General features: G+C 39.3%; 1 protein-coding gene and 1 pseudogene across 2 annotated transcripts; both read left to right on the top strand.

The window, feature by feature from the left end:
• The first annotated feature begins 19,359 nt into the window (after nucleotides 1–19,359).
• LOC309648723 (olfactory receptor 11A1-like) lies at nucleotides 19,360–29,359 on the top strand (annotated as a pseudogene). Its single transcript has one exon. The product of its transcript is annotated as an olfactory receptor 11A1-like (transcript).
• A 5,575-nt stretch (nucleotides 29,360–34,934) lies between these two features.
• Nucleotides 34,935–68,488, top strand: CD53 (CD53 molecule). The gene is made up of 8 exons (XM_082437572.1): nucleotides 34,935–36,595; nucleotides 54,355–54,434; nucleotides 55,326–55,514; nucleotides 57,578–57,652; nucleotides 58,227–58,322; nucleotides 65,559–65,639; nucleotides 66,687–66,770; nucleotides 67,631–68,488. The coding sequence occupies exons 2-8, from the start codon at nucleotides 54,372–54,374 to the stop codon at nucleotides 67,700–67,702; spliced, it is 660 nt and encodes a 219-aa protein (XP_082293698.1). The 5' UTR covers nucleotides 34,935–36,595; nucleotides 54,355–54,371; the 3' UTR covers nucleotides 67,703–68,488.
• The last annotated feature ends 3,601 nt before the right edge of the window (nucleotides 68,489–72,089 follow it).

Raw genomic sequence — 72,089 nt, 5'->3', positions numbered from 1 at the left:
GCACTATGCAAAAATCCTGCTTTGGTTTCACCCAACCCAGACTGGCAAAGCTAAGACATACAAAGCTGGCAAGGAATAAGGAAGAAAAGCAGAGGCTCTTACTAGCAGACACACAGTGGGAGTGATTGCAGTTCAGAGAGACCTGCTCTGCAGACAAACTCGGAACATTTTGCCACTGACAAAGCAATGGCCAACACAGCCACCACAGATCCCCTGCAGATTTCACCAGCTTTTGCCCCACAGGTATTCACACTTGCTGATGACAGCTGCCTGAGTCCCTCCTCGCTTTCTCCCCTCCTTGCCTTTGCTGGACCTTAGGAACCACACCAGCAGCCATCCAAGGCCTCTGTGACTGCATGAATGTAAGACTCCAGCCAGGATTCCCCAAGCTGACCCTCACCTTTGTGCTCACGGTCACGCTCTTGGATAGCCCCTCCAGCTGTGCACCTGCACCCACTGGCCTGTCGCTAGCCTACACTGCAGCATGCATGCCCAGGGAGAGAGTGTGTATTCACAGGTTAACACACCAACAGCCAGGGTGCCCACAGCTGCTTGTGGTCCCAGATCAGTTCCTGTCTTCTGTCATTGGCTGGTACCATTGTGCCCACCTGTAGCAAGTCTCACCAGCTGTGCACCTCATGCCCCCATCCTGACCCTTATCACTAGTTTTCACTGTGTTGTATACACTCAGGGGGAGAGTGTGCAGCCACAGGAATAATATGCCTATAGCCAGGGCCTCTGCAGCTGCCACTGTTGGTCCTGGCCCTTACCATCTGCCCTGGCCCCCATTGTGTGTGTGTGTCAGCAATTGGCCTGTGCAACTACTAGGAATCTGCATCTGGCCCCCACAGCCAAGTATGTGCATACTGCTGGCCACCACTGCTACTTACCCAGGTCCCTAGATACTGCACCTGGAGGTGCTACTGAGGACCCCAACAGTCCTTGCAGCCACTATGGACCCTTTGCAGTGCTTACCAAGGACCACACAGTTGTTGATGCTGTGGACTCCAGTGACTTGAGCTAAAGAGATGTCATGCCCCCAGGACCAAGGGCCACCACAAAACCCCACATTTGGCACCCTGTACCACTAGACTCTTGACCCAGCATGCCCCCAACCACAGGTGAAAGGTTTCCTTTAAAGTCAGTCCATAAAGTCTGGGAGAAGTGACTGCTTTTTCAAATGCACAAACACCTACACAAAATTATAGGGATCATGAAGAATCATAGAAATATGACTCCACCAAAGGAATACAATAAACCTCCAATAATTGGTCCCAAAGAAATGGAGATCCAAGAATTTCTGTACAAAGAATTCAAAATAATTTCTCTAAAGATACAGAGAGCTACAAGAGAACATAGATAAACAATTTAATAATATCAGGAAAACAATACAAGAGCAAAATGAGAAGTTTAACAAAGAGATAGAAAACATTAAAAAGAAACAAACAGAGGTGATCATTTTATAATGTATAGAAATATCAAATCACTATGCTGTGCACCAGAAACTAACAGTGGCTTAGGTTAATTATACTTCAAAAACAAACAAACAAAGGAACTCATAGAAAAAAAGATCAGATTTGTGGTTACAAAAGTGGGGAGTGGGGGGAGGAGGAATTGGATGAAGATGATCAAAAGGAACAAACTTCCAGTTATAAGGTAAATAAGTACTAGGGAAGTAATGTACAACCTGATTAATATAATTAACACTGCTATATGTTATATATGAAAGTTGTTAAGTGAGTAAATACTAAGAGTTATAAGACAAGGAAAGATTTTTTCATTTTATTTTGTATCTATGTGTATCAGAAGCCTTAACAATATGTTTTCCCTTTCATCCAGAAATTTTAGTATTAGGAACATATCCAAACCAAATAATCAGGCAAAATGCACAATGACATATGAATAAAGACTAATAGTTTCTCATAGTGGTGGTTTAGGTTATTTGGATCAAACTCCCTCATGAAAATAACTAAAAATGCAGAATAATATTTTTTAATTTAAAAAAGCATTGAAAAGCCAAAAGTGAAGAGAAAAAGGGAACTCATAGAATTAAGCAGAACATTAAATCCTCTTTTACCCTGAAAGTACTTGCCAACCCTGGCAAATTTAAACTTTAACTTTAGGAGCCTTGTGAGGCAAGAGGACACAGAAATCCTTTTCCAGGGTTAGACCAATAAGAAGTCTTACAAATACCCTCTCTTCAATGAGTCAGGATTTCAAAAGGTACAATTCTCTGGGAAAGACCAAACCAGAAGAAAATTTGCCCTTACACAGTTTTTTTTTTTTTTTCAGCTGGCTTCACATCACTTCAGTTGGTCAGGAAAATATAAATATTTGAAATTGGTTCAAGGTAGTCCCCAGACTGGTAATACCCCCAGGCACTAGGCAGAAACAAAAACAAATTCTCTCTGGAGGAAGGCAACTTTATCCTATACATAAAATTATTTTTACAAATATTTATTCAATAACAATGACCAGCACACAGTAAAAGGTAACCAGGCATACAAGAAAACAAAACATAGGGGGGACCTTCAAGATGGCAGAGGAGTAAGACATGGAGATCACCTTCTTCCCCACAAATACATCAAAAATACATCTACATGTGGAACAACTTGTACAAAACACCTACTGAAAGCTGGCAGAAGACCTCAGACTTCGCAAAAGGCAAGAAAACCCCACATACCTGGGTAGGGCAAAAGAAAAAAGAAAAAGCAGAGACAAAAGAATAGGGATGGGACCTGCACCTCTGGGAGGGAGCTGTGAAGGAGGAAAAGTTTCCACACACTAGGAAGCCCCTTACTGGTGGAGATGGGGAGTGGCTGGGGAGGAAGCTTCAGAGCCATGGAGGAGAGCACAGCAACAGGGATGCAGAGGGCAAAGCGGAGAGATTCCTGCACAGAGGATCGGTGCTGACCAGCACTCACCACCCTGAGATGCTTGTCTGCTTACCTGCTGGGGAGAGTGGGGGCTGGGAGCTGAGGCTCGGGCTTTGGAGGTCAGACCCCAGGGAGAGGACTGGGGTTGGCTGCATAAAGACAGCCTGAGGGGGCTAGTGCACCACAGCTAACTGGGAGGGAGTCCGAGAAAAAGTCTGGACCTGCCAAAGATGCAAGAGACCATTGTTTCAGGGTGTGTGAGGAGAGGGGATTCCTTCCCCGTGTGCCCACAGAAGGCAGAGCACCGCCTAAGTGAGCTCTAGAGATGGGCGTGAGCTGCGGCTATCAGCTTGAATCCCAGAGATGGCATGAAACGCTATTGCTGCTTCTGCTGCCACGAAGAATCCTGTGTGCAAGCACAGGTTACTATCCACACCCCGCCCCACCCCAGAGCCTGTGCATCCCTCCAATGCCAGGGTCCCATGATCCAGGGAAAACTTCCTGGGGGCAACACATGGCATGCCTCAGGCTGTTGCAACGTCATATTGGCCTCGGCCACTGTAGGCTTGCCTTGCATTCCAATTATGATTACCATACTTCTCCCTCCCCGCAGCCTGAGTGAGCAAGAGCGTCCTAATCAGCTGCTGCTTTAAACCCCTCCTGTCTGGGTGGAGAACAGATGCCTGAGGGCAAACTACATGCAGAGGTGGGGCAAAAACCAAAGCTGAACCCCAGGAGCTGTGAGAACAAAGAAGAGAAAGGAAAATTTCTCCATGCAGCCACAGGAGCAGCAGATTAAATCCCCACATTCATCTTGATGTACCCTGCATCTGTGGAATACCTGAATAGACAATGAATCATCCCAAAATTGAGGCGGTGGACTTTGGGAGCAACTATAGACTCAGGGTTTGCTGTCTGTGACTGATTTGTTTCTGATTTTTATGTTTATCTTAGTTTAGTTTTTAGCACTTGTTATCATTGGTGGATTTCTTTATTGGTTGGTTGCTCCCTTCTTTTTTTCAATTATTTTAATAATTTTTAAAATTTTATTAAAAAATTTCTTTTCTACCTTTTTTCTCCCTTTTCTTCTGACCTGTGTGGCTGACAAGGTCTTGGTGCTCTGGCCTGGTGTCAGGCCTGAGCCTCCGAGATAGGAGAGCTGAGTTCTGGACATTGGACCACCAGAAACCTCTCAGCCCCATGTAATATCAATTGGCAAGAGCTCTCCCAGAGATCTCCATCTCAATGTTAAGGCCAGCTCCACTCAATGGCCAGCAAGCTCCAGTGCTGTATGCACCATGCCAAAGAACTAGCAAGACAGGAACACAAACCCACCCATTAGCCGAGAGGCTGCCTAAAATCATAATAAGTTGACAGACACCCCAAAATACACCACTGGACACAGCCCTGCCCACCAGAAAAACAAGATCCAGCCCCACCCACCAGAACACAGGCACCAGTCCCCTACACCAAGAAGCCTACACAAGTCACTGAACCAACCTCACCCACTGGGGGCACACACCAAACACAATGGGAACTATGAACCTGCAGCCTCTGAAAAGGAGACCCCAAACACAGTAAGTTAAACAAAATGAGAAGACAGAGAAATATGCAGCAGATGAAGAAGCAAGGTAAAAACCAACCAGACGAAACAAATGAAGAGGAAATATGCAGTGAACCTGAAAAAGAATTCAGAGTAATGATAGTAAAGATGATCCAAAATCTTGGAAACAGAACGGAGAAAATACAAGAAACGTTTAACAAGAACCTAGAAGAACTGAAGAGCAAACAATGATGAACAACAAAATACATGAAATAAAAATTTCTCTAGAAGGAATCAATAGCAGAATAACTGAGGCAGAAGAACAAATAAGTAACATGGAGGATAAAATAGTGGAAATAACTACGGCAGAGCAGAATAAAGAAAAAAGAATGAAAAGACTGAGGACAGTCTCAGAGACCTCTGGGACAACATTAAATGCACCAATATTACAATTATAGGGGTCCCAGAAGAAGAAGAGAAAAAGAAACGGTCTGAGAAAATATTTGAAGAGATTATAGTTAGAAACTTCCCTAACATGGGCAAGGAAATACTCAGTCAAGTCCAGGAAGGTCAGAGAGTCCCATACAGGATAAATCAAAGGAGAAACATGCCAAGACACATATTAATCAAACTATCAAAAATTAAATACAAAGAAAAAATATTAAAAGAATCAAGAGAAAAGCAACAAATAACATAAAAGGGAATCCCCTTAAGGTTAACAGCTGACCTTTCAGCAGAACCTCTGCAAGCCAGAGGGAGTGGCAGGACATATTTAAAGTGATGAAAGGGAAAAACCTACAACCAAGATTACTCTACTCAGCTAAGACCTCATTCAGATTCGATGGACAAATTAAAACCTTTACAGAGAGCAAAAGGTAACAGAATTCAGCACCACCAAACCAGCTTTACAACAAAGGAACTTCTAAGACAAAGGAACTTCTCTAGGCAGGAAACACAAAGAAGGAAAAGACCTATAAAAACAAACCCAAAACAATTAAGAAAATGGTAATAGGAACATACATATCAATAATTACCTTAAATGTAAATGGATTAAATGCTCCAACCAAAAGACATAGACTGGCTGAATGGATACAAAAACAAGACCTGTATATATGTTGTCTACAAGAGACCCACTTCAGACCTAGGGACACATACATACTGAAAGTGAGGGGATGGAAAAAGATATTCCATGCAAATGGAAATCAAAAGAAAGCTGGAGTAGCAATGCTCATATCAGACAAAATAGACTTTAAAAAAAAGACTATTACAAGAGGCAAAGAAGGACACTACATAATGATCAAGGGATCAATCCAAGAAGAAGATATAGCAATTGTAAGTGTTTATGCACCAAACATAGGAGCACCTCAATACATAAGGCAAATGCTAACGGCCATAAAAGGGAAAATCAACAGTAACACAATAATAGTAGAGGACTTTAACACCACACTTTCACCGATGGACAGATCATCCAAAATGAAAATAAATAAGGAAACACAAGCTTTAAATGACACATTAAACAGGATGGACTTAATTGATATTTATTGGACATTCCATCCAAAAATAACAGAATAGAATTTCTTCTCAAGTGCTCATGGAACATTCTCCAGGATAGATCATCTCTTGGGTCACAAATCAAGCCTTGGAAAATTTAAGATAATTGAAATCATATCAACTATCTTTTCCGACCACAACGCTATGAGACTAGATATCAATTACAAGAAAAAAAATGTAAAAACTACAAACACATGGGGCTAAACAATACACTATTAAATAACCAAAAGATCACTGAAGAAATTAAAGAGGAAATCAAAATATGCCTAGAAATAAATGACAATGAAAACATGATGATGCAAAACTTATGGGATGCAGCAGAAGCATTTCTAAGAGGGAAGTTTATAGCAATACAATACTACCTCAAGAAACAAGAAAAGTCTCAAATAAATAACCGAACCTTACACCTAAAGCAATCAGAGAAACAGGAACAAAAGAACCCCAAATTTAGCTGAAGGAAAGAAATCATAAAGATCAGAAATAAATGAAAAAGAAATGAAAGAAACAATAGCTTAGATCAATAAAACTAAAAGCTGGTTCTTTGAGAAGATAAACAAAATTAATAAACCATTAGCCAGACTCATTAAGAAAAAAAGGGAGAAGACTTAGAGCAACGGAATTAGAAATGAAAAAAGGAGAAGAAACAACGGACATTGCAGAAATACAAAGGATCATGAGAGATTACTATAAGCAACTATATGTCAATAAAATGGACAACCTGGAAGAAATGGACAAATACTTAGAAAAGCACAACCTTCCAAGACTGAACCAGGAAGAAATAGAAAATACAAACAGGCCAAACACAAGCACTGAAATTGAAACTGTGTTTAAAAATCTTCTAATAAAGAAAAGCTCAGGACCAGAGGTCTTCACAGGAGAATTCTATCAAACATTTGGAGAGGAGCTAACACCTATTCTTCTCAAACTCTTTCAAAGTATAACAGAGGGAGGAACACTCCCAAACTCAAACTATGAGGCCACCATCACCCTGATACCAAAACCAAAGATGTCACAAAAAAAGAAAACTGCAGGACAATATCACTGATGAACAGAGATGTAAAAGTTCTCAACAAAATACTAGCAAACAGAATCCAACAGCACATTAAAAGGATCATACACTATGATCAAGTGGGTTTTATCCCAGGAATGTAAGGATTCTTCAATACACATAAATCAAACAACGTATACACCATATTAACAAATTGAAGGATAAAAACCATATGATAATCTCAATAGATGCAGAAAAAGCTTTCAACAAAATTCAACACCCATTTACGATAAAAACTCTCCAGAAAGTGGGCAGAGAGGGAACTTACTTCAACATAATAAAGACCATATATGACAAACCCACAGCCAACATTGTTCTCAATGGTGAAAAACTGAAACCATTTCCACTAAGATCAGGAACAAGACAAGGTTGTCCACTCTCCCACTATTATTCAACATAGTTTTGGAAGTTTTAGCCACAGCAATCAGAGAAGTAAAAGAAAGAAAAGGAATCCAAATCAGAAAAGAAGTAAAACTGTCACTGTTTGTAGATGACATGATACTATACATAGAGAATCCTAAAGATGTTACCAGAAAACTGCTAGAGCTAATCAATGAATCTGGTAAAGTATCAGGATACAAAATTAATGCACAGATATCTCTTGCATTCCTATACATTAAAGATGAAAAATCTGAAAGAGATATTAAGGAAACACTCCCATTTACTATTGCAACAAAAAGAATAAAATACCTAGGAATAAGCACACCTAGGGAGACAAAAAACCTGTAGGCAGAAAACTATAAGACACTGATGAAAGAAATTAAAGATGATACAAACAGAGGGAGAGATATATCATGTCCTTGGACTGGAAGAATCAACATTGTGAAAATAACTATACTACCCAAAGCAATCTACAGGTTCAATGCAATCCCTATCAACTACCAATGGCATTTTTCACAGAAGTAGAACAAAAAATTTCACAATTTGTATGGAAACACAAAAGACCCCGAATAGCCAAAGAAATCTTGAGAAAGAAAAACAGAGTTGGAGGAATCAGGCTCCCTGACTTCAGACTATACTACAAAGCTACAGTAATCAAGACAGTATGGTACTGGCAGAAAAATAAAAATATAGATCAATGGAACAGAATAGAAAGGCCAGAGATAAACCCACACACATATGGTCCCCTTATATTTGATAAAGGAGGCAAGAATATACAATGGAGAAAAGAAAGCCTCTTCAATAAGTGGTCCTGGGAAAACTGGACAGCTACATGTAAAGGAATGAAATTAGGACAGTTCCTAACACCATACACAAAAATAAACTCAAAATGGATTAAAGACCTAAATGTAAGACCAGACACTATAAAACTCTTAGAGGAAAATATAGGCAGAACTCTCTATGACAGAAATCACAGTAAGATCCTTTTTGATCCACCTCCTAGAGAAAGGAAAATAAAAGCAAAAATAAACAAATGGGACCCAATGAAATGTAAAAGCTTTTGCACAGCAAAGGAAACCATAAACAAGATGAAAAGACAACCTTCAGAATGGGAGAAAATATTTGCAAACAAAGCAACTGACAAAGGGTTAATCTCCAAAATATACATACAGTACATGCAGCTCAATATCAAATAAACAAACAACCCAATCCAAAAATGGGCAGAAGATATAAACAGACATTTCTGCAAAGAGGATATACAGATTGCCAACAAACAAATGAAAGGATGCTCAACATCACTAATCATTAGAGAAATGCAAACTGAAACTACAACGAGGTATCACCTCACACCAGTCAGAATGACCATCATCAAAAAATCTACAAATAATAAATGTTGGAGAGGGTGTGGAGAAAAGGGGACCCTCTTGCACTGTTGGTGGGAATGTAAATTGATACAGCCTCTACAGAGAACAGTATGGAGGTTCCATAAAAAACTAAAAATAGAACTGCCATAGGATCCAGCAATCCCACTACTGGGTGTATACCCTGAGAAAGCCATAATTCAAAAAGAGTCATGTACCACAATGTACATTGCAGCAATATTTACAATAGCCAGGACATGGAAGCAACCTAAGTGTCTGTTGACGGATGAATGGATAAAGAAGATGTGGCACATATATACAATGGAATATTACTCAGCCATGAAAAAGAATTGAAATTGAGTTATTTGTAGTGAGGTGGATGGACCTAGAGTCTGCCATACAGAGTGAACTAAGTCAGAAAGAGAAAAGAAATACTGTATGCTAACACATATATATGGAATCTAAAAAAAAAATTGGTTCTGATGAACCTAGGGGCAGGACAGGAATAAAGATGCATACATAGAGCATGGACTTGAAGACATGGGGAGGGGAAGGGCAAGTTGGGACAAAGTGAGAAAGTGGCATGGCCCTATATACACTACCAAATGTAAAATAGTTAGCTAGTCGGAAGCACCCACATAGCACAGGGATATCAGCTTTGTGTTTTGTGACCACCTAGAGTGGTGGGATAGGGAGGATGGGAAGGAAACTCAAGAGGGAGGAGATATGGCGATATATGTATATGTATAGCTTATTTACTTTGTCATTAAGCAGAAACTAACGCACCATTGTAAAGCAATTATACTCCAATAAAGATGTTAAAAAAAGAAAAACAAGACATAATGAAAAAAATAGGAAAAAAACAGTAAACAAAGGGAAAAGACACACAAAGCCTTCAGATATTGCAATCATTCAACACAGAGTATAAAACAGCAGTGTTGGGGACTTCCCTGGTGGCACAGTGGTTAAGAGTCTGCCTGTCAATGCAGGGGACATGGGTTCAATCCCTAGTCCAGGAAGATCCCACATGCCACAGAGCAACTAAGCCCGTGTGCCACAACTACTGAGCCTGCACTCTAGAGCCTGTGAGCCACAGCTACTGAGCCCTTGTGCCACAACTACTGAAGCCTGTGCGCCTAGAGCCCATGCTCTGCTACAAGAGAAGCCACCATAATGAGAAGCCCGTGCACTGCAAAGAATTGTAGCCCCCACTAGCCACAACTAGAAAAAGCCTGTGCACATCAACGAATACCCAACACAGTTCCCCCCCTCCAAAAATAAATAAATAAATAAATTTAATAAAACTGTGTTTAATGAAATAAAAGTAGAGCTGAAAATATCATTAGGGAATAGAAAACTGTAAAAATTAATTCAACTGTTAAAAAAGAATTAGGTAAAACTTCTAGAAACAAATAATAACCAAATTTAAAATTCAGCTACTCAACAGCAGATTAGGATAGATCAAGAAACAATTGACAAATTGAAACAGAGTTGAAGTAAGTTATGCAAAAGGCAGCATATATAGACAAAAAGATGTAGAAGGTAGAAAAGAGAGATTAAGAATTATGATGATAGACGAAACCTATAGTTGATTAGAGTCCCAGGTGAAGAGGAGATAGAAAATAGGGACGCTGTAATATCTGAGGAGATAAAAGCTGAGAATTTTCCTCAAACTGAAAAATACATCAATCTACAGATCTTCAAGAAGTTCAACAAATTCCAGTCATTAGAAATGAAAAGAAATCCACACTAGATACATCACTATTTTTTTTTTGGCAGAAAATCTGAGACAAATATAAAATCCTGAAAGCTTTGAGAGAAAAATGCAGAGTACCAAAAGGAATAACAGTTAGACTGACTGCTGTTAGATCAACAAAAACAATGAACTCAAGAAGATAATGTTAATAACATCTTTAATGGGTTAAAAAAGGTCAACCTATAATTCTATACCCAGCAATAATATTCTTCAAGAATAAAGATGAAATAAACATTTTCCAACAATAAGAACTGGGATTATTATCACCAGAAGTATTTTACTAGAATAAATTCTATGTACTTCAGTTTAGGCAGTTTGGTGGTTTGAGATTCAAGAAGGAACAAAGAGCCAAAAATGTGTAAATATGTGTATGAGTAAAAATAAATATTGACTATATAAAACTTCTAATGGAGTTAAAATAATAGAACTTAGATAATCAAAATCAGTATTAGTTGAGATGAGAAAAAGTGCAGTTAAAATGTTCTAAGACTTCTGTATTACCTAGGTGAGGATAAGCTATTGAAAGTTTTTATATTTGAATAAATTAAATGTGTATGTTTTAATTTATATAGCAATCACTAAATGAGTAGAAATAGAAAGCATAACTTGTAATCTAAGAAGAGGGGGATGGAAATATGAAGTCAGAAAGTCCGAAAGAAGCCAAGAAAGGAGAGAAAAATAAACCTAGACCAAAAGGCAAATACAAAAACAAAACAAAATGGTAGATTTAAATCCAAAACAAATTAATTACAAATTTGGTAAAGCTAAAAACAGTTTGTTGTGGTAGACTGAAGAATTTTAATGGAATTCTATTTATGAGATACATTTGAAACAGAAAGTATAAAAATACAAGGATGGAAATAGATAACCCATAGAACTACTCACATTTAAAAAATGGAACATGTGGCAAGTGGGATCTTTGTTCCCCGACCAGGGCATCGCACTTGTGCCTCCTGCATTTGAAGCTTGGTGTCTTAACCATCAGACCACCAGGGAAGCTTGTGGCTATTCTATTTTAGTCCTTGAATCTGGGTCTGGCCATTTGATTTGCTTAGGTCATGAGTTGTTAGCAAATAGAGACTTATTTAAATAATGTCCTATTGTTATTATTTGTTTTTTACTTTACGAAGTGCTCCTGTTAATATCTGTATATACATATATATATATATATGTATATGTTTTAGTTTTCTTTAAAAAAACAAACAATGTGTAAACTCACATAACAGGAAGTACAGAGGTTGGACAAGCTTCAGGTTGGTTTGATTCAGTGGTACTGTGATTGCATCAAAGACTCAGAGTAATTTTGTCCATGGATCTGCTGTACACAATGTTGTTTCCATCTTGAGACTGAGTTTCTTCACAGGCTTAAGATAGCCATAATGTGCTTCTTTGTACGCATCCAGAGGAACAGAGGAAGAGTAACTTTACCTACACCATGGAACAAGAATTCTTCTCTCCAGTCTGGACCAACTTAAGTCCTATGCCTACCTCTGGACCAAAAACTGTTAGTAGAGAATGCTTTGGAATAAATGGTTTACATGACGATTCCTGGGCCACTACCTAGGGAAATAAACATGATTGACTTAATCAGGGCCCAGCCCAGAGTAGAACTAGTTTCTCTAACCATACTACAGTTACACAATGAGAAAGAAATGGAAATGAGGAGTGCACTACACTTAGTTCTGACCTTCTTATGGCTTAATGTTGTAAAATTGGGAAGTTCATATAAAACAAAGAGACCATGATATTGGCTGCTATTGGAGATTCTTATAAAATTATAAAAATTTTTTAAAATTTGGAGTGCATACTTTATGGGTGTGAGTATGCAAACTGAAACTGACAGACGTACAAAAGGATTTTATAAACCTCATTTTCCTTGGAGACTCCATCTATTTTTTTCTGGAAACCATTGGTTTCCTGTCAATTATTCTATTTATTTTTTGGTAATCTACCCTGAGACATATGTCTCATCTGTAGCTTTTTCCTAAGGAAAATATTTCTCTCCCAAGACCTTAGACTCATACTTTCAATCATCGTGAATTTCTCTAACCAAAATATGATTCTCTACTAATGCCATGCTTACTGTGGTTATCTTAGTCCATTTGGGCTGCTATAACATAAATATCACAGACTGAGTGGCTTATAAACAACAATTTTTGTTTCTCACAATTCTGGAGTCTAGGAAGTCCAAGATCAAGGCCCTAGCAGATTCAGTGTCTTGTGAGGACCCACTTCCTTGTTCATAAATGATCATCTTCTGGCTGTGTCCTCACATAGTAGAAGGGGAAAGTTTGTTCTCTGGGGTCTCTTTTATAAGGACATTAATCCCATTCATGAGGGCTCCTCTTTCATGACCTAATCACCTCCCAAAGACATACAATGAAATAAAATCAGACAATAAGAATATAGTTGAAATATGTTTATTAATATGTAAGATTATAAGTATTACATTAAATTATTATAAAAAAGAGTGAACAGTATTACCTGATTCCTGTAAGAATGTGTGGTGTGTATGTGAGTGTGTGTGAGCTAAGAGAGGGAGAATAGAGAGAAAGAGAAAAAAATATGAAAGGATATACATCAAAATATTAATAGCAGTTATTTTTAGGTGATGGGATGTAGTAATTTTATTTTCTTCTTAAAAATAAACTTTTTAAAAACAGTCTGTTTTCAGTCCATCTGTGACTTCACGATTTATTTTTTATTTTGCAAAATGATGGCGTGAAACTTTGTGTTACACAGGTCAGTCCAATGCTAAGTTCTGAATCCCCCTAGCTTCAGTTCTGACTTTGACTTTCTACTGTTACCGATTTCTGCATATCATCATCATCATTATCATCATAATTTGCATTGCTTTATAGTTTACAAAGCTCTTCTTCTGTATTGTTTCATTTTCCCATTAGGAAAACAAAGGAAAAAATCTAATGACTTGACCAAATTTACACTGTAAAAAACTTCCAACAATATTTAGAGCTTAACTCTTTACACAACATTGGTGTTCAGAGTTTTAGTTTTTATAGGCAGTTAAATATGTCTTAATGCCTTCCTTTAGTCAATAGTTTTCTATTGGGGACATAAAATTTTAATTTTTTATTTATAAATTTTTAAAATTTTCTTTTGAACCAGATACATAGTAAACACTCAATAATGCTTGGTTTTGGATGTTGTAGTTTGATGCTCTTGATTGCTGGTACTGATTTTGAATATAATGTTGTTGACTGCTGTTTGAGATGATGACAGCCTTGGTTTCAATTGTTATCTTGTTGCTCAATTTATTATACTTCACTTTAACATCTTATCCACAATGTCTTTTGTGTAGTTTTTTCACCTCTGTTCTTGAAAAATGTTCTTTCTCACCAGTCTTTTAATGATTAGCTTTTCAAGATTATCTCCCAATGTTAAAAAAATTCTATTGGAAAGGATGGAAACAAGAATAATTCACAATAAAAAAGATAAAATAGCAGTTGGATCTACTTTGTTGGATGCTCAGAATTAAAAGATGAAATTAAACAGCTCAAGTAGTAGTGTTGCTGTGTCAAATATAGGTCTCCTAGTAGCCATTCTCCCTTTTTTCCTAATAATTACAGAACTTTCTCTCCTGCCAAAAAAATTTCAGCAGGACAGATGACTATCAAGTAAGAGTTACATTTCCAACGATGTAAGTGCAGTAATGTGTTCAATTTCCTTGTCAAATTATTAAAAGGAAATTGTTTGCTTTCACTTTCTCCTTTTCCTGATATTACCTTCTCCTTCTCCCTCTTATTTCCTGTTTCTTTCTTTCAAGAATATGAATGTGAGGATTTGGGCTACATATCCACCTTGAAATAATGAGGGAAAAGTCAAGATCATCACGGAAACCTCAGTCCTAAGATTCTGGGCCATCGAACCTATGCCAGTATCTGCTTAACTAACACTTCTTGTGACATGAGAAAAGTACCATCCAAAATGTGTTTAACCATTATATAGATAACTTTTCTGTTACTCATAGCTAAACACTATTCCTAACTGATTCATGAAAGAGCAAAGAGAAGGTAACTCTCACTGAGGAAAAAGAGACAAGATAAACTTCCTTCAGCAGAAACAGATTTTGCTACCTATTATTTACCTATTGCTATTATAAACATGCTGTATAACAAATGACAATAAAGCCTCAGTGGCATTAAATACGAAACATTTATTGCTTATGAATCTGGAGCCTACTGGAGGTTGGCTAGGTGGCTCTGCTAATCTTGGTTGGGCTTGCTCACATATCCAAGGATGGGCTGTTTCTTGGCTGATGTAGGATGCCTCATATGGGTTGGCTTGGGTGAGTCTCTACCTGTTTATCATCCTCCAACACAATAGCCCTGGAATGTTCTCATGTTAGTTGCAGAGATACAAGAACAAGGGTAAACTCAAGTGCTCAACCACTTTTGAAGTCTCTATTTGCTAACAACTCATGAGCCTAAGCAAATCAAGTGACCAGACCCAGATTCAAGGACTAAAATAGAATAGCCACAGACTTCCCTGGTGGTCTGGTGGTTAAGGCTCCATGCTTCCACTGCAGGCAACGCAGGTTCAATCCCCTGGTCGGGAAACTAAGATCCCACATGCCATGTGGTGCAGCCAAAAAAAAAAAAAAAAAAGAATAGCCAGGACACAAATTATAGCACTATGTTAGGATAAAGCATTTGTTCACTTAGGAAAGAAGGTAGTAACTCAGGTTATCTCTACACTGGTTATTTTGGGGAAGTTAGGGATAGGTACCACTATCCCCCCCTGAAGTTACTAACTTTGCCAGAAATTTTAAAACAGCTGAGATAAAACATCTACAAAGATAGATATGATCACCTTAGGACATGGCGATTAAGTTAAGACACTTTTGATTGCAATTATCAGAAATTCCACTTCCAATATCTTAACTAATAACACATTAAAGAAGTGGAAATATGGTAGAGTAGATAAGTTGAAAGACCTTCTACCTAAAAACGTCTAGAAATGCCTAAATTCTAGATTAAAACAACAACAACATCTTTCAGATGTGTGACTGAGCTCAAAGATAGGAAGAGGAAAAAAGCAGAGAAGGCAAAAACTAGGGGAGTGAGTGAGTGCTGAAGTCACAGTCACCTTTGGGGCATTTACCAATCTCAGAAGGCAAGACACTTGTTTTTTAACGGCTACATGAGGCCAGGGAATAAAGCTTTGGGCTCAAATGAGGTATAGTTTGAACTTAGGCCTCAGTTTAAAGCTGAGACCCTACATGTCCTATGTGTTCAGTGAAAGAGTGGATTAGAAAATAGGCAATTCTGTCAAAAAGAGATAACAAAGACTATCTGGGTGGAAAGTAGAGTAATCTAAAATTCCTAACCACAGCCTTTCATCAATCATGTGGTAGGTAGAATAATGTCTCCCCCAAACCCCCAAGATAGCCATGTCTTAATCCCTGAAACCTGTGAATATGTTACCTTAAATGGCAAAAGGGACTCTGCAGATGTGGTTAAGTTAAGGATCTTGAGGTGGAAAAATCCTCAATTATCCTGGTGGATCCAATGTAATCACAACTTCCATATAAGGAGGAGACAGGAAGGAGCATCAGAGAGGTATTTGACATCTGGTTTGTTTCACTTAACATAATGCCCTCCAAGTCCATCCATGTTGCTGCAAATGGCAAAATTTCATTCTTTTTTATGGCTGAGTAATATTCCATTGTATGTGGAATCCACATCTTCTTCACCCATTCATCTGTTGATGGACACTTAGGTTGCTTCCATATCTTGGCAATTGTAAGTAATGCTGCTGTGAACATAGGGATGTATGTATCTTTTTGAATTAGTGTTTTTGGTTTCTTTTCTGATACATACCCAGCATTGGAATTGCTGGATCATATGGTAGTTCTACTTTTAGTTTTTTGAGAAACCTCCATACTGCTTTCCATAGTGACTCTACCAATTTATATTTCCCACCAATAGTGTGCAGTTTCCTTTTACTCCACATCCTCACCAATATTTGTTATTTGTGATCTTTTTGATGATAGCCATTCTGACAGATGTGAGGTAATATATTTTTGTGGTTTTAATTTGCATTTCTCTGATGATTAACGATGTTGAGCATCTTTTCATGTGCCTGTTGGCCATCTGTATGTCTTCTTTGGAAAAATGTCTATTCAGGTCTTCTGCCCATTTTTTAATCAGGATTTTTTTTTTTTTTCATTTGAGTTGTATGAGCTGCTTATATATTTTGGATAATAACCCCTTATCAGATATAATGTTTGCAAATATCTTGTCCCATTCAGTAGATTGCTTTTTGTTTTGATGATTGTTTCCTTTGTTGTACAGAAGCTTTTTAGTTTGATTAGGTCCCATTTGTTTATTTTTGCTTTTATTTCCTTCACTTTAGGAGACAGATCCAAAGAAATATTGCTACAATTTATGTCAGAAAGTGTTCTGCCTATGTTTTCTTCCAGGAGTTTTACAGTTTCTGGTTTTACATTTAAGTTTTTAATCCATTTTGTGTTTATTTTTGTACATGGTGTTAGAGAATGTTCTGATTTCATTCTTTTACATGTAGCTGTCCAGTTTTCCCAGCAGCACTTATTGAAGAGACTGTCTTTTCTCCACTGTATATTCTTGCCTCCTTTGTTGTAGATTAATTGACCATAAGTGTGTGGGTTTATTTCTTGGGTCTCCGGTCTGTTCCATTGATCTATGTGTCTGTTTTTGTGCCAATACCATACTGCTTTGATTACTGTAGCTTTGTAGTATATCAGAAAAGCATGGAATATCTTTCCATTTATTTGTATTTATTTCTTCCATTTCTTTTATCAATTTGTATCTTCTTCCATATCTTCAGTGTAGAGGTCTTTCACTTATTTGGTTAAATTTGTTCCTAGGTATTTTATTCCTTTGATGCAATTATAAATGGGATTGTTTTCTTATTTTCTCTTTCCAATAGTTGTTTTTAGTGTATAGACAAGCAACTTTTTTTTGTAAATTGATTTCCTATCCTTCAGTTTTACTGAATTTATTTATTAGTTCTAACAGGTTTTTGTTTTGTTTTGTTTTGTGTAGTGTAGTGTCTTTAACGTTTTCTACCTATAATATCATGCCATCTGCAAACAGGGACAGTTTTACTTCTTCCTTTCAAATTTGGATGTCTTTTTTTTTTTTCCATTTTGCCTAATTGCTCAGTCTAGGACTTCCAGTACTATGTTTAATAAAAGAGGCAAGAATGGGTATCCTTGCCAGGTTCCTTATCTTAGAGGAAAAACTTTTAGGTTTTCACTATTGAGCATGGTATTAGCTGTGGGCTTCTCATATATGGCCTTAATATGTTGAGTTACATTCCCTCTATACTCAGTTTTTTGGGAGCTTTTTTTTTTTTTTTTTTAATCAGGAGTGGATGTTGAATTTTGACAAATGTTTTTTCTGCATCTATTGAGATAACCATATAATTTTTATCTTTCATTTTGTTAATGTGGTGTATCACATTAATTGATTTGTGGATGTTGAACCATCCTTGCATCTCTGGAACAAATCCCACTTGATCATGGTTTATGGTTCTTTTAAGCATTGTTTAGTTTAGTTTGCTAATATTTTAATAATTTTTTGCATCTAGGTTGATCAGAGATACTGGCCTGTAATTAAATTTTCTTTTACTGCCCTTGTCTGGCTTTGGTATCAAGTAATACTGGCCTTGTAAAATGAGTTTGGAAGTGTTTCCTTGTCTTCAATTTTTTTGGAAGAGTTTGAAAATGATTAATATTAATTCTTCTTTAAATATTTGGTAGAATTCACCAGTGAAGTCATCTGGTCATGGACTTCTATTTTCTGAGAGATTTTGATTACTGACTCAATCTCCTTATTAGTAATTGGACTTTTAGATTTTCTATTTCTTTATGGTTTAATCTTGATATGTTGTACATCTCTAGGAATTTGTTAATTTCTTCTAGGCTGTTCAATTTGTTTGTATATGATTGTTCAGAGTACTCTCTATAATCTTCAAACTTGTGGGGATCAATTATATTAATTTTCACTTATAATTTTATTTATTTGAGTTTTTCTCTTTTTTTTCTTGGTAAATCTATCAAAAGTTTGTCTACTTTTAAAATCTTTTTTAAAAAAATAGCACTTAGTTTCCTTGATCTTTTCTATTATCTGTTTAGTCTCTATTTCATTTATTTCCACTCTGATCTTTGTTTCCCTTCTGCTACTACTAACTTTGGGTTTGGTTTGTTCTTTTTCTAGTTCCCTGAGGTAGAATGGTAGTTTGTTTATTTAGATTTTTTTTTCTTAACGTAGACATTTATTGCTATAAACTTCCCTCTTAGAACTTCTATCATTGCATCCCAAAGTTTTGGTATGTTGTATTTTCATTTTCATATGTCTCAAGATAGTTTTAGCTTCTCTTTATTTCTTCTTTGACTCATTGGTTATTCAGGAGCATGTTGTTTAATCTCTGCATATTTGTGAATTTTACAGTTTTCTTCTTGTAATTGATTTCTAGTTGCATACTGTTCTGGTCAGAAAAGATGCTGGATATGACTTCAATCTTAAATTTATTAAGATTTATTTTGTGGCCTAAAATATAATCTATCCTGGAAAATATTCCGTGTGTGCTTGAGAAGAATGTATTTTCTGTTGCTGTTAGATGTGATGGTCTGTAAATGTCTTTTGGTCCATCTAATCTAAAGTGTAGTTTATTTATTTATTTATTTATTTATTTTAAATAAATTTATTTATTTTTATTTATTTAATTTTAGCTGTGTTGGGTCTTCGTTGCTGTACATGGGCTTTCTCTAGTTGCGGTGAGCAGGGGCTACTCTTTGTTGCGGTGTGCATGCTTCTCACTGCAGTGGCTTTTCTTGTTGTGGGGCATGGGCTCTAGGTGCACGGGCTTCAGTAGTTGTGGTGCATGGGCTTAGTTGCTCCACGGCATGTGGGATCTTCCTGCACCAGGGCTCGAACCCATGTCACCTGCATTGGCAGGTGGATTCTTAACCACTGTGCCACGAGGGAAGTTCCTAAAGTGTAATTTAATTCCAATGTTTCCTTATTGATTTTTCTGTCTGGACGATCTCTCTATTGTTGATAGCTACCTTCACTTTTTTAAATTCTTTTTTCTTTTTTCTCCTCTGATTGGATAATTCAACTGTCCTGTCTTCGAGTTTACTAATCCTTTCTTCTGCTTGATCTAGTCTTCTATTGAACCCCTCTATTTAATTTTTCAATTCAGTTATCATATATTTCAGTTCTGTGATTTCTGTTTTGGTACTTTTAAATATTTTCTATCTCTTCATCAAAATTCTCACTTTGTTCATGTATTACTCTCCTGACTTAAGTGAGCAACTTTATAACTATTATTTTGAACTCTCTATCAGGTAAATTGCTTATCTCTGTTTCATTAAGATATATTTTTGTAGATTTATCTTGTTCTTTTTTTGGAGATATATTTTTGTTTTTCTTCATTTTCCTCAACTCTCTGTGTTGGTTTCTATACATCAGATAAAAACGCCACCTCTCCCCATCTCGACAGAGTGGTCCTGTGTAGGAGATGAACCTTGTCTATCAGTCCAGCCAAATCTCCTGATTGCCTCTCAAATCTTTGATTGTCCAAGCTTATTCTTAGTACCTCCCCATACCTGTACCAAGACCCATTAGCATCCCAAAGGAAAGATTACATTCAGCACCTAGATGCAGGCTGATTGGAAATCACATCCTCTGACAGCAACTGAGAAAGTATATAGTTAAGCTCCTTCCAAGGAAGAAGAAACTGGGAGATAGTTGATTTTGTCTGTTTTCTCTGTGCTGGGCCCAAGTGTATAGCTGCAGAGGTGTTCTCCTGCACCTGTGAAGAACTGCTTCTTTGTTTGCTATAGTACTATGGGACTTGTGAATTCAAACCCCATTGGCTATCAGAGCCAGGTAATCCAGAGGCCCATCCCTCAGGCAGCAGCCACAAGATCTGAGGTACCAGATATGTGTACAAGCTCTTTCCAGGGAGATACTTGTGACTTTGGAGTGGGCTAGAGGGAGAAGAGTGTCCAGCATCTTCCACAGAAACTGGAGAGGACCATAGCCAGCTCCCAGATGCATGCTATATTAGAAGCCTGACCCTCAGGTAGAAGCTCTTAAAGTATTCAGATAGAACTTTCTCAGGGAAAGACTAGAAGCAATTTTGCCTGCTTCCTCTCTGTTGAACCTTGGGGAGACAGCCATGATGAGTGCTTGCACCTGCTAACAACTGTTTCTTTGTTTGCTATAGTTTTGTGGGTCTTGCGAATGCAAACCTTGTTGGCTTTCAGAGCTAGGTGTTTTGGGACCCTGTCATTCAAGTTGGAGTCTTAAAAGTTGGGGTCCTAAATATGGGGCCCAAACTTTTAATTCCTCAGGTAGAAGTTTGGAATTGGGCATTTCCTCCCAATTGCATGACACTGTGCTAAGCATGGGGCTTATGGCAAACATGTCTCACTCTGCTTTCCTACCTGTTTTGCTGTGGGTATTTTCTTATTCACCCAATATGTAGGAGTCACACAGCTTGCTTCTGGATTTCTTTCAGAGGTAATTGCTCTCTGTGTAGTAACAGAACATTCATTGTGTCCATGAGAGAAGTGGGGTTAGGAGCCTCCTATGTCATCATCACAGCTGACCCCTCTTTCCCTCAGTCTTCTTTTAAAGTAGTTTTACTTATATCTCATTTTATTGACATTATCTGTTTGTACTCAACCTCCCTAATTGGACTCTAAATAACATGAAGGCAAGGAGTGTACCTTCATAATTTCCAGTCTGCATTACCAAATTAGCACAGAGTACATAGTCAATAAATGAACAAAGACATAAACCAAATGGAACCAGGAAGCCTAGTAATTATGTAGGTATATAGGTCCCTTCCTTCTGAACCTTCAGGCATGATATCTGGAAAACAGTTTGAGCAAGACAAATTTGGAATGAGTGAATTAGAGCCACGGTTGCCAAGAAAGCCTTTTATGATTGGAAGGGAACCACCAAACAATTTATGTAGGCTCAAGGAGTCACTCTGAGAAATAGTTCTGTTTCTTCTTCCATTTTACAAGAAAAATAGTAGGAAATAAAGATGAAGAGGAACTTTGAGATAAAACCTTATAAAGCAAAAAGCGATGCCCCTCCCATCTTTTAACTATTGTTCACAAGTCACTGAAAAGTCCTAAGAAGGTAAATTAATATCTTCTCTTCTCACAGGTTATGAACAGGGATGTAAGACTGGACTAGAGCCATCTATCAACAGAGCCTGAAGCCCAGGTGCCGGAGCAGTCCACATTCCCCACAGTGCTTCTGGCCTTAAGCAAAAATTCACCTTGCTATGAGGCTCAGACAATAAATAAAATAACCTATGAGGAACTGGAGCTGGAGTTTATATATATTTTTAAAATCTTTATCTTCTCTTAAATTTTATTCAATGCAAGTAATTTATTTCTTTACTATTCACATGTCTATTTTAAAATATGGCTAAGGAGTAGGATTGTGTGGTCTACATTTCCTCTGTCTGTGGTCTGCATGTGAAGAATCTTGACTGGTTAGTCATTGTTGAGAGTTTTGCTAAACTACTCGATAATATTGCTGCCCCAGCATCCATTTTGTGTGGCCAAGCAGCCTGCAGGGGACTTGAACTGACTGGCCCCCGTCCCGTGAGTGCATGCCCTAGATAACACCATTACAGTCATAAATAAATGTAAGATTCTGATATGACTCCCCCAGCCACCTTTTGGTAATTACTCTCCCTTGCCTGCCAAGGCCTTCTCCTTGTGTACCCCTTACATAAGATGCTCCACAAAGCTCACCAAAATCCCACTCTTTTTGGTTTGAATTGACCAATCTGGACTTAGCCAGGGAACACCAACATATTCCACCTGTAGACCCTAATAAATGCATGTGCCCCAGGTCCTGCCATGCTCTCTCTTCCTGTACCCTACCTTGACTTCCTCTCATGGCCCCATGAGGCATGCAGTGCACCTCCTCCAGGACCTGTGAGTAATAAACTTCTCTATTTCAATTCCTTTTCTTGAACTATGGCTCAGCAACCAGATACCCAGGGCTGTACTTAACAAATGCTCATTTAACAAAGTTGCAATAGTCACACAAGTACCATTTTTTCCCTGAGGGCAAAGTCCCTAAAGAAAATAACCAGCCCCTAAAGGGACTGAAAATCCAATCACTTAGAATAACTGCAAACTTCATGGTAACACTATAGATTTTTGTTTTCATTATTTCTTGCAAATAGTTATTATCTACTATGTGCCAGTTATTTTCTACTGTGTGGAGACACACAGAGTATCTGCACTGGATATAGTAGCAGACAAGACAGAAACATCCCTGCTCTTGTAGGATTATAGTCTTAAGGGGGAGATGGCCAACAACCAAGTAAACAAGTAAAATGAAATGAAATAGTGATACCTGACACAAAGAAATAAAAACAGGGCATAGTCTAGACAGAGTCAACAATTACAAAGTCTCTGAGACAGAAGGGGGCTTGAGGTTCTTAAGGGATGGGGACAAGGGAGTAAAAGAAAAAATGTAATAGGCAAACATACAGTGAACTTTCCATTATATCGACAAAGTCACCTTCCCAATCGTCTTGAATAACTGAACTTAACACATTAGGCTCAAACATGCTATTATTTTAACACCTTTTATTTTCTTTTTAGAAATTTTCACCTTTTTTAGACTTACAATATGTAGACATTATAATTTAAATTCTTCTTGAAGCCAAAGGAACAGAGTTATAATTGCTAGTTGCACTGTGGTATATGGTTTGAAAGTCCAAAGTATTTAGCTGGAATATGTACCAACTGCAGAACATAACTGAAGCTTGTATCCTTAAATAAATTTGCATCAGTGGCTTGGTTTCCAAAAAATAAATATCTTTTCTTTTTAAGAGTAGAAAATGGTTTCACAACCTCTTAGAAATTGAGAAGTAGCCTTTCTGGAAAATAACTAATTGGCTTAATTACTGAATCAGGCTTCTCCTAAATGACTTTGCTCTAAATAAAATAATCTTTGCTTTTTTTTTTAGGTATAATTTGCCATTAAAAATTTTTTTAGCATCAGTAACTGCTTCCATTACCTAGTCAGCCTCAATTCAGGTTTTAGAGCCCTTCCTTTAACTTAACAGGGCAACAGTATCATTTTGTGAAGGTTGGAGGAAGGGGCTTGATAAAACAGAAAGAACACTTTATATGAAGTCAGATATTTGCTCACATATTTATTCATTCATTGATTTATAAATATTTATTAAAAAATCTTACTATGTGCCAGGCTCTGAGGTAGATAGAGTAGTGGCTGAAATAGACATGCTCTGTCTTCATGGAGCTTTTAGTCCATTTCCAGTTCCCTCACATTCTTCTGGCTGGGTAATTCTGAACAAGTCATATCACCTCTAAAAGCCTGGATTTCCTCATGAGTAAAATAAGCAATATGTAAGAAGCATTGTGAGGATTATAGATAATAGCATAGGCTTTGTCTGGCATATGGTGATTACTTAGTAGATTTCAATAAGGACATCCTACCCAGAGGCCTCATGTATTCAGATAGTTCATTAGAGGAAAATATTTCAGTTCTAAAGAACAAATGAGGTAGTTTCAATTCATTGATTATTTTATTACTGTTTCATTTGTTACACTTATTGGATAGCTGTATTAATATGTTAGTTTGAGCTAATAGCTCTCCAGTTTGTTAATGTCTATCAGTAAATGATAACTTTAATTCCATAAGGTTTCTGCTCACAAATGTACACTTCCCAGAACAGGACTTGCCTTGGTTACTATTTTTAATCAATAACAAGAATCCAAGATGACACAAGTTCTTTAGAATCCTAATTAATGGTTTTGGTGATAAATGTTTACTATCACAGATACTTGTTTCAGTTTCCACCAAACCTACACAATAAAGATGTGCACAGTAATTTTTCTTCCTGAGGATAGAAAAAGATTGAATATTTCCTTCAAAATGTTACTTTAATCCATTCTACCAAAACATAACATAATGATACATTTTCAATAGTTAAATTAAAGTTCTTTACAAAGGTCATATAAATACAGAGTCATTATTAAAGTAGATGTTTAACACAAAGCAAGGGGAAATAGAGATTTCCTCTAAGGTAACTTGGTTTCATATTATTTTCAAAATAACAACAATTCCCCACAAATGTCACTTGGGAAATGCCCATGAACACCAATATCAGAGGAGGTTATGGCTTTGCCCACAGAGGGACTTAAGTTTACACAGAGGAAGGAGGTTGAAAGATGGGGCCAAAACTCAACTGGCCTCCTAGGGTTCATGTGGAAAGACAGCTCCAACTTTGCTTTTGTCAGTTGCACAGGGAGGTGTATTTTTGGATAAAAGCAGGATTCCAGCTGTCTAGCTCAGTTCTATGAATCAAGGGGAGATTTACATGCATTGTCTCTGTGGCCTGACTCCCCAAATTTGATGTGGACCCCTCTGAGGCACTGACAGGTAGAGCTTATCTATTCTGCTGGTATATGCTTCAGTTTTCCCTGTTTTAAATCTGTCTAGATGAGGTCAGAGATACAATTCCCTGGCATACTAAATCAGTTATCAGTTTAGTGAGAAAATCAAATTATTTGTCTGTCTGGTAGACCAACTGTTCATCTGAATTAACCAACAGGTGGCAAGAGACAACAGCCCTTATCAATAAGCCAAATGTTGGCTGACTTGATTGGTTAATTCATTGACCACTGAATTCAGCTAAGAGAATGGCTCCGTTTCAGATAGCACCTGAGTCATTTCATGTCTTTCCTTGCTTTTTTGTTAGTGGAAGCTATGAAACCTCTGATTATTTGCTGAGTATTTGTGTTTTTACTTTGCTTTGTGATAAGTCTCTTCTCTTTCCCACAAGCTTGCTTTATGTGTGTGTCCTGAGGGAATGGAATGCGTCCCAATTAGGAAAAATATTCAAGTTGGAAGGGATGTTAAAAATCATCAAATCCAAATAACTCTCCAGTGCTCTAGTCTCCTTTGTCTTGATAATTTGTCCTCTCAATATCTCCAATGAAGGGAAGCAGATGCCTTCCTTTTAGCAGAAGAGCTCATCTATCTATAGATAGCACTAACTGGGCTGGCATACTTGGGAGGAAGGAGGGAGTGGAAGAGAAAGAGATGAAGAAGAGAGGAGGGGTGGAATGCGCTACAATTTATTGAGTCCTTACTCTGGACACAGCTCTGTGCAGACATGAATCACAGACATATCATATGATTTGGGGTTGTGGCTCTAGAGTCCAGCAGTATGCATGAACAGAGTTAACACAGGAGCGTGTTAGCAGAGTCTACATTTCTACCTTTTTCAATAATATCCTTTTTTGATCTCCTCGCTTCTGCTGAGGTGATAGAGGGAGAGATAGTAGCTGTATATTAGGGTCAGAGGTGGGGGATTAGTATCATCAACCTCTCTGCTGCCCTTAAAAGCTTCATCTGCTCAGACCTAGAGGCAGCAGAGTTGCTCTTCCCTTAAAGGTTATAAAATGGTTTTGCTCACATATATTCGTGGTTGAGCAGGAATTTGAATCTAGGCCAGTTTAATTTTAGAGCCTGTGCTCTTAACCAGGCTTCACTGTCTTTCTAGTCAGTTCTCTCATACCATTCACCTGCTTTCTATTCTCTATCATGCCTTCCTGCACTGCATCAAGATAGTGCAGCAGACCTAGAATTGCCTGGTAGAGGGAAAGTAATAATTTCCTATGCACATATCCAAAAAGTGTTAGATTTTTTTTTAAGGTAATAAAGAAAGGACATAAAAGTAGCAGTGTGAAAGCAAGTACAGGAGACAGGTAGAGAAGGTTGTCAGAGTTTGTGACCCTTTATGGAATTGTTCCCTCACCAACTGACAAAGCAAGTCTCACATTCCCTGAAGTGAAAACTTGGATGAGAGGTTTCCTTGTGGAACCGTTCCCCTTCCCACCTCTGTGAGATAATGCAAACTAGCCATGTACTGAAGCCCCATGAGAGGCAGTGCTCATGGTTAGGAGTGAGGGGTCCAGAGCAAGTCTGAATCTCACCTCTTCCACTTTCTAGCTGATGACCATGGTTAAGTTATTTAGCTTCTCTGTGACTCAACCTGGAAAGTAAAGATAATAAGAGTACTCACCACGTAGGGTTGTTGTGATGATTAAGTGGGTTACATATTTTCAGTACTTAGGACAGTGCCTGGGATCAAGTTCTATCATCATCATTAGCAGCAACAAGCAGCAACATCCAGGAGTTTGGTTGTATTCTGTCAGACCGAAGCCCTCTCCCTGAGATCTCAGGTTGTTATTTGTGCTTTGCAGGGGATTGAGAGAAGTTCTCTCTTTGTGCCTTCTCCATGTTCCACTGAATAGGCTCAGTCTGAATCGCCAGTTGCTGGACATCTTCTGGGCACCAGGAATTTTGGTCAGCACAGATTCCAGGTTAGTTCTGTGAGCCCCTTTGAAAAGCTGGAACCAGATCTCCACAAAATGGTATCTAGGACACTGGGTCAATTTTAAAATGGGATTAATGTATTGAAGGCTTTTGTATGATAAGAGATAGCAGGACGAGCTTAACTACTCACACAATTACATGCACACACACTGCAGGATGTGGCAAAAGAAATGGCCACATTTCTCTGCTGCTTCCTTCTCACAGCAATCACGATGGTCCTATTGTCTAGACTAACCTTCTGTGGACCCAATGAAATTGATCACTTCTTTTGTGACTTCACCTCTCTGGTCCATCTCTCCTGCATGGACACTTCACTGACCGAGACCATTGCTTATGCCACCTCTTCTGCAGTGACTCTGATCCCATTTCTTCTCATCACAACCTCCTACTCCTGCATTCTTGCTGCTGTCCTAAGAACTCCATCTGGCACAGGCTGGCAAAAGGCCTTCTCCACCTGCTCCTCTCTCCTTACCATGGTCATGGTGTTCTATGGGACACTGATTGCCACATACTTTGTGCCCTCAGCCAACTCTTCCCAACTCTTGCACAAAGGATTTTCTCTACTTTATACCATCCTAACACCCATGTTCCACCCCATCATCTATATAGCCTGAGAAACAGAGACATCCATGAAACCCTGAAGAAGTGCTTGAGTAAGAAGCCAGGTTTCCTTAGAAGATGCAAAAAGGAAAAGAACTATATTTGTTCAATGGTTCATAAACTGGATTGAATAATTTAGATTCTACATAAAAGGCAACTACCTAAACTATTAGTTACCAAAGACTGATGGCCAGATGCCTGTGAGTATGGCTGTGAACACTGCTGAATTCTGACAGCGTCAGGTGAACTGGTGTCCCAGGAATGGTCTAAGCAGGTCAGATTCTGCTCCATTCTGCTCCAGGATCCTTGTGTAGAAGCTCATCTCCAAAATGAGCTGATAATGCTGGTCACTCATTTGTTCAAATACTCATTGAGGGTCTACTATGTCCAAGGCATTGTACAAAATATAAGTGCAAGATAAACAAAAACAGAGGAAGTCCCTGTGCTCATTAAATTCACAGTCATAGAGGGAATACAAACGTTAATCAAATAACTAGTATAAAACTACATATATAAATATAAAATTACATTTGTGATTCAAAATTAAAAATAATAAGATGACTACTACACACCTATTAGAATGGCCAAAGTCCAGAATACTGACAACACCAAATGCTGGTGAGGATACGGAGCAACAGAAACTCATTCATTGCTAGTGGGAATGCAAAACAGTACAAATGCTTTGGAAGACAGTTTGGGCATTTCTTACAAAATTGAACATACTTTTACCATATGTTTGAGCAATCACACCCCTTGGTATTTACCCAAATGAGTTGAGAACGTATGTTCACACAAAAAACTGCACCTATTTATAGCAATTTTATTTATAATTGCCAAAACTTGGAAGCAACCAAGATGTCCTTCAGCTGATGAATGGAAAAATAAACTGTGATACATAGACAATGGAATGTTATTCAGCACTAAAAAGAAATGAGCTATCAAGCCATGAAAATACATGGAGGAAACTTAAATGCATATTACTAAGTGAAAGAAGTCAATCTGAAAATGCTATATAGTGTTTTATCCCAATTATATGATGTTCTGGAAAAGGCAAAACTTTGGAGACAGTAAAAAGATCAGTGGTTGTCAGTCTTGCACTCAAGACTTAGAAGTGGGAAACAAAGATTTGGGGAAATGAGCGCTAGGCAGAGGACCCATGATAAATCTATGATGCTCAATCTCCCCTGCTATTATGGTGGCAGGCTCAGTTGGAAGCTGGAGCATTGTATTTATTGAGTTCCACCTCTTCCTACCAGGCCCTCTGCCAGGCTCTTGCCTGAACTTGCTCCCCCTCCTACTGGCACATGTTCTCGGTAAGTTAGAACATAGGGTGTGGTGGGCATGTGTTTTTTGCTCTATGCAACTCTAAAGAGCTGAGTTGACTTCTGAGTAGAAAAGCTGAGGTCAGCATTGCACACTCAGATGTTGCCTGCCTTCTTTTCTGGCTCCTACAAATTATGCTTCCCTAGTGCTGAGGTTAGGATTATCTCTTGCCTAAACTTTCTTCTGAAGCCTTCTTCTTTTTTTGAGTTAAGCAAAGAGATTATGTTCACCATGCGTAGGGGTTACTCAAAACCCTGGATGGGAAACAGCACATACAAGACTATGATGGGTATCTGAAAACATTCTCAGACCTTGCTTTATGAAGAGAGAATTGCCCTCTTCTTGCTCCTCTTGTAAACTAGGAAAATATTGTGTGATCATCTTAGGGTACTCCCGGTAAAAGTAAAACTTGTCAGGTTTCATTTATCCACAGGTGGCTCATTGGGAGCAAGGGTTAATGTCAGACTAGCTCTGCAGGAAATTGGATAGGAGAGCAGGCTTTTATTTATTTATTTATTTATTTATTTATTTATTTATGGCTGTGTTGGGTCTTCGTTTCTGTGCGAGGGCTTTCTCTAGTTGTGGCAGGTGAGGGCTACTCTTCATCGCGGTGCGCGGGCCTCTCATTATCGCGGCCTCTCTTGTTGCGGAGCACAGGCTCCAGACGCGCAGGCTCAGTAATTGTGGCTCACGGGCCCAGCCGCTCCGCGGCATGTGGGACCTTCCCAGACCAGGGCTCGAACCCGTGTCCCCTGCATTGGCAGGCAGACTCTCAACCACTGCGCCACCAGGGAAGCCCCAGGAGAGCAGGCTTTTGTGTCATGGGAAAGTTTTTAATTTTAGCTCTGCCACTTTCTTCTAATGTGCTTTGGGCAAGTTACTTAAACTCACCAATTTTAGCCTTTCTCATCTGTAAAGGAGGACAAGCCATGCCCATCTCACACTGTCCCTAAGTGAGAACATGCACTGTCTGTCTGGCCCATAGCAAGTCCTCAGTCAATGGTAGCTCTTGTAACGCTTCTTCTAGGTTCCACCTTCTGTACCAAATCCCAGTCAAAACTATTATGTAGTCAAAATTCATTTTTGATATTACAAAGTAATAAATATTCAGAATGTTTAAGGCCCAGCGAGAATGTATGGATTACACAATATCTTCTTCACAAGAAGTGATCCCCTAGGGGATTAAGTGGACTTTCCCCAGGTAACACAGACTAGAATCCAGAAATTCTATATCTGAGTCCTGTCCTCTCCCCTATACCATACCACCTACCAACTCAGTAGGTTTTCTCCTTGCCTAGGGACACATAAGGAACATTCCTGTATATGCCAGCATCACTGTTTGGTTATACTTGGCTAGGAGAGAGTGTAGTGTGTCACAGCACATGCCAGAGCCATGGAACTTCCCCTCCAGCCTCAAGCCTTACATTCCATCTCCTACAAGCCTGCAGCTCTACTCAGGTAACAAAGCCTCAGAATGTTTATGGCCAGCACAATTGCCAGCAACTGGGAGAAACTTCTCCACTACTCCTTCTGCAGGAAGCCACAGCTCTCAACCTCTCAAATGGGGAAAGGGACATGTTGGGGATAGAACTAGCTTCCTATTTCCATTGAGACATGGCAATGAAACATGAAGCCTGGGGAGTCTCTTCCAAGTTAGTGAGGGCTGCAGTAATGGAAAAGCCACAGCCCTGCTCCCACAACTGAAAATAAGCCCCAACACTGGCAAAGAACCCAGGGGTCTCATCTCACCCAAACCAGTGGTTTTCTGACCTTACATTTGGGCAAAGGTGCCTGAGAAGCCACCAAAGGCGAGGAAGAGGTTAAGCAGTCTCTGAGCCCCACCCCTGCACTCACTGAGCAATTCTGTTTTGATGTATCTTATTTATTCCATTTAAAACTTCATTTGAATAAAGACTTTTGCTGCTAAATATGTGTACACACACACACAAACACACAATTTTTTTTACTAGACCTTTCCTTTCATTATAGCTTCCCTTATTTTCCCTGCTGGAAAAACATACAAAAACATGAAGGTCATGTTTGGATTAGTTTACGTCCCATAAAGTCAAGGACAGTTGGTGCGCCCTGACTGAGAGGACAAGACAGAGACAGTATTTAGAGAAGACCACAGCTTCTAGGATGATGATTTCTGCAGGAAATTTTGTATGTCAATTACCTGCACTGTATTTTTTAAGCCTCTGAATCTCTGTAACTGACTTCTACCAGGTTGAAGCAACACTTGCCAGTGACTTTCCCAGGTTTATCAGAGATGCCTGTCCTTGCGGGACACTGGACACCTCCAGGTAGCATGACCACACCCTGACATATTTGTGCCTTTAGGCTCAGGAGTGGGTTGGTCTGCAAAAGAAGCCTCTTGTCACTCACAGACTTAGATTCCTTCTGAGGAGAAGTGAAGGGAAGGTTACACGATGACCTGTAAGTTTCTGATTCTTGTCCCAGGGCTGTGCAGGCCTTTACTGGTAGATGAGAGGGATATAGATGTACAACCAACTAGATGGAGTCAGGAGAGAAAGTCATAGCCACTCCTGCCATCGTAGGGAGTAGCTGTGTTTTCACAGAGACCTGTCACCCTGCTCTCTCTGATCTGAGGCAGGAGGGCAAGAAAGCCCAAATACAGTCTTGGTGGTTTCTCACTGGTCCACACCTGCTCGAGCTCAAAGAATATGGGACCTTAGTAAGAGAGAGTCACAACTTTCAGGCAGAAATCAAGAGTCTTCAGCACAAGAGGTCCACTCCTTGTGCATGCTCCTGGGGTCTGACCACCCCGCTAACCACTGAGAGAGTGGAGGGTTGTGGTATCTGCTTAGTTCTTTCTTAGCTGAGAGACCTGGGGCAAGTCTCTTCAGCACTTTAGGTTTTAGGCTCTGAATCTGAAAAATCGGGAAGGTTGGCTAAATGTTTTCTAAGGAATATGCTGAAGATAACAAGTAACATTCATATCATACTTTAAATTTTACAAAGCTCTTTCACATAGTTTCTCATTTGGCTATAAAGTAGAAATGATCCCCACAGCACAAATGAAGAAACTAAGATTCAAAGATGTTAAATGACTTCCTTAAAGTATCTCTCTGGGGCTTCCCTGGTGGCGCAGTGGTTGAGAATCTGCCTGCCAATGCAGGGGACACAGGTTCGAGCCCTGGTCTGGGAAGATCCCACATGCCGCGGAGCAACTGGGCCCGTGAGCCACAATTACTGAGCCTGCGCGTCTGGAGCCTGTGCTCCGCAACAAGAGAGGCCGCGATAATGAGAGGCCCGCGCACCGCGATGAAGAGTGGCCCCCACTTGCCACAACTAGAGAAAGCCCTCGCACAGAAAAGAAGACCCAACACAGCCATAAATAAATAAATAAAACCCAAAAAAGTTAAAAAAAAAAAAAAAGTATCTCTCTGAATGCCTTTTGGTTTCCAACCTTCTGTTATTTCCTTTACAGTGTACTCCTAGCTCTGAGTTCCATAATTCAGTTATTCTTTTCCGGGTATGTGCTATAAACCGAAAGTGTTCCCCAAATTCATATGTTGAAACATAATCCTCAATGTGATGGTATTAGTAGGTGAGGCCTTTGGGAAATAATTAGGTCATAAGGTTGGAGCACTCATGAATGGAATCAGTGTCCTTATAAAAGAGACCCCAGAGCTCTCCATCTCTCCTCTGTGCCTTGTGAGGACACAGCAAGAAAACGACCTTCTATCAACTAGGAAGCAGGCTCTCACCAGACACCAAACCTGCTGGCACCTTGATCTCAGACTTCCCAGTCTCCAGAACTATGAGAAATTAATTTCTGTTGTTTATAAGCTACCCAATCTATGGTATTTTTGTCATAGCAGACTGAACATACTAAGACAGTACTTTTTAAATTTATTTTTTATTGAGATAACATTGATTTATAATGCTATAAGTTTCAGTGTACAACACTGTATTTCTACTTCTACAGCCCATATCACTCCTAGGGCCTAAATCAGGTAGGCATAATATATCATAGACATTACATTAAAAAGTGCCAGGCACTTCCCTGGTGGCACAGTGGTTAAGAATCCGCCTGCCAATGCAGGGGACACGGGTTTGAGCCGTGTCTTTCCATATGGGAAGATCCCATACGCCGTGGAGCAACTAAGCCCGTGGGTAACAACTACTGAGGCTGCACTCTAGAGCCCACGAGCCACAGCTACTGAGCCCGTGTGCCACAACTACTGAAGCCCACGTGCCTAAAGCCTATGCTCTGCAACGAGAAGCCACCACAATGAGAAACCTGTGCACCACAATGAAGAGTAGCACCCCCTCGCCACAATTAGAGAAAGCCTGCATGCAGCAACGAAGACTCAACACAGCCAAAAAAAAAAAGTGCCAAACTTTTTGGCAGTATGTCATCTGGGACAATGATGCCAGTAGGGGGCTGCTTTGGATGCAAGTTTCCCAATCCCAGTGTCACATTGGATTATGCCTTAAAAGCAAGGCAGTATCATTGTTGGTTATTATAGCTGGAATTAAAAAAAAAATGCTCTCTACCCTCAGCTTGGGATTCTATCTGTATTCTTCTCATATTTCAATATTTTCCAATAATAAAAACAGACTCACTCATCTTAAAAAAAAAAAGAAGGCCTAAATGGGAACCCAGTGATTTCTCCATGTCTATGTGAGGTTTTGTCTATTCAGGAGGCATTTTGGCAGGTACTACTGCATGATAATGCAGCATCAATATTTTGTGTTCCCACTCCTTATCTGGCCAACTTTAAGTCTCCTAAACACCCAGGTTCTGTTATCACCCATGATGCTTGATCAATAACATGAACTGAGAAAACCAAACCATGAGTCTGACCTTCTGCTATATCCTTTTTCTAATTTAGTTTTTTTCATAGTTTTTGAGCATTCTTCTGGATTATTCAACAACATGGGCTGCCCTGACATTGTCTTATTCTCCTTTTTTTTTTCTTGTTCCTCCAAATGGATTGTAAACATCTAATGGTCAGAAAAAACATTAAGTTCTCAATGAAACCTTGTAGGATTGGGTCTGAGTGGGTGTACAGTTCTCTACCCTTCCCTGACTCCCAGGCCACAGCTGCCTCTGGTTGTCGAGCACTTGGATCAGCACTTGGGATGATGGAGAGGAGTACATTAAAGAAAACATTTTCTCCATCAAAATGATCATCCATTTCTGCTATGAGGAACTCTTGTCTTGAGATATTCTTCCTGATATTCCTAAAATCCTCTCTCTAATAACCACTTCTCTCTCCATAGATGTTCACTCTACTTATCTCTCTCTCCTTCTCTTACTTTCTCCTCCCTTCCAAAATCTCCAGTTCTCCTAACTTTCAGGCCTGAAGTTATTCAAACATTTATAGAGCACCTCTTATGTGCCAGACACAATTGTTCAACATACACAGAGCAACACAGAGGTTTACAGAGCTTTGAGTCTAGAGGTGAGAGAATATTCCAAAGACAAGAGGGGAGGGAGGGAGGGCGAGTGAGAGAGAGAAAGAAAGAGAACTAGAGTGATTTGTTCAAGCAATTCAAAGGAATTCAATAACCAGTATGACAGTACAGTGGGGGTGGGAGTGGGGAAGGACTGGACAGCTGAGTGTTAGGAGTTAATAGGACCTGCTTAAAACCTATGGGAAGCCATTGAAGAGTTTTAAACTGGGGAGTGACATGATTAAATATGCATTTTTAGAAGGTGCTCTTCGGGACTGAGGCAGAAAACACCCAAGCTGATCTTGAAGGAGGCTGGTATCCAGTGACCCAGGTGAGAGACAAGGATTAGTGTAATGGCCCTGGAGTGATAAGAAGTAACCTGATTTGAAAAACATTTAGGCAAAGGTATAATTTAAAAGACTTGGTGGTTGATAGCATTGACATAACTCTTTAGGCCCAGGATGGAGCTGCTCCTGCCCCAGGTGCCATGTCAGCAAACTGAAATTTTTTATAACTTTTGTGTCCTTGTAAATGCTTTGCTTGACTGGTCAACACGTCAACTCTAGGCGCTATACTTATTTCCTTGTTCCTTCTCACCCCAAACAAGTTTGACTATGTGGCCCCAGTCAACCAGATATTTTTCTCTTTATTTTCTATTCTATAAAAGCTTCCTGCTTTCTGCCCCACTTTGCAGTTCTCTGAATAGAGACTATCTACTTCAAGAAGTGTTAAATAAAATTTGCTCCTGTCACCAAAATTGTCTTCTTTAATCATTTTTTAGCAATAATATGTGGTAGTGTGGGAGAGAGTGTAGCCTAAAAGGATGCTTTGAATCTGACTTGGGGAACTGAGAGTTTAGTCAAGCTTTCCCTGAGATGGTAATGGGGGTGAGGGGGTGGAAATCAGGCTGAGTGGGAGGAAGCTGAGTTTACTAAGCTGAATTTTGGATACTGTACTTGAGGTGCCTGTGTGGCACTCAAGTGAGAGACCAGGTTGCACATAGAGATGTGCATCTTTGACACAGAGAGATAGTAATCAAACTCATCAAGAAGTCTTTCTTCAATTACTCCACTTCGGGGGCCTGTCAGTGTGACAGCAGCCTCGGATGAGGGGCAGTGATTTCTCAGAGTGATGCCAGCTGAAGAGAGGAGAGTTTATAACAGCATTTCCTGAAGTATAGTTACACTGAAAAATTGTTCCCTGAGAAATACCTCACACACACACACACACACACACACATTGTTCTATGATCAAACAAGTTTGGGAAAAGCTACATATTTAGGGAATGTTAAGAGAATATTAAGGACTGACACAACACAGTCTGCAGTAAAGAACCTTTTCTTCTTTGTTTAACTCAGCTTTCCGCATGAGCCAACCCTGGCCAGAAGTTATTCCAGAGTCTTTATGTCTCAGGGCAAAGGAAGATAGCAGAATTATTATTGGATGTTACTATTAATAAACTGAAGCTGAGAGGTTGAGAGTTTCTCAGTATCTCACAGCTAACAGAAATAAAGCTGGGACTGAAACCCAGATCTTGGGACTCTAAACCTGGAGCTCCCTCTACTAACCAAATCATTTCTACTAGTGCCCGCTGGATTGTGCCTTGGAGTTTGCCCCTGACAATACCCTTACATAAGGACAGTCCAGCTTTTGAGACATGGAAATCTGAAAATAGTGACCCAATCAAACTGGAGACTACAGATCTTCTGGAAGGTAGTTGGAGGGAAGGTGGAGAGAAGGTGGAGTGGCTTAAGAGACATTCCTAAGTCTCAGTCCTAGAAAACTTCTTAAAATATTGATTCTTGGGTTCCACTCCAGTCTGTCTACCTGAATGGGACTGAAGAAGTATGGTGGGGTCAGGCATACTTATTCTTGAACAGATCCACAGGTAATTCTGAGATGTCACCTTGATTGAGAAGCACTGCCCTTTTTTAGACAAAAATCAATGCCAAAATCTCCCCAGAACCCACCAGTTCTCATAGATTCCTGCCTGAACTAACTTGGACTTCGAGTTTTTCCTGAGTTGCAGAGAAACTGGTTTAGACATTTGGGTGGGTTGTAGAGTAAGCTTCTAAAACCCACGGGGGAAGGATTGTATCTTTGAGGCTAAAGAGGGCGGGCCCAGCCCCACTTCCTCCGTCTCCTCATCTGGGCTTCCTGTCGTCACAGTGTGATCACATTTATTCCCCCTTCACTTCTCCTTTTACACAAATAGCCCCGACATCCGTGTCACCAGCCTTGTCTCGGCGCCTCGTTGATAATCACCAATTCTGCCTAAAGGACTGAGGAAAAGAGTCTGCAAAAGGTAAGATTGGTGATATTTTAATCTGGTTTGAGAGCAGAGACCTGAACCATATTATGTGGGCTAGGGTATCTTCTTAGGAGTCTCTATATACCTCTCTAGTAACTTTACAATTTCCTGAAACTTTTGCAAATATTTACTGCAGGTAGTAAAATTATGAACAAGATTCTAGTGACCCTCAAAAGGCAATCAGGCCGGAAGGAGTTTCAGTTAACCGGATTCCCATTGTCTGATATCTCTTTGGGTCAGGGCATTTATGTGCTTAAATTGCTTCAGAACTTGAATTTCTCTGTCTGGTCATTTCTGTTGACCAGAGCCATCTGTACAAGATGAAGCTGGGGAGATTTCCTACATGCGCTGGTCTTCAGAAGATTTGTCTTGTGATTTTAAAGTGAGCAGAGAACCAACAGTCATAGCTATTTTAAATGGCAGCTGGGAGATGCAGATCTTCTTCATTTGAGAAATTTTCAAAAGTAAAGTTAGTGACTCCCACTGTGATTCCTAGAGACACTAAACAGAAGGACTGCTATAAATCATAATACCCAGCTCAGAGTCAAGGACACAGGATATGCTCAGAACCTGTATTTTGAGAAGTAAAAGCTAGACACCACTAAGAGATGCTTAGATTGGTTGTTTTTAAAGGGCAGGAAGACCACTGTGATCCTCAGGTTTCCCCCAAATAAAATTATCCTTAGTATTCAAAACAAGAATATTGATAAATATAATATGACATGCACCAACTTTGCATGACTTGCAAAACAAACTTGATATTGCAATGATTTCTAATTCAGGCCCCATAACTAATAACTGAGGTCTTATGGACTCAGAAAGTGATAGCTAAGCTTTGGTCCTGGCTTTCTGTAACCACTATAGTCACTGGGGGTAAGGTTACCACAGGGAACTCTAGATGAAAACTTTCTCCTTCCAATATTTGCAAGGATCTTACTGGGAATGGAGAGGAAAGTCCCCTAGAACCATACTCACCCACCTAACAATGAGGCATGGGAATGGGGAAAAGGGCTCTAGATTCCCAAAGCACCTCAGGGGTTATTGCGCTTTGAATTTAAAAAATAAAGACTAGACTTTTTAATGAATTAATTTAATAATCAGATGTTAAGTACCTCCTAGGGCCAGGCACTGTGCCTGGGAGGAAGGGGGCAAAGTAGAAGGAAGATATTTGTCCAGCAAACAATCTTGCCCTTAAGGAACTCCCTTGGGAGATAAGAAATATCAGATATGTATGCAAGGGTTTTGGAAGAGAACTGAGCAAAAGCAGAATCTTAGCTGCTGGCTAAACAAAGAAGTTTTGCTTTCTCAATCTCTACCAGAATCTGCACTATTTTGAAATTGTGGTTGAATTAGAGCAGAGGCTGAACTGAAACATGATTTCCTGTGATGTTTCCTGTGTGGGCCAATTAGAGTATTTAACCTTTAAATGAAAGGATTGGACATCTTTATACCAGCAAGGAATGATTCAAAGCCCAGCCTTTTACATCTACTACTATCTAAGTGACCTTGCATTTGGTAATTGACAAGAGACACACACTGGAAACCTCAAACTCTGTTGGTCTGTAGTTTCTTATGTCTTCAGGTTGACTTCTGACCGTGCAGAGGGCTTCAGACTAGGACCTGAGGTCTGTTTAACCTTCCTCACTCCTACTTTGTAACATGCCAGCAGCTAGGCATATGCTAAGCACTGGAGACCCAAGGATAACTGATGTGGTTAACAATTTCAAAGCATTTGTAGAGTAACATGAAGGACAGACACAGCAATACACAAATATGACACAATGTGATCTTTTCTATAATGGAGCAAGCGTGTGCACAAAATGTAGGAGTTCAGGAGTGTGCCAAAGACTCCCTGGGAGAGGTGACTGCTTGGGTTCATTTTCAAGGAAGGATGAGTTTGCTATGGAGACTGGGGGTAATGGCATTTCAGACAAGACACAGTGTATGCAAACTCAAAGAAATGTGAACACCCAGGCATGCTAGAAATGAGAGTAAGCAAATGAGATTGGACTATAACAAACCATGGTTGCAGGACCACAGGAAGTAGGAAATTTCTCCTACTTGGTTCTAGAACCCCAACACCTGAAAGTGGAAGGCAAGATCTCTAACCAGGAGGGTCCCAAGCCCAGTCCTGGACGGAGCTATGCCTGAAACCGCCACTTGACAGGCTTGATGGAATGTGGCTTGAAATGAGGGTGAGAGTCAGATTTCTTCTTCTTCAACCTAGGTTTTCCCCCTAGATTTAAGTGAAAGGTGGAGCTTTTTGCAAGGTTGCAGCCATTCTCTCTCTCTCAGCTTCTGTTTCCGGAAATGCTGTGTTGATTTAGTTAGGATGGTTTGGTTTATGTTCCTGAATTAGTCAGCCTACAGTACTTCCTGTACCGAGTGAGCGTCCAATTTGTGCAGATCACCATGGGCCTAGAGACTGGACACCTGCCTTCAGGAACCTCCAGGACCCAGCTGCCACTGCAGGTGCAGAGCACTGAAGCAGAGTAATGCAGAGACATTAGACAGCTCTGCAGAGTGGGCCTCCAGGGTGGCTGCTAGGACAGAGGAGGAGAGGATTGCAACTGGAGGTTGGGTGGTCAGTTTGGGAAGGCCATCTGGAAGTAGGCCTTCAGAAAGAGGAAGATAACGTTTTTCCAAAGCCAGTGGGTGAGCCCTCAGGCTGTCCATCTCTGTGTTGGGATATAGAGGCAATTCCTCTATTCATTTCCCATTTCACAGTAGAGTTCCTCCCTAAGCAGTAGCAACAATACATCCTAGCTATGGCCAAAAGTTGTTCAGCCACAATGATACATTTCCATAACCATTTAAAATAAATGCACTATATTCCAAGTGTTAGAATGTTGATACTTAAAGGGAACTTAGAGATTATTTAAGCTTAAATAAAATGTCCACCTCATAGTGGGAGCCCTGTTTTGCTATTATAACGTTCCAATTTGTGTATTTTTCAGGTCAGGTGACTTGTCCAAAGTCATAAAATTACTTAACTAGTTATCTAGAATGTTTCCTGAGTCTCTGTGAAATGTTCTTTTCTCCACACTACACTATACACCTTTTTCTTATAGACTTCTTTTTAAATAAGCATCATTAAACTGTGTTATTTGTTCACATAAAGAAGTTTCCAGTGCTTTTTAACATAGGTAGACATGAAAATACAACTTAACTATAAATCCAGATGATCTGAAATCAATATGCTAACAAATCAAGTATTTAATATTTATTTAATTTGTCAAACTTTTGTTTGACATTTTATATTTCAGGAGAACTAGATTGAAGAATAAAGGTGAGAAATGATTTTGATAACTCACATCTTTTAAAATTTGTTCAAGTAAATTTGAACTCATGGCTTAATATTTACTCTATATTAGGAACAAATAGAGGTCTTAAAGAATTATCCCATGGTTTATTCTTCTAAAAATAGTTATTGTAGAATCGCAGTATTTATACCATGAGGGACTTAAATCGTAATGATTTCAAGATAGGAATCCTTCAGATCATTTACTTACGTTCAACTTTTTTTTTTTTTTACCTTTAATTTTGACAAAAATTTGTACTTACAGAAAAGTTACAAAAACAATACCAAGAATTTCTGAACCCCCTTCATTCAGATTTCTCAAATATTAACGTTTTATCACATTTTCTTTATCCTTCTCCAGCTTTCTCATTTGCTGACATGATATCTTTTCCCCTTAAGTGTTTTAGTGTGTATTTTCTACAAACGAAAACATCCTCTTATATATCCACTTTACAATGATCAAAATCAAGATTTTAACACTGATACAATACTATTACCACTCTATAGATTTTATTCAGATTCCACCAATTGCCCACTAATATTTTTTACAGCAAAGGGAAATCTCTGATCATACATTGTTTTTCACCGTCGTCTCTCTAGTCTCCTATCTGGAACGGTTCCTGTGTCTTTCTTTGTGTTTCATGACGTTGATATTCTTGAAGAGTACAGGCAAGTATTTTCTAGACTGTCTCTCCATTTTGGTATTTCTGATGTTTCCTTGTGACTAGATTCAGGCTCTTCCAACTTTTGATAGGAATATCACAGAAACGGCTTTCGTTATCCCACAGAGAGCCTTGTCCACCGTGGGCAGAGCTTGCCTGAACACACCATGGACAGGTCTCTAGGACAGGGACCCTCCACAGCAAAATTCTACACATTTTATGCTAAGGAAAGAGAACCACTAGTCCACTGACTCTGGAACAATGGTAACTGTTTTGTGGAACTGTACCTGATTTACAGAGAGGCCTTGTTATATAAGTCCCTGTCTCAGCTCAGCTGCTAGGAACATCTATGATTTTTCTGTTGAGTGATCATCTTCCTAAGCTCTCAAATGGAGGAAAATGAGACCCCCAAGATCATCTGGATTTGTTTTTCCTCATTTTTTCTCTTCTCTTTGCTTCTTCCTTCTTTCTCTCTTTTATAAATCACCAGTTCCTCTCCCTTGAGAACAGCCTTGAAAAGAAATTTTCACCGGAACACAATTTCAGGGAAGAATAAGATGACAGACACATTCCTTTGACAAAGTTATGGAGAGGTGAGAGGAAACTAATGCATGAAAGTTGATGGTTTGATTTGGTTTAATTTTAGTATCACCCTTCCCCCTGTAACTGCTTATTACTCCATGAATAGACATACATGCAAAACCCACATCCTACCTCAGCCACTGCTCACAGGGGTTCAAACTGTGAAAGATGGAAGGAGTCCTCCTGGAGGCTCATCACATTGCAGTGGGGGGAGTTGAGTTGGGAAGTGGGAGGTAAGAACTCGGAGCCTGGGACAATGGAAAGAATGTAGGCTTGGGAGACTGAAAGACCTTGGCCTGTGCCCTGTCGTTGCTGATTATTAGCTGGGTGATCTTGTGCCAGTTACATAGGCTGTCTGTGTCTTGGACTTCCTGTTTGAAAAGTGGGGCTATTGACACCTAAGTTACGAGGTTGATATGCGGATTATAAATAAAATTTATTTATGAAGAGCTTGGCATTTTGCAGAGTTCAGTGAACTATATCATTTATCTAAATTTATTTTGTCAAGACGGCCATAATTTGGGAGCCCTCATGGAGAACAGATTTCCTTTCCTATTTAGAAAAAACTTATGTTAATAATGGTCCCAATATGGTTCAGCAATGAATTAAAGACCTCCACAGATTCTGTGTAGGTATAAATGGGAAGCCAATAATTACCTTGCTGGATGTAAGAACATTACATGTTCTTCTATGTAAATTAGCAAATAGGTCTGTATATCAAGAAATGTCTGGAAAGATGTTCACCAAAAATGTTAATGGTGGTTATCTCTGGGATGTGGAGTTTCAGAAGATTTTATGCTTTCTTCTTTGTACTCTCTTTATGGTTTAAATTTTTTCACAAGAACACACGAAACTTTTTTTAAAAGATATTTACAAAAAATGAAACAAGCAAAGGATACTAAAAAGGCCTTCTGGCACCTAATGTATTTTATTCCTGAAAATCTAGCAGAAATTTCAGAGTCACCCTTAAGAATGGACTGTTAGGGAGGCTCTGAACTTGATCTTTTCCTCACTTTTCACTGAACCAGGCACCCTGATACTGAACCATCCAGGAAATATTATCTCATTTAACTTTCAGAACAACCTATGAGGTATGTATTAATGAATCACCATTTTAAAGATGAGGAAATTGGAAAAGTTAGAGAGATTAAGGAAGCTGATATTCTTGAAGAGTACAGGCAAGTATTTTCTAGACTGTCTCTCCATTTTGGTATTTCAGATTTCTCAAATATTAACGTTTTATCACATTTTCCACTGCTAGAATTCAAAACTAAACCTGTCTGCGTCCATTACTAGTGTTTGTCAAACTGTTTTCCATGGAACACTATGTTCTCTGAGCTGTTAATAAGTAATCTGCAATATATGAATAGGTTTGTAGTTATATAAGTAGACTTTTCTCTTAGACACCCACAATGTACGTTAGCATATATCAGTTTTCACAGAAGTCACTCATTTAAAAAACTGTTTATTATTTTATGTTTTATTTTTATTTAATCTCACTCCCAAAATTATTGACCATGGATTCCCCTCACTCCCTATGGTTTTGTTTGGGTTTTTTTGTTTGAGGAATATTTATTAACATCTCATAAATCTAATAGTCCGTGTAACACCAAAGCTGTCTTGCTGTGGCTCCAAATCTAAAAGTGGATCATATAAGGCTGGAGAGCAAGAATTGATAGTTTCTTGGAACTTCTGTCCAACTTTAGCCACTTCAAAACTTGATTACCTTCACGACTGTATTAGATGACCTGCAAGTATGGGTTAAAGAAAAGAAAGAGACTGAACTAGAAATCCATGAGACAGCTTATCAGCCTGAGCTCTTTGCTTGGAGGAAAATTAGTAAAGGGTGAACTTCCTCCCTGGCCTCCACGTCGGGTGTGGGAGGTGCTGCAATTAACTGCAGTTCAGTCACAGAGGTTTCCTGGAAGCTGACGTCAGGGACTTTCTTCACAGGGCCACATGAGTCACAGATTTTGACTGCAGAGGGGTGTCAGTTTTTCCAGTGGGGTTGGAAGGGGTGGGAACTCAATAACTGACCAGCTACAGTGAAGAAAGGAAAGGGGAATTCTCTCTTGATTTATGTGACGTTCTCTCTTGATTTATGTAAAAGCTGGGTTCATTGTTGTATATGGTAAAAGTAATAATGATCTTCACAAAACGGGCAGCTTTTCTCCTTCAGTTTGGTGCAAGTCTAAGTGGAAAATCAGGAAGGAGAAAGAGGTTCTTTTTCCTGTCTGTGAAGGAAAGAATCAGTGGGGATATCTGCAGATTTGTGGGCACCTCATTAGTTGATGCTCTGTGGACAATAGATTACAAGGTCCTGAAGCAGCTGTCACAGGATCTGAAGATATTGGACATGAGGTGACTCTAGGAGGCATCTGGTCCAATTTTCTTCTGGGTTTGTTATTTTCCATGTCTAAAAAATTAGTTTAATGGCACAATAAATCTCAAGCCCAAAGCTCCTCACTCTGCAGTGTCATGTTCATTCCACTACACCAGATTATTTAGAGTTAATGAGCAAAGTTCCAGTCATTTGTTCATTCAACCATCATACTTTTTTAGTGTAATTAGGTACTGTGTTAGGCCTCGAGGATTCAAAGTTGAATCCCTCAAGAAGCTGACAGTCTAGGGAGCTGAGTCTCAGGATGATTAGTAGCTAACCTAATTAAGGGGTCAGAGGGAAAGAAAGGGGCAAATTCCAGCAAAGGACTGCTGAGCAAAGGTAAGGAAGGAAGCATGGAGAAAAGTATTCAATGTTACTTGCTAGATTTTAAAGTATAAGACTGAGAACATTGCAATGAATTTGGAGAGATGGACAGGAGCAAATTAGGAAGGACCTTTCAACATATGTATACATGCATAAAACCATAACTACAAACACTGTAAATTAACAATACTTTAATACAAAAAAATAAAATAAAATAAAGTTGTAAATTTTCCTCTAAAAAAAGAAACTGAAGAGCAACAGTCAGCTCTACCCACCACCATTACCTCCCATCAGGAAACTTGCATGAGCCTCTTAGATAGCCTCATCCACCAGAGGGCAGACAGCAGAAGCAAGAAGAACTACAATCCTGCAGACTGTGAAACTAAAACCACATTCACAGAAAGATAGACAAGATGAAAATGCAGAGGGCTATTCACAAGATGAAGGAACAAGATAAAACCCCAGAAAAACAACCAAATGAAGTGGAGATAGGCAACCTTCCAGAAAAAGAATTCAGAATAATGATAGTGAAGATGATCCACGACCTTGGAAAAAGAATGGAGGCAAAGGTCGAGAAGATGCCAGAAATGTTTAACAAAGACCTAGAAGAATTAAAGAACAAACAAAAAGAGATGAATAATACAATAACTGAAATGAAAACTACACTAGAAGGAATCAACAGCAGAATAACTGAGGCAGAAGAACGGAGAAGTGACCTGGAAGACAGAATGGTGGAATTCACTGCTGAGAAACAGAATAAAGAAAAAAGAATGAAAAGAAATGAAGACAGCATAAGAGACCTCTGGGACAACATTAAACACAACAACATTCACATTATAGGGGTCCCAGAAGGAGAAGACAGAGAGAAAGGACCAGAGAAAATATTTACGGAGATTATAGTCAAAAACTTCCCTAACATGGGAAAGGAAATAACCACCCAAGTCCAGGAAGCGCAGCAAGTCCCATACAGGATAAACCCAAGGAGAAACATGCAGAGACACATAGTAATCAAATTGGCAAAAATTAAAGACAAAGAAAAATTATTGAATGCAGCAAGGGAAAAATGACAACATACAAGGGAACTCCCATAAGGTTAACAGCTGATTTCTCAGCAGAAACTCTACAAGCCAGAAGGGAGTGGCATAATATACTTAAAGTGATGAAAGGGAAGAACCTACAACCAAGATTACTCTACCCGGCAAGGATCTCATTCAGATTCGATGGAGAAATCAAAAGCTTTACAGACAAGCAACAGCTAAGAGAATTCAGCACCACCAAACCAGCTCTACAACAAATGCTAAAGGAACTTCTCTAAGTGGGAAACACAAGAGAAGAAAACGACCTACAAAAACAAACCCAAAATAATTAAGAAAATGATCATAGGAACATACATATCGATAATTACCTTAAACGTGAATGGATTAAATGCTCCAACCAAAACACACAGGCTTGCTGAATGGATACAAAAACAAGACCCATATATATGCTGTCTACAAGAGACCCACTTCAGACCTAGGGGCACATACAGACTGAAAGGGAAGGGATGGAAAAAGATATTCCATGCAAATGGAAATCAAAAGAGAGCTGGAGTAGCAATACTCATATCAGATAAAATAGACTTTAAAATAAAGAATGTTACAAGAGACAAGGAAGGACACTACATAATGATCAAGGAATCAATCCAAGAAGAAGATATAGCAATTATAAATATATATGCACCCAACATAGGAGCACCTCAATACATAAGGCAACTGCTAACAGCTATAAAAGAGGAAATTGACAGTAACACAATAATAGTGGGGGACATTAACACCTCACTTACACCAATGGACAGATCATCCAAAATGAAAATAAATAAGGAAAGAGAAGCTTTAAATGACACAATAGACCAGATAGATTTAATTGATATTTATTGGACATTCCATCCAAAAACAGCAGATTACACTTTCTTCTCAAGTGCGCATGGAACATTCTCCAGGATAGATCACATCCTGGGTAACAAATCAAGCCTCAGTAAATTTAAGAAAATTGAAATCATATCAAGCATCTTTTCTGACCACAACACTATGAGATTAGAAATCAGTTACAGGGGAAAAAACATAAAAAACACAAACACATGGAGGCTAAAAACTATGTTACTAAATAACCAAGAGATCACTGAAGAAATCCAAGAGGAAATCAAAAAATACCTAGAGACAAATGACAATGAAAACACGATGATCCAAAACTTATGGAGAGCAAGATACAGCAAAAGCAGTTCTAAGAGGGAAGTTTATAGCTATACAAGCCTACCTCAAGAAAAAAGAAAAATCTCAAATAAACAATCTAACCTTACACCTAAAGGAACTAGAGAAAGAAGAACAAACAAAACCCAAAGTTAGCAGAAGGAAAGAAATCATAAAGATCAAAGCAGAAATAAATGAAGTAGAAACAAAGAAAACAATAGCAAAGATCAATAAAACTAAAAGCTGGTTCTTTGAGAAGATAAACAAAATTGATAAACCATTAGCAAGACTCATCAAGAAAAAGAGGAAGAGGACTCAAATCAAAAATATCAGAAACGAAAAAGGAGAAGTTACAACAGACACCGCAGGAATACAAAGCATCCTAAGAGACTACTACCAGCAACTCTATGCCAATAAAATGGACAACCTGGAAGAAATGGACAAATTCTTAGAATGATATAACCTTCCAAGACTGAACCAGGAAGAAATAGAAAATATGAACAGACCAATCACAAGTAATAAAATTTAAACTGCGATTAAAAATCTTCCAACAAACCAAAGTCCAGGCCCAGATGGCTTCACAGGTGAATTCTATCAAACATTTAGAGAAGAGCTAACACTCATCCTTCTCAAACTCTTCCAAAAAATTGCAGAGGAAGGAACACTCTCAAACTCATTCTATGAGGCCACCATCACCCTGATACCAAAACCAGGCAAAGATACTACAAAAAAAGAAAATTACAGACCAATATCACTGAAGAATATAGATGCAAAAATCCTCAAAAAAATACTAGCAAACAGAATCTAACAACACATTAAAAGGATCATACACCATGATCAGGTGGGATTTATCCCAGCAATGCAAGGCTCTTCAATATACGCAAATCAATCAATGTGATACACCGTATTAATAAATTGAAGAATAAAAACCATATGATCATCTCAGTAGATGCCGAAAAAGCTTTTGACAAAATTCAACACACATTTATGATAAAAACTTTCCAGAAAGTGGGCATAGAGGGAACCGACCTCAGCATAATAAAGGCCGTGGACGACAAACCCACAGCAAACATCATTCTCAATGGTGAAAAACTGAAAGCATTTCCTCTAAGATCAGGGACAAGACAAGGATATCCACTCTCACAGCTATTATTCAACATAGTTTTGGAAGTCCTAGCCACAGCAATCAGAGAAGAAAAAGAAATAAAAGGAATACAAATTGGAAAAGAAGAAGTAAAACTGTCACTGTTTGCAGATGACATGATACTATACGTAGAGAATCCTAAAGATGCCACCAGAAAACTACTAGAGCTAATCCATGAATTTGGTAAAGTTGCAGGATACAAAATTAATGCACAGAAATCTCTTGCATTCCTATGCACTAATGATGACAAATCTGAAAGAGAAATTAAGGAAACACTCCCATTTACTATTGTGGTAAAAAGAATAAAATACCTAGGAATAAACCTTCCTAGGGAGACAAAAGACCTATATGCAGAAAACTATAAGACACTGATGAAAGAAATTAAAGATGATACCAACAGATGGAGAGATATGCCATGTTCTTGGATTGGAAGAATCAATATTATGAAAATGACTATACTACCCAAAGCAATCTACATATTCAGTGCAATCCCTATCAAATTACCAATGGCATTTTTTATGGAACTAGAATAAAAAATCTTAACATGTGTATGGAGACACAAAAGACTCCGAATAGCCAAAGCAGTCTTCAGGGAAAACAACGGAGCTGGAGGAATCAGACTCCCTGACTTCAGACTATACTACAAAGCTACAGTAATCAAGACAATATGGTACTGGCACAAAAACAGAAATATAGATCAATGGAACAAGATAGAAAGCCTAGAGGTAAACCCATGCACCTATGGTCAACTAATCTATGACAAAGGAGGCAAGGATATACAATGGAGAAAAGACAGTCTTTTCAACAAGTGGTGCTGGGAAAACTGGACAGCTACATGTAAAAGAATGAAATTAGAACACGCCCTAACACCATACACAAAAATAAATTCAAAATGGATTAGAAACCTAAATGTAAGACTGGATACTATAAAACTCTTAGAGGAAAACATAGGAAGAACACTCTTTGACATAAATCACAGCAAGATCTTTTTTGATCCACCTCCTAGAGTAATGGAAATAAAAACAGAAATAAACAAATGGGACCTAATGAAACTTCAAAGCTTTTGCACAACAAAGGAAACCATAAAAAGATGAAAAGACAACTGTCAGAATGGGAGAAAATATTTGCAAATGAATCAACGGACAAAGGATTAATCTCCAAAATATATAAACAGCTCATGTAGCTCAATATTAAAAAAACAAACAACCCAATCCAAAACTGCACAGAGGACCTTAATAGACATTTCTCCAAAGAAGACATACAGATGGCCAAGAAGCACATGAAAACCTGCTCAACATCAGTAATTATTAGAGAAATGTAAATCAAAACTACAATGAGGTATCACCTCACACCAGTTAGAATCGGCTTCATCAGAAAATCTACAATCAACAAATGCTGGAGAGGGTGTGGAGAAAAGGGAACCCTCTTGCACTGTTGGTGGGAATGTAAATTGATACAGCCACTATGGGGAACAGTATGGAGGTTCCTTAAAAAACTAAAAATAGAATTACCATATGATCCAGCAATCCCACTACTGGGCATATACCCAGAGAAAACCACAATTCATAAATACACATGCACCCCAATGTTCATTGCAGCACTATTTACAATAGCAAGGTCATGGAAGCAACCTAAATGCCCATCAACAGACGAATGGATAAAGAAATTGTGGTACATATATACAATGGAATATTACTCAGCCATAAAAAGGAACGAAATTGGGTCATTTGTTGAGACGTGGATGGATCTAGAGACTGTCATACAGAGTGAAGTAAGTCAGAAAGAGAAAAACAAATATCGTATATTAACACATGTATGTGGAACCTAGAAAAATGGTACAGATGAAACAGTTTGCAGGGCAGAAATTGATACATGGATGTAGAGAACAAACGTATGGACACCAAGGGGGGAAAGTTGTGGGGGGGTGGGTGTGGTGGTGTGATGAATTGGGCGATTGGGATTGACATGTATACACTGATGTGTATAACATTGATGACTAATAAGAACCTGCTATATAAAAAAAAGTTTTTTTTAATTAAAATAAAAAGATGCTAAGTTGTGACAGCAATAGAAAAAGAATACAGACTGCACGCAGTAGCTACCTAAAAAAATTAAAAAAATAACCGTCACTCTAGTCAAGGTAACAAACATATTCATCACTCACAAAAGATTATTCACAGTCTTTTGTGATCTCTTCTTCCTGTCCTTCCCTGCTCCCCCTCTATTTACCCCACCCCATACTCCTCTACCCCAGTCCCCAGGCAATCATCCATCTGCTTTCTGTTGCTATAGTTTTCATTTTCTAAAATGTTATATAACTGTAATAACACATTAGGTACTCCTGTTTTGTCTCACTTCTTTCACTCACTTTAATCATTTGGAGATTCATCTATGCTCTAGAGTGTACCAACAGTTCATTCATTTTTATTCCTGAGTAGTATACCATTATATAGTTATACCACTGTTTATTTATCCATTCACCTGTTGTTAGAGCTCTAGGTTGTAAATTAGCTTCCTGGACCTAATTCCAATAAATGTGTGTGTGGCCCCTTCCCCACACTAACAAGCAATCCTTGGAGACCAGCAGAGTGTCCAAGAATTCAACTCAATTCTGACACTGTCTACCCAGAGATAGAATCAGATTCCATTAGTAAAGGGCTCAGTCCCACAAGACTTCCTTCCACTTAAGATACCAGTCCCAAGCCCAGGTTGTTACCTGTGCTTCTGACCTACTTCCTATAAGTCAGAAGTTCCCATAACCTCTTTTTGAAATCTGGATAGAAGCCTTTTATCTCATATGTGATTTGGAAATATTTTCTCCTCATCTGTGGCTTGTCTTTTCATTCTCTTAACAGTATCTTTTGAAGAGCAGAAGTTTTTTAAAATTTTATGGAAGTCCAATTTATCAGTTCTTTTATGGATTTTGCTTTTGGCACCTTATCGGAGAATTCTTTGCCTAACGAGGTTGCAAATATTTTCTCCTATATTTTCTTCTGGAGTATTATAGTTGTAGGTTTTATGTTTAGGTCTATGATCTATTTTTTTTTTTTACTTAATTTTTGAGATATATGTATCCAAATTAATTTTTTTTGCATATTTGCAATATCCAATTGTTCCAGTATCATGTTGAAAAAATATCCTTTCTCTGTTGTATTAACTTTGTATCTTAGTTGCAAATCAGTTGTTCACATACCTCTAGTTCTCTATTCTGTTCCATTAGTCTATTTGTTTATCTTCATGCCAATACTATGCCTTCTTTATTGTAACTTCATAGAAAGTAGCAAAGTCAGGTAGTGATTGTCCTCCACCTTTGTTCTTTATCAAATTTGTTTTTGCTATTCTAAGACCTTTGCATTCCCAAGTGAATTTTAGAATCAATATTCGAACGTCTACAAAGAAGTCTGCTGTGACATTGATTGCAATTACAATGAATCTATAGATAAATTTGGGAAGGATTGACATTTTAACAGCACTGTCTCTTAGCCCATGTACAAGGTATATCTCTCCATTTATTTATATCTTTTTCAATTTCTCTCAGCAATGTTTTTTTGTTTATTTATGTTTGTTTTTGTTTTTTAGTTTTCAGTGTGTAGGTGTTTCACATCTTTTGTAAGATTAATTCCTAAATATTTCATAGTTTGATGCTATTGTAAATGTATTTTTTAAAAATTGACTTCTGATTATTTGTTGCTAATGTACAGAAGTACTATGGATTTTCTTTCTTTATTTAAGTATAGTTGATTTATAATATTGTGTTATTTCAGGTGTACAGCATAGTGATTCAGTATTTTTGCAGATTATACTCCATTATAGGTTATTACAAGATGATGGATATAATTCCCTGTGCTATACAGTATATCCTTGCTGCTTATCTATTTTATATATAGTAATTTGTATCTGTTATCCCATACCTTTAATTTGTTCCTCCGTCTTCCCTCTCCCATTTGGTAATCACAAGTTTATTTTCTATATCTATGAATCTGTTTCTGTTCTGCATATACATTCATTTGTATTATTTTTTAGATTCCACATGCAAGCAATATCATATAGTATTTGACTTTCTCTGACTTATTTAACTATGCACAGTATTCTCTAGGTCCATCCACATTGTTGCAAATGGCAGTATTTCATTCTTTTTTATGGCTAATATATATATATATATATATAATATATATATTTCTTTATTCAATTCAATATCTCCTTTATTCAATCGTCTGTTGATAGGCACTTGGGTTGCTTCCATGTCTTGGCTATTTTCAATAGTGCTGCTATGAACATTAAGGTGCAATTATCTTTTTGGATTAGAGTTTTTGGTTTTTCTGGGTATATAACCATGAGTAGAACTGCTATATAACATGGTAGTTCTATTTTTAGTTTTTTGAGGAACATCCATAGTTCCTTAGTGGTTGCACCAATTTACATTCCCACCAACAGTGTACAAGGGTTCCCTTTTCTCCACATCCTCGCCAACATTTGTTATTTGTAGACTTTTTGATGACAGCCATTCTGACAGATGTGAGGTGATACCTCATTGTGGTTTTGATTTGCATTTCTCTAGTAATTAGTGATGCTGAGTGTCTTTTCATGTGTCTGTTAGCCATCTATCTGCATGTCTTCTTTGGAAAAATGTCTGTTCAAGTCTTCTGCCCATTTTTGATTGGATTATCTGTTTTTTGATATTGAGTTGTATGAGCTGTTTATATATTTTGGATACTAACCCCTTGTTGGTTTCATAATTTGCAAATATTTTCTCCCATCCCATAGGTTGTTTTTTTATTTTGTTGATGGTTTCCTTTGCTGTGCAAAAACTTTTAACTTCAATTAGGTCTCATTTGTTTATCTTTGCTTTTATTTCTTTTGCCTTAGGAGACTGATGCAAGAAAATATTGCTATGACTTATGTTGAGAGTGTTCAGCCTATGTTCTGCTCTAGGAGTTTTATAGTTTCCGGTCTTACATGTAGGTCATTAAACCATTTTGCATTTATTTTTGTATATGGTGTAAGAGAATGTTCTAACCTCTCTATTTCACATGTGGCTGTCCAGTTTTCCCAGCACAAGTTTTTGAAGAGACTGTCTTTTCTCCATTGTGTATTCTTGCCTCTTTTGCCATATATTAATTGACCATAGGTGCATGGGTTTATTTCTGGGCTCTCTATTCAGTTCCATTGATCTATGTATCTGTTTTTGGGCCGATACCATGCTGTTTTGATTACTGTAAGTTTGCATTGATCTTATGGATAAGATCTTATAGAAAACCCCGAAAGAACTTTTTGGCCAACCCAATAGTACATGTGAAGTCTGGGAGGGTTATAATCCCAGCTTTGTTCTTTTTTCTCTGTACATTGACCAAGTATCTCCCAGACTAAGATATATCTATGGATAAATTATTTGTTTAGCTAGAATTTTTAATTAATTTAACTCTTAAGATGTGAAATTTACCAGTCCTTATCTCCAAATTTTTGAGATTCCTTATGATAGCTCTTTGCACAGGCAATATCAAGTAATGAAAGATGAATTCGTCAAGTCCCAAGGAACAGTACTAACTGCCATGGAAATACAAAGATTTTCAGCTGGATTGATGAAGGAGGTGACATTCAAGTGAACACATTCAAATGAGTGTAGTCTTTTTGAGCAGCTAACCCTTGACTATGAGGCCTGGGAAATACTCAAATCCATCTAAATAAACTTGGGTTCCATTTATTGAGTACTGGTCATATATCAGTCTCTGTGGTAAGATGATTTAACCTTTACTTCTACCCTATAATGTATAAGTATTACCCCATTTTACACAGGGATAAATTGTAACTGGAAATGTTAAGTAGGTTTACAAATCTCACACACCTGTTCAGTGGCATATGTGAAAGTTGACTTCAAGTTTGACTTCAAAGCTTATGTAATAAATCATCATACTTTTATTTTTTTTTACCTCCTAAGCATTTCCAAATAAAATTAAAATCCACCTTTATTTTAACTTGGTTAAAGTAATTATTAACAGTTAAGAATAATTCTGAGGGTCAAGATAAGAAGGAAGGGAAAAGAGAAGGACAAGATAAAGAAATAGGAAAATGGTATGAGATAGATATAAGTATTTGACCTTTTTAACAGAGAAGATTACTCTATTATGTAACATAAGTAGCTCATCAGGCTTATTTATAGCCTGAATGAACCATCCCTTAAGACCATCTGATTTCTGGGTATCTTGACACTGTAACAAGGGTATGATGGATTATAAAAGCAATCTATGTACTAGAAAAAGCATAGTTCTAATGGGAGAAAAAAACAATAAATTGACTTTCTTGCTTTGTATATCAGTTTTATGTGCAGTTTTAAAATATGAGTCATGCTACAGAAACTCATTACTTCTGAGAGAAAATTCAAAACTGTGTATCTGGATCTCTAGAATTGAGGACCAGACTTTGGATACTGATGTCCTCACTGAAAAACAAAATTCTATTTTTAAAAAATTCAAGCTCTCATTGTAATCTCTTTTTGTTTCTTCACTGGATATTTGTTGGTCAGTGTTATCTCTGCTGTAAGATTGATATTTTCTGGAGGATAGCTATTGCTTAGTCATGTTTATATCTCCCACAGCACCTAGAACAGAAAACACCATATATGTTTCTTCAGTAGAAGAATGAATGAGGCATAGATATGTTCCCCCCGTTTTCATGTGGAGAAGTTCATAGACCAAATGTAGAATGTATATGCATCTCAGGGTATTTAAGAAACTAGTGGATCAAGTCACTGACTTTCTCCACAGCTGATTGACCAGCCTATCCCTGATCCCAGGGCTGCCTTCAGTCCCTGAGCACTGGCCTGGTATGTGTCACTGACTCACCCTCCTCTAAGAATGGCTCTATTGCTTACTTCTAGAGTGCTTAATTCAAGGTCAAGCATCTTTAGCTTGCTGAATTGAAACAAACGTGAGTGTCCAAGATGAAACAATTGGTTCCTCAGTTCAGAGACTAAAAGAGCAAGAAGTTTGGGGAAACTTTCCAGAAAAGATTCACAGCTCAAACCCAAGGTGATGCTGGAGATCTTTGAACCCTGGACATATGTGTCCTCTGATCTCTGGTGCCACTTTGCAGAGCCAGGTCACTTATGTCCTCTTTACTTCCTTCTACTTTTTAGGGCAAGAATATCTCAGCATGGGCATGAGTAGCTTGAAATTGCTGAAGTATGTCCTGTTTTTCTTCAATTTGATCTTTTGGGTAAGTCTGTCTCTTCTGAGCATGGGTGAACTCACCTCTTCCTAGCTACACTCTACTTCTCTCTCCTCTCCTGAAGAGCCTGGTGTGGAGTGGAACCCACACATGCCCAGGTCAGGTGCAGTATACCCAGCCTAAGAAGAAGGGAATGATAATTTTCTCCCCTCTTTCCATCCTGCCATAGTATAAGCCTGCAAAATTGAAAGATACCAGTGCAGTTGGGGATACTGTTTCTCTGGGAGCTTTAGGCTATTACTGCTCACTGCTGACATCTATGGGTGAGAAACCTAGGACTCTACATTCTCTGTATTGAATGGCTCTTTTTTTCTTGCTCCCCCAATGCCCAAACCTGACCCCCTGGAAAAAATAGCTGATTGAAAAGGAAGTCACCTTTTCTGGGGAGGTGTCACTATACCAGATTCAGCAATTGAATTTCAGACATAGAATAGGTTGGTACTCATGTTTCTATGAGAAGATTCTTAAAAGTTTGGCTTCTCTAGTTTTCTGCCAAGAAAGATGAACTTCTCAACCAGCGTATTCTCTTTACATGGTTGTGGTTTCCAAAGGGAAGACCATATATAAGCAGCTGAGGGAACAAGGAGTAGAGATCTGAATCATGAGGATCTGGAAGCAAGAGTGGGAATCTGATGCATGAAGATACTGTGTTACCCATAGGAATGAGCTTTCCCTGGTATCTGATATGGGTAAGATGAGGCATGAGTGGGACATCCAGGAGATGATAACTTTTTTTCTAGGTGCATGGGGAAATCTGGGTAAAGAGTTTGTTGGGTAGAACCAATAGAAAAAGGTGATTCTAATCTCAATTAAGTGAGTATGAGGAGATATTCAAGAACCACATTTTATTTCAGAATGTTATGTGATTCTTCCTTTCAGCTCTGTGGCTGTTGCATTTTGGGCTTTGGGATCTACCTCCTGATCCATAACAACTTTGGAGTGCTCTTCCATAACCTCCCCTCTCTCACGCTGGGCAATGTGCTTGTCATCGTGGGTTCCATTATCATGGTGGTTGCCTTCCTGGGCTGCATGGGATCCATCAAGGAGAATAAGTGCCTGCTTATGTCGGTGAGTTACTCTCACAGCTGATGTGGCGTCCTAAGTGGGGCGACATGATGCCTTGGCTTAAGCCACAGGCAAGATGTTTTCTGGCAGCTCACCTATTAGTGCAGGGAAATCATAGGAACATAAAATTGGCACCTCAGGTCAGTCCACTCCGTCTAGACCAGTAGTATTTTGTTTTTGACTGGGGTCCCAGGGATGGACAAGAGAGGGCATTGCTATCTTCCTTGACATCCATGTTACACTGTTAATGATGACCTTGTCATTATAATTTGCCTTCATAACTTTTATTTCTTTTTTTTTCTATAGATTTCATCATTTATTTTATTTTATTTTTAAAATTTTTATTGGAGTATAATTGATTAACAATGTTGTGTTAGTTTTGGGTGTACAGGAAAGTGAATCTGCTATACATAAACATATATCCACTCTTTTTTTGTTTTTAGATTCTTTTCCCATGTAGGCCATTACAGAGTATTGAGTAGAGTTCCCTGTGCTATACAGCAGGTTCTTATTAGTTACCTATTTTATATATAGTAGTGTTTCTATGTCTATCCCAATTTCCCAGTTTATCCCCCCCATTTCTTATTTATATCTGGTTGAAATCAACTGTCATCCATCTGCCTAAATCCTCCTCACATTATTATATATTTCCAGGATCTGACTCAGAGTCACTAACTGATGGAAAATATATAGTCTCTAGATTCTTCTGAGTGCTGTAACCCTCCCAAAATGGCAGAGGATGCTTACCTATCTGATATCTGCACTAGATACACCTTAGTTTGAGTGACCCAACCGGGTGAAGGCCTAGGTTGCAGCCATTGAGGTCTAACATGAGAGATGCTAAAGCTTCTCACTTGCTCCCTGTCAGTTACCTATCCTAAGGAGCACCTTTAGACTTAGGTTTTTCCTGTAAGATCTATGAAGGAAGAGCTCTTCATTTCTCTGGTGTGCTCAGAACAGAGCTTGGTATAACAGTGCCACTCTATCCATAAATATGGATTCCCAATCACCTTTCTTTTTCCTCAAGTCATGTGGTTAATCTTCTTTCCATTATGGGTCAACTGTTAAACTGGAGTCAAGAGATAGAATAAGAGGGCTTCCCTGGTGACACAGTAGTTAAGAATCCACCTGCCAATTCAGGGGGCACGGCTTCGAGCCCTGGTCCGGGAAGATCCTACATGTCGCAGAGCAACTAAGCCCTTGTGTCACAACTACTGAGCCTTCACTGTAGAGCCCCGTGAGCCATGACTACTGAAGCCCGTGCGCCTAGAGCCCGTGCTCTGCAACAAGAGAAGCCACCGCAATGAGAAACCGGAGCACAGCAACGAAGACCCAACACAGCCAAAAATAAATAAATTAATTAAAAAAGAAAAAAAAAGGGGGATAGAATAAGAAAGTCCTTGTTCTCAGATAGTTCCCAGACTAGTTGCAAAAGATGGAAGATTATAGACTTGGGAAAAAGGTTTTCAGCAGTCAAATTTTGTGTTGGGGTAAAAAATGAAGGAAAGTGAATAAGTGAAAATGTGTTTTCTGTTAATTGTGATTAGCGTAAGCACCTAGAGTTGGAGATAAATATGAGTTAAGACCATGATTAGAGCACCTTTTCTCCCCATCTGTACAGGGCTATTCTCAATCTCTACCATCACCTTCCTCCACCCCAAAATAGCCCTTTGCTTGCAGAAAGGACCAGGCCCCAAACTCTAAAGACACATGGTTTAGTTTACTAGTTTTTGCTCAGTTGTTTCAATAGGCTGATGCCAAAACTTCTTCACTGATTCAACAAATGGTATTGCCTATTCATTATGCACATGTAACTCAGTAGGCACAATGGGAAGAAGAGAACAAAGTTAGAAGACAGCTGATCTGCCCTCTAAAGTCTTGGAGTCTAGTTGTAGGAAAAGAACAAATATTCCTCACAAAACAAGAGAAAGCTTATGAAGGCTCGAACAGGCAGGAACAGAACCTGCAGCACATGTGCAGAGACATGCCTGGGTGCTCCCAGGGTGAAGTAGAAGTGGGGGAGGAGTGAGGATCAGTGCTGTGAGCATCTCTCTGCTTTGCCCCAGTTCTTTGTCCTGCTGCTGATTATCCTACTTGCTGAGGTGACCTTGGCCATCCTGCTCTTTGTGTATGAACAGAAGGTAAGTTATAGAGAATAAAACTCATTGCTGTATTGCTAAGAGTGGGTAGTGTGCAGTGGAGAAGAAATTGGCACAAAATCAGTCCTATAATAGAGTTAGAATCAAAGTAGAAGGATGAAGGAAAGAGGGATTAATTGCAATTGGGGAGAGAAAAAATATCATGAAGGAGATTGCATTTGAGTGGTGTTTTGAAGGATGAATAGGAAGAACAGTAAAAAAACAAGTTTATCTTCCTCCTAGTTACCTATTTACTTTTCTCCATGTGTTTGGCAGTACAGAATATCTGTCTCAGTGCCTAAGAAAACACATGCTTTGATTGTCCATTTTCCTCCTTTGTAAAACCAGAGTTCTGGACGGACAAGAGACCACTGTGTACTTCTTCCTTCAGTGGCATCTCATCCTCAACATTTCTTCCTATATGTAAGCTCCCTCCCCTCACTTCCTAGTTCTGAGGAGACCATTTGGAAGGGAGGAGCAGATGGAACCATTTTATTAGCCTACATTAGAAATTCCTTGTTCCTTGAACTCACTTGCTTTTTACAATGTCTTCTCTGCTGGAATGTGCCCCACCCAGCTGAATGACTATGTGGCTGAGGGTCTGACTGAGAGCATCCAGCAATATTACTCAGACAACAGCACCAAGGCGGCATGGGACTCCATCCAGTCATTTGTGAGTACAAGTGGAATCCTCCTCAGCTCAGCCCAGACATAATTTTCCAACCTCAGTCCCTGGGGACTAGACGGGTCTTCCTTTCATGAAAGTTTCAGAATCTAAGGTCCACAGCCCCTAGGTTCAGAATAATGCTTGGCTGTCACAAACAGGAGAGCACAGGAATCAGCTTGATTGGTACAAAGTTGTCTACATTCTCTCTTTTACCCTTCACCCACTCAGGCTCATTTTTAAAGCCCTACTAAGATGTAAGAAAGACCCAAACATGTTATACTGGATTCGTTTATGTATTTTCCAAAATTTTTCTGAAAACAGAAATTGTTTAATGCAAGAAATCTTTTTTGAAGTCCTGAGTATCCCAAATCATTCTTGTTATCTAGCTCACCAGCACCCCATTCCTCATGCCCTAACCCACCAACAAACATATATATTAAATTGGTATTCCTGCCTTGGTGTGTTGGGGTCAGGGAGCCAGCATGATACTGGCATAGCTTGTGTCTCAGACAATACCATTATGACCACATGGAGTCGCCTGTGGCCCTGCTATGCCTGCTTAGTGTGGAGTAAAAGAAATAGCACAGGAATTAAAGCCCAGAGACCAGGATTGGGTGGTCTTGGAAAAGTCACTTAACCTTTCTGGATCCCCAATTCTTTCTTTTTCTTTCCTTTTTTTTTAAAAAAAAATCCTGTTTAGAAGCCTTCTTATTATAGAATTTCTAGACTTATACAAAATAAAAGAGAATAATAGAAAAATGAATCTCTGGGTACATATCACCAAGCTTCAATAGTCAACATGTTGCCGATGGTGTTTTAGCTAACCCTCTATGCTTTTTTTGCTAGTATTTATTAAAGCAAATAATAGATATTATATCATTTAAAATTAAATATAAAGATAAGTTCTTTTTTCACAAACACTTTATTTTTTTAGAGCAGTCTTAGGTTTACAACAGAACTGAGAGGGAGGTACAGAGATTTCCCATATACTCCCACACATGCATAGTCTCCCCCATTATCAAATCGCTCACCAGAATGGTACATTTTTTTAAATGAAGAATGAGCCTACATTGACACATAATTATCACCCAAAGTCCTTAGTTAACATTAGGGTTCACTCTTGGTGTTGCACATTCTATTCATTTGAACAAATTTATAATGACATATGTGCATCATTATAATATCATACAGAGTAGTTTCCCTACCATAAAAATCCTCTGTGCTCTGCCTATTTATACCTCCTCCTACCCTCATCCTTGGCAACCACTGATCTTTTTATTGTCTCCATAGTTTTGCCTTTTCCAGAATGTCATATAGTTGAAGTCATACTGTATATAATCATTTCAAGCTGGCTTCTTCCACTTACTAATATACTTTTAAGATCCCTCCATGTCTTTTCATGGCTTGATAGCTCATTTACTTTTAGTGTTAATATTCCATTTTCTGGATATACCACAGTTTACTTATTCATTCTCCTATTGAAGGACATCTTGGTTGCTTTCAAGTTTTGGCAATTATGAATAAAGCTGCTATAATCATCCATGAGCAGTTTTTTTTTCTGTGGACATAACTTTTCAACTCCTTTGGATAAATACCGAGGAACATGATTGCTGGTTCATTTGGTGAAAGTATGTATAATTTGTAAAAAACCTCCAAATGTTCTTCCAAAGCATCTGTACCATTTCTCATTCCCACCAGCAATGTATGGGTGTTCCTGTTGCTCCACATCTCATGAGTATTTAGTGTCAGTGTTCCAGATTTTGACCACCTTCATAGGCGTGTACTGGTAGCTCATTGTTTTAGTTTTCATTTCCTTGATGACGTATGATGTGGATTTTCATATGTTTATTTGCCATCTGTATATCTTCTTTGGTGAGGTGTCTGTTAAGGTCGTTGGTTCATGTTTTAATCAGGTTGGTTGTTTTCTTATTGTTGAGTTTTAAGAGGTTTTTTTTTTTTTTTAATATTTAGGCAACAATCCTTTATCAGATGTGTCTTTTGCAAATATTTTCTCCCAGTCTGTGGCTTGTCTTCTAATTCTCCTGATATTGTCTTTTGCAGAATATAAGTTTTTAATTTTAACTGAGTCCAGCTTATCAATTATTTCTTTCATGGGTCATACCTCTGGTGTTGTTTCAAAAAATATATAATCATAACCAAGGTCATGTAGGTTTTCTCCTGTATTATCTTCTAGGATTTTTATAGTTTTGTGTTTTACTTTTAGGTCTATGATCTATTTGGAGTTAATTTTTGTGAAGGTTGTAAGGTCTCAGTCTAGATTTTTTTCTTTCTTTCTTTCTTTCTTTCTTTCTTTTTTTTTTGTTTTTTGCATGTGTATGTCCAGTTATTCCAGCACCATTTGTTAAACAGACTATCTTTTTTCCATTGTATTGCCTTTGCTCCTTTGTCAAAGATCATTTGACTATATTTATGCAGGCCTGTTTCTGGGCTCTCTAAATCTATTTGTCTATTCTTTCACCAATACCATACTGTCTTGATTACTGAGCTTTATAGTAAGTCTTGAATCTGGGTAGCATCAGTCCTCCAAATTTGTTCTTTTTCTTCAATATTGTATTGACTATTCTGGGTCTTTTGCCTCTCTATATAAACTTTAGAATCAGTTGGTTCATATCCATAAAATAACCGGCTGGGATTTTGATTGGGGTAGCACTGAATCTATAGATCAAGTTGGGAAGAACTAATACCTTAACACTGAGTCTTCCTATCCACGAACATGGCATATCTCCCCATTTACTTGGTTCTTCTTTGATTTTGTTCATCAGAGTTTTATGAGTTTTTTCCTCATACAGATCTTGTACATATTTTGTTAGATTTATATTGAATACCTAAGTATTTCATTTTGGGGGATGCTAATGTAAATGGTATTGTGTTTTTAATTTCAAATTCCACTTATTCATTGTTGTAATATAGGAAAGCAATTGGCTTTTGTATATTAACTTTATGTTCTGCAACCTTGTTATAATTGCTTGTTAGTCCCAGGAATTTTTTATGTCAATTCTTTCAGATTCTCTTCATAGATGATCATATCACCTGTGAACAAAAACAGTTTTATGTCTTCCTTCCCACTCTGTATACTCTTTCTTTCTTTCTTTTTTATATTTTTGTGTTCCCCTCTAAAGTTTTCACTGTGTACATCTCTTATTTTCCCTAATTCAGTTAACATTTTTATTACCAATATTTTGAACTCTTTATTTGTAAATTATTTCTATTGCATTATTTATTTATTCAGGGGTTTTCTTTTGCTCTTTCAATTGAGAGCAGGTCCTCTGCCTTTTCATTTTGCTTAACTTTCTCTGCCTCTATGAATTTAGGTGAAAGAGTTACCTACTGCAGTCTTGAAGGGGTGTTGTTATGTGTGAGTGTCCCTGTATAGACTATGCATGCCCAAAGCCTTTGGTGGGAGAGCTGGATTTGATGGGGATGCAAGTCACGTCTTTCCTTAGTGTGTGCTGACAGCTATCACCTTGGTGGGGAGTGGGACTAGAGGTGGAAGGGCTAGATCTAGAGCCAGATGTAAGGTGGAACTTCCCCTCTGCTCAGTGATCATCACGACCCTATCAGTGGCAGGGTCTGATCCAAGTTGCTGGAGCCAAAGCCCTGAGAGTCAGACCTGAACTGGCTCTGTTCCCTTAGTGTGTATTTTCCCCTCTGCCTGCACTGGGACCCTTGACCCAGAAAGGGGAAGTGCTGAAGCAAGTGGGACCCATATGGGCTCTTGGCTCATGTCAGCTGAAGACAGACATCTGAGCTGTCTTTGATGTGCTGCTTCACAGACACCTGCAATTGTTTCCCTCATTCTGCTCAGAAGCAGCCTTGGCTGCAAATCCCTTTGTGCCTCACAGCCAGTCACTGCCCCCAGCCTCTGCTTCCCCTGCCTTGTTGTGGAGCCACACCTCAGGGTAGGTGGGGTCCATATGCACTCTCAGTGTATGGCAGGCGGGGGGGAAGGTGGTAGAACAGCCTCCATCAGAGATCTAGGATGTTTCTGATGCACTGCTTGAGTAAACACCAACAATGGCAGCTGCTGCCCCACCCAGGCTCCGCCACGATACTGGGTCACCTCTGTGTCCCACGGTTTGCATCTTCTCCTTGGTCATGGCCACCCCAGATCCAGTGTTGCACTGTGACATGGAATGAGTGGGGCCAGAGCGTTTGCTTGGCTTGGGTTAGGGCATGCGAGTAGGTGGTTGCAAGAAATCTGGCAGCTGCTAAAGCAGACATCTCTCCACCCTGCCTTGGAGGCAAGCCAGCATGCATGCGCTCCTCACGAGTGGAGTCCAGGCTTCCACAGCCCTCCTGTTAATCCAACCAGTACTCCAGTCAGACAAGGCACCTTTTCTCCCAAGCATAGGACCCCACGACTGGGGCTCCAAATTTGTGGTTCTCACCACTCACTCCCCAGGGTTGGTATCCCACCCATGCATTCTCCCTTTCACTCTGAGTCCCCTCCCAGGGGCACAGGTCCTGACCTAATCACTTTTTTTCCCTTCCTACCCAATTATATGTGTATTTTTTTTACAGCCTTGGTTGTACAGGAGTCCTTCTGCTAGTTTTTAGTTAGTTTTCAGTGAGAATTTTTCCACATGTAGATGTATTTTTGATGTGTTCATAGGGGGAGGTGAGCTTCACGTCCTCATACTCCACCATCTTGATCAATCTCTCCAGGCCATTTTTTTTTTTTTTTTTTTTTTGGCTGTGTTGGGTCTTCGTTTCTGTGTGAGGGCTTTCTCTAGTTGCGGCAAGCGGGAGCCACTCTTCATCGCGGTGCGCAGGCCTCTCACTATCGCGGCCTCTCTTGTTGCGGAGCACAGGCTCCAGATGCGCAGGCTCAGTAATTGTGGCTCACGGACCTAGTTGCTCTGTGGCATGTGGGATCTTCCCAGACCAGGGCTTGAACACGTGTCCTCTGCATTGACAGGCAGATTCCCAACCACTGCGCCTCCAGGGAAGCCCCAGGCCACCTTTTAATTTTGATGATTTTCTCTATTGATTTCTTGTTTTCAATTTTATTGATTTCTGCTTTAATTCTCATTTATTTTTCTTCTTACTTTGAATTTAATTTGCTCTTCTTTTTCTAGTTTTCTAAGATATACACTAAGATTATTGATTTTTTGATCTTTCTTCTTTTCTAATATTTTTATTCAGTGTATAAATTTCCCTCTAAGCACTGCTTTTGCTGCATCCCATATATTTTTATAAGTTGTGTTTCCATGTGTGTTTTCATTTTTATATATGTTTTCAAATATTTTAAAATTTCTCTTGAGATTTCTTTTCTGATCATGTGTTATTTAGAAGTGTGTTGTTTAATCTTCTAGTAAAATAATGTCTTTTTAATACACCTAAAATTTTATAATAATTCTTTAATATCATTAATAAATGTCTATAATCATTTACCTAAAAATATTATTTTTAATTGGTTTCTTCCAACCAAGATCCAAACGAGGTCCACATATTATATTTGGATAATATGTCTCTAAATCTCTTTTAATCTATGATAGTATCTCTCTGTGTTCATGCTATTTACTTGTGGAAAGAAATTAGGTTGTTTGTCCTGTAGAATTCCCCAATTTCTGGATTCGGCTATTTGCTTCTCAAAGTATTTTAGCAACAGGGAGTCTCTGTCTCCCATACTTGTGAATCTGGAGGCTTGATAAAGGTTCTATTTGTGGTGAGACTAACATAGATATTTCCTACAGCATCACATAAGAAGGCACAGAATATCTGATTGTCCTACTTTTTGTGATCTTAAGACTTGTTGGTGAGTGTCAGAGGACAGAGGGAACAAAAACTGCCCAACGAACTGAGAAGGCATCTTGAGACCAAAAAGTGAAGCATGCAGCTCCATATAATCAATGGATCAGCTTATTATAGGGTAACTTACAGAGTGGGATTGGGAGTAGGCAGATGATTTGGAGGCATTTGCAGATGCATTCCACACTGTCAAGGGGCCATTGGGATGGTCTTATAGGTAACCTAGAGTATGGGGGTAGATACTTGGAAACAGGACGTGCATTCCTAAGTCAAGATTAGCCATCTTACATTCCATCACTTCAATATGTTCTTCCTCTTGTTGTATTTTCTTTGACATAATGTCCTAAGTTTCAGAACATGCCATCCAGACAGTCCTCTCTAGTGCCAGCGCCTCTTTAGTCTTCTCTAGTTCCCAGGTGAACTGTAATTCCTTTTCTGTGCTAATATTTAGAGTCCATAACAAAGGCCATGCAACAGCTGCAATAGCTTGCTCACTTTTTTTTCACCCCACTTTCACTTTGCTACCTCTTCGGTTAATACATCTAGTATGCCCTTTGGTGTTTTCAGGGTATCCTTCTACTCTTGCACCAGCCTGAAGTGTTCCATAAATATAGCCAGATCACCCCACATGGAAATGGCTGGCCAACCTGGGGTTTCCCCCACAGACAACAAGCTTTTCCCTGTTTGGCCCCTTCACCCATTCCTGCATTATTTTCAGTCTCCTGCCTGGCTTGCCAATTGTCCAAGGATGGAGGGAACGAAAAGTGCCCAGTGAACTGAGGAGGCATCTTGAGACCAAAAAACAAGGCAGGCAGCTCCATATAATCACTGGATCAGTTTATTATAGGGTAACTTACTCACAGGGTAGTATTAGGATCTGGAGGACAAGGATCAGGAAGCATTTGCAGCTGCACTCCACACTGCCAAGGAGCCATCGGGACAATTTTATAGTTAACTTAGTGTATGGAGGTAGATGCTTGGAAACAGGACATACATTCCTAAGTCAGAATGAATGGTAACTAGTCTTGTGGGCACTGGGAGTACATCAGCAAAGGTTATCATCATTGTTTGGGGACTAACAGAGCATAGAGGCCACAATATCTATTAATTACAAAGCTCTTTATGACATAGAAGTGATTTACTGTACCCTGGGTAGGGTCAGTGGTAGGACAGGAGAAACTGTAAGGGCCCAAGATAGCATCAGCTATGCTAACAGCCATACAATGGGTCTAGGTGTGGTCAGCCTGATCCCTCCATTATAAAGTCTCCTGTGTGTCTAATTTTTTATTTGTAAAATGTGAATAAATTAAATATGCCCTCTCTACTTCAAGAAGTTTTGTGTGAAGGAAATGGTATCACAGGTTTGAAAGTACTTTGTTTTAAGGAGCCATAGTAGTCAGGCCAATTCTGGCCCATGGTTTTCTTTCTGTTATCTTACTAACCATCACTTGTTTGGGGTTTGGCTTTCAGCTGCAATGTTGCGGTGTAAATGGCACGAGTGATTGGATGGGCAGCCCACCAGCATCTTGCCCCTCAGACCCACAAGTTAAGGTAATTTATTTTTAGAAATTTTCTGCTATTGACCACTGTGATTAAACTTCTAATTACCTTAGAAACTCCAGTCGTACAGGACCTAGTCCTCCCAGCCAGAAACAGGAAACCTTAAACAAAAGAGAGACCAGGGAAACAACCCATATAACTAGACAAATAAGAAAAACAAACAAAAAAAGAGTAAGTTCATCTAGATTAGAGATGCCATGAAGAATCTTGCTACTCTAAACTATTACATTAGAGGGGAAATTTTATGTGATAGTGGCAGAAGACTATGTCTAGATTTTTCTTGAGCAAGAATTAGGTCTTCTTATGGTTGAAAGTGAAATTGTAAGGTTGAAGCAGAAAAGCTTCTCTCGCTACCTGTTTCCCTGCTCTCCTTCCTTGGAGATGGCAGCATCCAACCCTTTAGCAGAATGAATCATAAGTGAAGGAGAGAGGAGCTGGGGAAGAGAGAGTTGATGGAACTTCTGACTAGACCCAGAGAAGAAGCCCAAATCAACTTTCAACTAGACTAAGTCCCTAAGGTCCTGTTACCCCATGTTACTCACTTGAGGTTGTTTGGAAATCTCTGGAATTTGGGAGGGTCTGTGAAGAAAGACTGGGACACCTACCAACCAGCAACTGCCCTGCAGCTTGGCAGGCCTATTATATGTTTACTGGCTTTTGAAGCAGAAGCTGAAATGCAACCAGTCCTAGGATTGCATAACCTATATTCCCATTTGTCAATCCCAAGACACTAGTGAATATTCAAAAAACACAAAGACATATGTTGTTGACCTGCCTCTTAGGATCTAGTTTAACTCAGTGTGTAAAGATCTAAGACTTCTACTTTAGATGACACTGTAATGATAACAATACCAGAAAAGTCTCTAGTTTAATATTTTCTATTTTATGCCCATTTCTTCATCCATACAAAAAAATTAAAATATAATGCCTGGCCTAAGTCTCTTGGCATAAGGCAAAATACAAACTGTCTTTCCAAATAAGCCTCCTGATAAAGTTGAGTAATATAGTAGTGTCATTTGTACTTGTAATTTTTTCTAGGGTTGCTATGTAAAAGCAAAACTGTGGTTTCACTCCAATTTCCTGTATATCGGAATCATCACTATCTGTGTATGTGTGATCCAGGTAAGAGCTTAACCAGAGGACTACTTTGAGGATTTAATGAGATAAGTCATGTAATTTTTAGAACAGTACCAGGTACATAAATATGAGCTCCCCCAGTCAAGTAGAAAATGATGTTATTACCAGTTTAAGGCATACAGAAAATATGCTGTAAGATCTATCTGGTTAATTTATCCCTAAGGGAAATGAGTGTTTCATTGTCAAATTAAAAACCACCAAGCAGAACCTTCCTTTGGTCCCTCACAGAGCTGGTCTGGAAAAGCCTGTGATGAATAAAGCATTCCACTTGAAAAATTGGCCTTGTGTGCTAAGCAGGAGTTGGTGATGAAAACTGTAATCAATTTCCTCATTGCTTCTCTGCTTAGTTTGACAAGTCAAGGGTGAATGGGGGGTAGTTTTTTGTTTTTTTTTATTATGTGATATTTCTACCATTTTTATACCCAAGTGTCTTGAGTGTATCACAGATTAGCTAAGACCTAATCAAGACGCTCAGAGAGAAATGATTTTTCTCTGCTTGGAAACCAAAGAGGCCTAAGGCAAGGGTAGAGATCACTCACTGCACAAAGTGTTGACCTGTGCAGAGCTTGATTATACCAGCAGCAGGACTTCTGTGATTTCTTAAGGAGACAAAAGATGTCCCAATACTTTATACTCTACTGTCTTGCCATCATTACCCCCACTTGTCTCCCCACTGCCATTCTAAAGCTAAAGGAGAAAACTCCTGAGAAAGAATTAGAAGTGATAGTAGGAAGGGTAGTCTCAGTGTGATGGACAATTTCTTTTTCTCTGGGACTGATCCCAGGGACTGTGGGTGAGATGTTTCCACCTGTAAAGACCTCACATTTTCCCAACTCTTCCCTCAGGTATTGGGGATGTCCTTTGCACTGACGTTGAATTGCCAGATTGACAAAACCAGCCAGGTCCTAGGATTATGACCTGCGGCTGCCTTGTGCTGGAGAGACTTGTTTCATCACTGGAAATCCAAAACCACTTGTAACATGAAGCCCTAAATGACCACCTCCTGAACTGGTGTCTTTGTCCCCCTCCCATCTCTTCCCTGTTGAGTCCCTGTCTCATACAACCAGAGAAGAGGGTGTTGGTCAGGCACTTCCCATCTCAGATAGCAAGACAATCCTTTACCATTCATGGCAGCAGCCTTGTCACTCATTAATAACTGAGCATTTATCAGACATGAAAGTCCAAGAGAACCTGTGGTACTAATGGCTCAAGATCAAAGGATGGGTCTGCAGCTTGAGTTTTTGCATCTTCCCATTGTCAAACAAGTCTCTGGCCTCTAAATCATGCCCAGCCCACTCTCCAAAGTCAATCAAGAGATAAGCTTAAGGGAGCTCTGGGTAGAGGTTCACTGGATCGTTGTCACAATCCTCTGTTTCCTTTTGGCTGGGGGCCTTGGCTACAGGAATGACAGAGTACCCTTTCTCCAAAGGTTAGGTTTCATTTCAATTTCTTTATTAAAGGGTCTTATTGATTCATCTAAGTCTTTCCAAAATAAACTATCCAATGACTCACATCCTGATTTCTGCCAATCTCTTAGCCTTTGATTTACATAACTATGAAGGAATTCAGCAGGATAGGTATTTCTGGTGGTTTAGGTGATAATCACATTCAAAAGAGTTCTGGTGTTATTTCTCTTTCAGATAAGGTTTTGTTAATGTACTATTTTAATTCTTCAATAAATAAAATAGCTTATGCTCTGTCAATCACTACATTCTCATTCCTTTGTCTCAAATATAATTTCCATGACTCAGCCTGATTGCCCTGCCAGCAAGTTAGGGATATTAGTTATCTATTGCTACATAATGAATTACTCCAAAACTTGTCGCTGAGAACAATGAACATTTATTATCTGACAGTTTTTGTTGATCATGAATCTGGGAGCAGCTTTACTGAGTGATTCTGGCTCGTGATCTCTCACATGACTACAATCAGCTGCAGTCATCTCAAGTCTCAACTAGAAAAGGACACACTTCCAAGTTCTCATATGGCTCCTGATAGGCATCAGTTCTTTGCCACATGCACCTTTCCATAGCACTGCCTTATGACATGGAGGCTCATTCTCCCCATAGTAAGGTATTCAAGAGACAGCATGAAATACAGCACCCAAAACAAGCCATACACTCCTTTTATAACCTAACTCAGAAGTGCCATCACATCAGTCCTGCTGTATACTATTCCTTAGAAGTAAGTTGAAAAGTTCACACTCAAGGGGAGGAAATTACACAAGTGTGTAGATACTATGGGGTGGAGATCACTGGGGGCTATCTTAGAGGTGGTCAACTACACCATGTTTGTTGGGTCAGGAGAAGCTAAATTTAATTGTCTATATGATAACCATACTTTGAAAGCAAAAGATCAGACCACATCTTTTACAGAGTCAAATGTAGAGAAGTTAAAGAAAGGGGTGACAGAATTGGTTTCTATTCTCAAAGATTTGTGTAGGATCTCCAACTTCCTTTTAGGAAAATTGGTCAAATTCATAGCAGTTTATAGGGAAATCTATATCTTTTGTACTTTCCTGAGGCAAAGGAGCAGAGGGGACATTCTAATGATTATCACAAGTATCAAACATGTCTCACATTCAACATGCACAAAATAAAACTTATTGTATCTTCCAAGCCTGTTTCTCTTTTTTGTTCCCCCATATCAGTGAGTGATAAGACCACCTTCTGGTTGCCCTAGCCAGAAACCTGGGCTGTGTCCTAACTCTAGCCTGCCCTTCCCTCCCAACATCCATTCAGTCATAAAGTTCTAAGGATTCAGCTGCAAAATACCTAATTCATCCACTCTCCCCATTTCATTTCTTACCTATATTCCCTCAGTTGTCTGCTATCTGTTCTCCTAGTACCCGCTATTGACCCCATCTAAGCTATTCTCCATACAGTAGCCAAAATAATATTTCTAAAACGTAAATATAATAAGGAGACTTTCAAACTCTGGGTCAAGATGGCAGAGTAGGAGAAAGTGGAGTTTGCATCTCCTCACAGGTACAGCAGGGGTGCATCAGAACAGTTCTCACAGAGCACCTGCTAGGCATTAATGGGGAACCTTGGACACCTGGGGGACAGGAGGGGTCACTGTGCAGCTGGGTGGGACATGGAAGGGAAGGAGGGAGGGAAGGTGGGAGGGAAGAGTGATGGAGACGGGACAGGGCTGGCACCCCTAGGGGGAGGGGCTGGGGGAGAGGAGAGGTTTCAGCACTCAGGGGGACCCACTAGTGGCGGGGGGATCAGCAGAGACGGGGGGACCTTCAAGGGGCGGGGGGTCAGAGGGGTGCCCTGCAAAGGTCTGTGGGGGGAGAGAGGGGTGGGGCCTGTGTGTGGTCTGTGCTAGGCCCCTATGCACGCCAGCCTGGATTGTGTGTCCCCTGGTGGGGAGAAGGGCTGGGTGCTGGACAGTGGGGTTTGGAGGGTGGACCCAGGGAGGGGACAGTTGTGGGAGGTGGGGAGATGACCTGGGGTGGCAGGGGGGAAGGGTTCCACAGCCAGGAAGGTTGGTGGAGGAGGCCCAGGCCACCAGGGAAGTGGGACGCAATTGTTGAGTGGTGCGCAGAGGGAAAGGCCACCACTGCAACACCCTTCCCTGTCCACCAGCCTGGCCTCCTTGGGCAGTGGCAGGGGCACACACCTGAGCAGGCTCACCCGCCCCTCAAACCAGGGTTCCCCACCACCACTCGGGCACCAGCAAGCCTGCTAGGGTGCTGGGCCTGAGCCCTAACCTCATGGAGGTCTCTTCAGGCCATATAGGTCCCATGCCTGAGCCCTGCCCCTGCTGAGGCCTCCTCTGGCTTCTTGGGTCCCAACGGACCCAAGTACAACACCCCCCAGGGCTTCTGGGGGCTGCTCGGGTCCTGGTGGACCTGAGCACTGTCCCCCACAAAGCCTACAAAGGCTGCACAGGTCCTGGTGGCCCATGTGCCGCCCCTGACAAAGCCCCTCCTAGGGCTGCAAGGGTCCAGGCAGGCCGAGCACCACCATTCTCCAAAGCCTCCTCAAGCCATGATGGCCCCTGTGGACACACCCATGGAAGCCTGCCCCCAAGCTGGCTTGCATGAGCATATGTGCTCTGGGCCATCTTCAGGAGCAGACACTGGTGAAAGAAACACACACAGAGGTGGGGCAGACACAGCGGGTCCAGATAGCTACCTAAAGGTGTTGGAGGCCCTCCTACAGAGGCAGGGGTTGGATGTAGCTCACTGTGGGGGCAATGAAATTGATAGCAGAGGCACCAGGGAATTTTAATTTAAAAAAATTTTTTAAGTTAAAAAAATTTTTTTTGTTGTTTCATTTTTATTTTTATTTTTTCTAATATATTTTTTATTTTTCTAATTTTATTTTATTTCTTATTCTTTGTTATTGTTCTGCTCTTTTTTGTTTGTTGTCTATTTTTCTTTTTTGTTCCTTTTTGCTGCACCTCTTGGCTTGTGGGATCGTAGTTTACAGGCTGGAGGTTGGGTCTGAGCACCTGTGGTGGGAGCATTGGACTAACAGAGAACTTCAGACACAAGGGAACAATAATCTCTGTGAGCTCTCACAGAGATCCTCATCTTGGCACCAAGATCCAGCTCCACCCAACTGCCTGCAAACTCCAGTGCTGGATGCCTCAAGCCAAACAAGCAGCAAGACAGGAACATAGCCCCACCCATCAACAAAAATGAGATGACAGAGAAATATGTTACAGATAGAGGAACAAGATAAAAGCCTGCAAGACCAAATAAATGAAGAGGAAATAGGCAATCTACCTGAAAAAGAATTCAGAGTAATGATAGTAAAGATGATCCAAAATCTCAGAAATAGAATGGAGGAATGGGTCTAGAAAATACAAGAAATGTTTAACAAGGACCTAGAAGAACTAAAGGACAAACAATCAGTGATGAACAACACAATAACTGAAATGAAAAATACAATAGAAGGAATCAATAGCAGAATAATTGAGGGAGAAGAATGAATGAGTGAGCTGGAAGATAGAATGGTGGAAATAACTGCCTAGGAGCAGAATAAAGAAAAAAGAATAAAAAGAAAGGAGGACAGTCACAGAGACTTCTGCAACAACATTAAATGCACCAACATTCGAATTATAGGGGTCCCAGAAGAAGAAGAAAGAGAGAAAAGACCTGAGAAAATACTTGAAGAGATTATAGTCGAAAACTTCCCTAACATGGGAAAGGAAATAGCCACCCAAGTCCAGGAAGTGCAGAGAATCCCACACAGGATAAATCCAAGGAGAAACATGTCGAGACACCTATTAATCAAACCAACAAAAATTAAATTCAAAGAAATATTGAAAGCAGCATGGGAAAAGCAA

The sequence above is a fragment of the Balaenoptera physalus genome (assembly GCF_965194825.1).
Source record: "Balaenoptera physalus genome assembly, chromosome: 1".
In the NCBI taxonomy this organism is placed as follows: Eukaryota; Metazoa; Chordata; class Mammalia; order Artiodactyla; family Balaenopteridae; genus Balaenoptera; species Balaenoptera physalus.
The sequence above is the reverse complement of the archived record's forward strand: the minus strand, read 5'-3'. Positions and strand labels throughout refer to the sequence as shown.

Bases quoted from the DNA above. Each gene is read 5' to 3' on its own strand.
- CD53 (XM_082437572.1), top strand. From the start codon at position 54,372: ATGGGCATGAGTAGCTTGAAATTGCTGAAGTATGTCCTGTTTTTCTTC. The intron at 55,515-57,577 runs GTGAGTTACTCT...GCTTTGCCCCAG, and splicing joins ATAAGTGCCTGCTTATGTCG to TTCTTTGTCCTGCTGCTGAT. The intron at 57,653-58,226 runs GTAAGTTATAGA...TGCCCCACCCAG, and splicing joins TCTTTGTGTATGAACAGAAG to CTGAATGACTATGTGGCTGA.